This window comes from Colossoma macropomum, unplaced genomic scaffold (genome assembly GCF_904425465.1).
Source record: "Colossoma macropomum unplaced genomic scaffold, Colossoma_macropomum, whole genome shotgun sequence".
Classification (NCBI taxonomy): Eukaryota; Metazoa; Chordata; class Actinopteri; order Characiformes; family Serrasalmidae; genus Colossoma; species Colossoma macropomum.
In genome coordinates, this window is record NW_023494786.1 from 7,168,230 (window position 1) to 7,228,373 (window position 60,144).

The following is a 60,144-nucleotide window of genomic DNA, read 5'->3' on the forward strand; positions in this document are numbered from 1 at the left end:
ATTTTCCTGCAGGATTTTCTGGTAGAATTCATGGTTGGAAAACAAACTAAAGCTAAATAACACTTGTGATGTCTGGAGAGGCCTAAAAGACATCACTGGCTTCAACCAATGTAGCCCTATTCCAGCGGAGGGTAAATGTGAATGGGTGAATAAGTTAAACCAATTCTTTGTGCGGTTTGACAATGGTTCCTCTCCTGCTCCATTGTCTCCTACACAAATTAACACACCTACACAACAATGCCATGGGCCATCCACAGCCTCACCTTCCTCCACCTCAGTCATTTACACCTGTGACCATCAGCAACCACTGTCTGCAATGAACGCCTCTCACCAACCCGACACAATTGGAATATCCAGTGGTAGCAGCGGGCTCTGATGGCATTGAACCTAAAGTGCTGAAACTGTGTGTGCAGCAGCTGTTTGGAATTCTTCAGCACATCTTTAATCTGAGCTGCAGCCTGAAGAGAGTCCCAGTTATGTGGAAAACACCATGTGTGCTTCCTGTCCCCAAGAAAAAGCAACCGATAGCACTAAATGATTATCGACCAGTTGCATCCCATTTAATATAGACACTTGAAAGACTATTGCTAGCTCATCTGAGACCTCAGAACAGCTCTCGACCCTCTACAGTTTGCATGTCAGGATGGCATTGGAGTGGATGATGCAGTTATCTACATGCTGGACAGAACATACTCTCACCTGGACACATCAGGCAGCACTGTGAGGAGCATGTTCTTTGATTTCTCAAGTGCATTCAACACCATACAGCCTGTGCTGATAGGGGAGAGGCTACAGCTGATGCAGGTGGATGAATCTATCATCTCATGGATAATGGGCTATCTTACTGGATGACCTCAGCATGTGCGACTGCAGGGCTGTGTCTCGAACAAGGCTGTGTGCAGTGTTGGGGCACCCCAGGGTTCTGTGTTAGCTCCTCATGCACCCCACAATGGCCGTGTCATCCGAGAATGGTCCTGTTCAACCTGTACACCTCTGACTTCTGGTACAACACAATGTCATGTCATCTGCAAAAATTCTCGGATGACACGGCCATTGTGGGGTGCATGAGGAATGGACAGGAAGAAGAATACAGGAAGCTGGTGAAGGACTTTGTTGACTGGTATAAGCTAAACCAGCTGCACCTAAATATCAGAGACTAAGGAGATGGTGCTGGACTTTAGGAAGTCCAAACCTGCCTTATCACCAGTCAGCATTGATGTAATTGATGTGGAGGTGGTGGGTACCTACAAGTATCTGGGTGTGCACTTGGACAACAAGCTGGGCTGGAGCTTTAATGCTCTTGCGGTGTACAAGAGAGGCCAAAGCTGTCTATACTTCCTCAGGAGGCCTTTTGGTGTGTGCACGAAGCTTCCATGGACATTCTACCAGTCTGTTGTAGCGAGAGCTTTATTCTATGATGTGCTGGAGCAGCAGCATTAACAAAAGGGCTCTGAACAAAATAAACAAACTTATTAGGAAGGCTGGCTCTGCTGTAGGAGTCAAGCTGGACTCTTTGGAGGTTGTGGCAGAACAAAGGACGCTCAACAAGCTGTTAGCTTGTGAGGACAACACCTCACACCCACTGCATGCTACACTGGATAAACAGAGAAGCACATTCAATGGCAGACTGTTACAGCTGTGCTGTGTTAAAGAGCGCTGTGTAAGATCTTTCTTACTCACTGCTATAAGGCTCTACAACGATTCTCCTTACTGCACAGGCGGTACTGATCTCCTGCTGTCTGTACTGTGCTGAATCACATCACTATATCACCTCTCCTGCTAATACACACTGTTCAGTATATCATAACTGCTACTGTCATGACACTCACTGCGCACTTTACACTGTAATATTGCTGCAACTCCTAGTTATGTCTATACTCATTGTGCTTTTAGACTACCTCATACCACTTAGTGCCTGCTATCATGTAAATACAACAAATCTGTCTTAAATGCTATGTAAATATGCAAATAGAGATATTTTATTTCTAATCTCTTTCATGTATGTCTATTTTTTGTTTATTTTTTTTATTTCTGCTTAACTTATGTCTATTTTGATTTCTATTTTTTTTTGCATAGTATATGTAAGTTTATCTATCTATCTATCTATCTATCTATCTATCTGTCTATCTATCTATCTGTCTGTCTGTCTGTCTGTCTATCTATCTATCTATCTATCTATCTATCTATCTATCTGTCTATCTATCTATCTATCTATCTATCTATCTATCTATCTATCTATCTATCTATCCTGTCAGAATTCTTGGATCTGTCAATTATGGCATGTCACCCAGGCCCTGAAGCAGCAAAACATCCCCATAGCACCACACTACCACTATGTTTGACTGTTGATTTGATATTGATATGTTCTTATTGTGGAATGCTGCATTAGCTATATGCCAGATGTAATGGGACCCTTGTCTTTGAAAAAGTTCTACTATTGGCTCATCTGTCCATAGAACATTATTCGAGAAGGCTTGAGATTCATCAAGCTGTTTTTTGCCCAATTTGCCTTGCTGTAATGGTGAAATCATGGATGCTGACCTTATCTGAGGCAAATGAGGCCTGCAGTTCCTTAGATGTTCATCTGGATTCTTTTGTGAGACTCATTGCTCTTCATTTGGAGGAATTCTGGTCGGCTGGCCACTTCTGGGAAAATTCACCACTGTTTTCTTCATTTGGAGATAACGGCTCTCAATGTGGTTCACTTGAGTCCCATAGAAATGGCTTTGTAACACTTTCCTGACTGTAAAGTTGTGTTCACCATTTCTAGAGGGCCTTATTACATATACATACACATTCATTTTCAGTGGATTTCAATAATAAAAACACTAATAACCACAGCATCAGTACTAACCACAATGGTGTCTGGAGGACTGCAAGATTGTAATGTTCTCACAGAATATAGACGCTTGTGGATAAAGGAAAATTAGCAGGCTTTAATGTTGAATTCGGAATCCAAAAATCGTTATCAAAAACAGGCCGAAGGTCAAAGCACAAAAACCAGAGATCCAAGGCAAACAATCCAAAGGGCAAATCCAAAATCAGAGTCAGAGAAATGGAGAAACAACAATTCATACATGGGAATACAATCGAAAGAACGCTCAGTAGTTTTCAGAAGAAACAATACCTTGCGACTAACTATTGCTAAAGCCCGGGCTTATAAGCTAAACTGATAGAGTCATATGATCATAAAAACAGGTGGAACACATTAGAATTCAGGTGATCTTGAACGCTGATAGGAGCGTATGTGGGAACCCGCAGTCAGCTGATCTCCCGGTGCACTCTGAAGTCCGTGTGTGTTTCAGGAAGCGATAAAGTCATATGATCTCTCAGAGGATTCTGGGAGATCGAGTCTGTTGCTTCGTTGACATTACCCACCCCCCAAAGAGTCCGGGGTGGCCTCGGAACTAGGCAAGTCTAGTCTATAAGTAACATCATTAATTCTTTTCACAATTTTGAAAGGCCCAATGTGTTTGGGCTGGAGCTTCCTACTTCCCTCGAATTGACAAGTCCTTGATTGATAGCCACACACGGTCCCCAGGCTGAAATACTGGGTTCTCACTTCTACGTCTGTCAGCTTGTTCCTTGTTTCGTCTGAGGACATCTTCAATCCGCCTGTGCGTATCCTCCCATACTTGTTCACTCTGCATCCATTCGTCCATGGCCGGCACGTCCGTGGTCATACCTGTCCAGGGAGCTAAAGGCGGTTGATACCCCAAAATACACTGTAACTGTGTCATTCCAGTGGCCGAGCTGGTGAGCGAATTTTGTGCCATCTCCGCCCATGGTAGAAAATGCGACCAGTCCAAAGGATTATCGTGGCAAAAGAGTCTCAGAAATTTACCCAGTTCCTGATTGGCTCTTTCACATTGTCCATTCGATTGGGGGTGATATCCAGACGTGAGACTCATGGTAACGCCCAAACTTTCAAAAAATGCAGACCAAACTTGTGAAGTAAATTGTGGTCCCCTATCTGACACTATATCTTCATGTATCCCATATATCCTAAACTGTGAAGAAATAGAGCTTCCGCTGTCTGAAATGTGGTGGGCAATGCGGGAAAGGGAACAAATCTAACCCCACTTAAGAAGCAATCGATGACTGTTAAGATTGTGGTATGGCCTTGGGATTCGGGTAAGTCTATGACAAAATCCACTGCTAAATGGGACCAGGGTCTGCTAGGGACGGTCGAGGGCAGGAGTTTCCCTGCAGGCAGCGTCTTTGGAGTCTTACATTGCGCACAGGTAGAATAAGAACTTACAAATAAATTAATGTCTCTATGCATTGATTCCCACCTGTATCTATTGGCTATGAGTTGCTGTGTTCTGGTTTCGCCAGGATGGCCAGATGCAAGGGAGGAGTGCGCCCAAGTAATGAGAGAAGTGCAGAACTGCTTGGGTACATAAATTTTTCCAGAGGGGCAATGAGCAGGTATCTCTATGTGAGGTAATGCCTTTTCGATCTCTTCGTCTATCTCCCAGCGTGTCACACTTAAGTGGACTTCAGGTGGAAATATACATTCCACCTTATCTACGGAGCTTACTCTGATGTCTGTGTGATGCAATCTGGACAGGGCATCAGCTTTAGTGTTTCGGGATCTGGATCTATAAGTGATACTGAAATTGAAGCGAGAGAAAAAGAGAGACCATCTAGCTTGATGGGAGTTTAAATGTTTAGCAGTACGTAAACACTCTAAGTTCTTGTGATCTATTAAAACAACAAACGGGTGTTTGGCACCTTCGAGCCAGTGCCGCCATTCTTCGAGAGCTAGTTTCACAGCTAGAAGTTCTCTATCTCTGATGCCATAGTTATGTTCTGCTGGGGATAGTTTGTGTGAATAGAACGCTATAGGATGTAATTTAGGAGGTGAGCCTGAGCGTTGGGATAAGACAGCTCCTACACCCGTCTCGGAAGCATCAACTTCCACAACAAAGGGCTCTGAAGGGTCTGGGTGTCGCAAAATAGGATCTGTGGTAAAAGCTTCCTTTAATATTTGGAAAGCCCTGTCTGCCTGCTCGGTCCATAGTAATTTCTTACTGCCACCTTTGAGTAGGGAAGTAAGAGGGGCCGCAATACTACTAAAGTTCCTAATGAACCTACGGTAGAAATTAGCAAACCCTAAGAATCTTTGAAGTTCTCTTATGGAGGAGGGTGTGGGCCACTGAACTACTGCATCGACCTTGTGACTGTCCATGATCACACCTTGGGAACTGATGATATAACCTAGAAATGGCACAGTTTGTAGATGAAATTCACATTTTTCACCTTTAAGGTACAGACTATTTTCAAGCAATCGTTATAGGACATTCCGAACATGTTGAACATGTGTTTCTCTATCAGGGGAATAGACAAGAATGTCGTCTAGGTATGCAGTTACGTATCTCCCTAGCATGTCTCTCAATATTTCATTTGTAAAGGCTTGAAAGACAGGCATCACCTGGTACTCATAGTGCCCCTTAGTCGTCAAAAAAGCAGTTTTCCACTCACCACCGTCTCTGATCAAGTTGTATGCACTTTTGAGATTTGGTAAAGTATTTGGCTCCTTTTAACTGTTCTAAAGCGACAGGCACTAGAGGCAGAGGATAAGGGTAATCTTTGGTGACTTGACTGAGTGCTCGATAATCAATACAAGGGCACAAGCCACCGTCTTTCTTTTTTATAAAAAAGAAACTAGAAGCTACTGGGGAGGTGGATGGTCGAATAAACCCTTGTTCAAGGGCTTTGTTGATATATGTGTCTAGAGCTTTCTCTTCTTCTTATGTAAGGGGATATATGCGGGCCTTGGGAAAAACTGGATTACCTACAAGTTCAATGGCGCAATTATGTGATCTATGGGGAGGCAGCTTGGTGGCATTGGTCTTACTAAAGACTTCTTTCAGGTCATGGTATTCAGAAGGGACTTGGAATTCCTCATTAGCATTAGGACTCTCTACAGAAGTGGACGATATTGTGATGTGAGGAGGAGTAATGCAGTTCTGTAAACAAAATTCTGACCATCTTTCTATCTCATGATCAGTCCATGAAATGGAGGGGTTGTGTTTCTCGAGCCAAGGGAGACCTAGAATCATCTCAAATTCTGATTGTTCTAATACTAGTAGGAGTAGAGTCTCTGTGTGAAGTGCACTAGTCTGTACAAGAACTGGCTCTGTCACTTCCGAGATGATCCCCAGACCTGCTGGACCTCCATCAAGCGCTGTCACCTTCAAAGCTGTCTTTAACTTCTCCACAGGAATACGAAGCTGCTCAACCACTCTGGCATGAATGAAATTGCCTTTGGCTCCGGAGTCAACCAGGGCTGAAATGACAAGAGATTGAGGCTGAGAGTATATATTCACAGGTATCATAACCGACTTAGAGATCAACCTCTTTGTGGGTAAACTCCACGTGCTGTCCAGGGGTTGGTCTGAGTCAGCACTCACGGAGCTGATGTCTGGCTTTTCCACAATATAGACACAATTGTTCTTGGAAACGATGTTGTCTCTCTTCTTGAGATAGCTGAAAAGATTCACACTGCATGGGTTCAGTGCTGTCGGTTGATTTGTGAACTACTTTGACTCGAGCAAAAGTTCTCTTGGTCCTGGTTTTGTTCTTGGATGGCATGCGGTGATGTAATAATTGATCCAAACGGATTGCGAGATTAACCAGCTGATCCAGATTTAGATCATCATCCTTACATGCGAGTTCATTCACGATATCAGTGTTCAACCCCTGCCGAAACATAACTAATAAAGCGGCCTCGTTCCATCCACTGCTGGCGGCAAGGGTACGGAACTCCAAAGAATAATCCACAACTGCGATTTCCTTGCCTTATTTTAGATAACAGTTCACTACTAACCTTGCCCTCGTATGGATGATCAAACACAGTTTTAAATTCAGTTATGAATTGGACATTGGTTAATCGATGAATATGAGTCCAACTAGCCATGGCCCATTCCAAAGCCTTGTTAGCTAATCTGGAAACTATGAATGCAATCTTAGCTTGGTCAGAATTATAGGGCGAATTCTCGAAAAATACTAAACATTGCAGTAAGAACGCACGGCACTTATCCGGATCTCCCTCAAATTTATCAGGTTTACTTACAGGAAATACTGAAGAAGGAGCCTCTATCTGCACTTGAGGAGCCAGAGACATAACATCCGATGACGCTATGTTCATGTCTTGTAGCTGGCTGGTTAAACCTTTTACACTATTCACTAGTTGTGCTAGCAATCCAAAGGGCAAATCCAAAATCAGAGTCAGAGAAATGGGGAAACAACAATTCATACACGGGAATACAATCGAAAGAACGCTCAGTAGTTTTCAGAAGAAACAATACCTCGCGACTAACTATTGCTAAAGCCCGGGCTTATAAGCTAAACTGAGTCATATGATCATAAAAACAGGTGGAACACATTAGAATTCAGGTGATCTTAAACGCTGATAGGAGCGTATGTGGGAACCCACAGTCAGCTGATCTCCCGGTGCACTCTGGGAGATGAGGTCTGTGTGTGTTTCAGGAAGCGATAAAGTCATAAAGTCAGAATCCTCTGGGAGATCGAGTCTGTTGCTTCATTCATGACAAAGATCATATCATAAAGTCATATGACATTATCTTAATCGTCGACTTAGGGCCTGTTGTCAAAACCCTTTAGCCTGGCCTGTTTTCCAGCCTATTACCTTAGTGTTGCTTCCCCTGACAGCGTAGCTAGCTTTGTTTGTATGTCCACCTGTGAGATAGTCCATGGGAGGTGAGTATTACACCTGGGAGCCTGACCATGAAAAATGCAGATCCAGGACTGGTTTGAGAGACTATATTTCACATAGCATAACATATATTTCAAGTACTTTATGGCTTTTTTCCTGTCACTCTATTTTATTACTAAAATTATGGACTTTCTGTGACTAGTGGATTTGTTAGTCATACATTTGAGAGTGAACTTAGATGGACTGATCTTAGCTACATTGATTGCTAACACACAGCACCCACAGTTAACACTTCTGCTCAACCTACGGCGTTTTAGGATCAAATAAAGAGGTCTGTTATAGATTACTAAACATTGTTCAGAAAACTGTTTGCCCAGTCTTAACAAGTCTTGACGATGCTTTTAATGAAAGCACAACTCAAAGGATTATTTTTCTCATTTATTGATGTACTAGTCTAGATGAGCACTTTTAAAGTCTTCAATCTTCATTTATGGGTTATAATACTCTACTGTATCTACTGTAAAGAAACACACAAAATCCTGTGAAGGTGTTGCTATATGAGTTCAAAACACATAAGGAAAAGAAGACAATAACAAATCAAAGACCAGTTCTTGTCCCACAGGCTCAAGGTAAATAGGCTTTAGGACATTTCTCTAGCCTGGCAACTATTATAATATCACATTGAGAATACTACATGTTACACATCACTACAGTTTGACTGTGATTATAAGAGGTGTCATAACCAATTGCACATAACTCCTTACATACCTATATTTTCGTAGGAGATTGCTATTATAATGGAGGTTTTTCATTTTGTATGTCACATTTGCTTCATAACATAACTTGCAGTTGCAACTTGCAACTTTTCACCGTCCAAAGAAAAACAAAAAAGAGAAATCTCCAAAATGGCAACTGTACTGATGAGGGCAAAAACATTCTTTAATTTTAATGTAAGTTAATGCTACTGTGCTCAAATTATGCAGAAAAAAATGCAAAAAGTAGATATACTTGTTATTTTTTGGACAGTGATAAAATAACTCTTTAAAAACCACATATACAGATGCAAATATTATACATGCTCAAAAACAATCATTATGAATGAAGAAAGAATGAAGTTGTAGACAATGACCAAAACACAAATTCAGGGTGGGAATGCTTCAAAAGACAGCATGAGGGATTCTTTTTTGATCAGGCACTTGCAAGAGAATTTTCTAACAGTCCCACTTCAAGGACCCAGTTCACTAAACTGCTAACATAGTAAAATGTATTACATAACACAGCTGATTGTGGTGCATGTGTTTCATTGTTTCATATGTCTGGAAGGTTGGATTAAATCATACTATAAATGCTAATTTACCATTAAAATCTCTTCTAAATCTGGTAAACTAATGATGATATGAAATTCTGTTTCACAAATCAGGTGTATGCATATTAAATGAAATGCTTAGGTAAGTATTTAACAAGCACAGCAAGCACATTTCTAGAAGTCTTACTGACTTACAGCAGTTTTTTTTTTTTTCGGAGAGCTTTTATGGATTTTGTTCTTTGTTTTCAGACGAGATGTGATTTTGTTTACATCTGACATAATACAACAGGGCAGCATAAAATTTCTCATCTCTTAGGCCATAGACAAGTGGACTGACAGCCCTGGCAATGACATTGAATGTGAAAAAGTTGAAAGAGCGGACTGACAGATATAACTGAATGTCTATCTGTATGACTACTGCTTCAATATAGGGACAAATAATCTCAATGGTGCAAAGGATAAGCTGAAGCATATGCAGTGAGATGGTGCGCAGACCTTTGCCTGCTGACCTCTTGTCAACAGAGGCCGCCCGGGCAGCAAGCACAATCATCAAATAGCAAAAGAACTCAATGAATAAAATTATGATGAAAGAAATAATATACAAAATACCTCTCATTAAACGGTGCCATTGCTCTGGTGTCATGATGTCATAATGGCAGAAGGTAGGCTCTAAAAAATATTCTTCTGAGACTGTTGTAACAAGGATAAACACATCCACAAATGGTTTTATGGAGCTTATGATCCAAATGATAAGGATAGCAGTAAAAGTTCTGCTAGTGGTGGAGATAGCACTATGTCTCAGTGGCATGCAGATGGCCACATAGCGCTCCACACACATTGCAGTGATAGTTAGCGGTGTGCATGATGAGACTGTCTCCATGAGTATGCAAAGTGGAATACAGAATGCCATAGGCATCAATACAGAGCTGTATGAGAGAATGACCACAAAATCTGTCAGTAAAAGAAAAATCACATCAGTCAGTAAGGTATGGGCGAACAATATATAACGTGTTTCAGTCCTGAAAGCCTGTTTTCTGTAGAAGGTGAAAAGCATGAGGAAGTTGATGTAAACAAAAGGCCACACAAAAATCTGAGTCATGGCCAATGATAAATCCTTCCTCAATGGGACAGAACTGACCAGTTGCAACTGGTGACTGCTGCTGTTTGCATTTTGACTGCTGTTACACTCTGCTGTGCACATATCTAGGAGAAAAATTGTGAAATACTAAAGAGGAAAAAAATTTCTACACCCCCTCTAACAATATAAACCATTAAACACTAGAATGCACAAGAAATACAGCTGAAAATATAGAATAATTCAGAGAAATACCACTTATGTTAACATAACCATATATGCATTTATGTTCAGAAAGCCTGTTAAAACAATATCAAAACTCATTGCTTCATTAATGCGTTACCTGCAGTTATAATAGAGTTCGCCAAATAACAGAGAGACTTTGGATAAACGCATATATAGGTTAACCAGACTCATTTTAATATTCAATTGTTGACATCATGGACACACAAGCCTTAGTGTGTAACATGCAACAGGATGGTGGGGGGAGTCACGTATGAAGTTGTGCATGTACAGTGCATTTGATAGCATGTAATACTATGTGATACAGTCAAAAATTATGGCAGACATGGTCTGTTTCTGAAATCTTCTATCTGAGGGGTCACTTGATGCGTTACTGTGAGCTGCCTTGACTTGTCTTAATGTTTTGCTAAACATCCTGTATTAATTCAGTCTAAATCCTGGCTACTGCTTCCAGAAAGTGTGAAGTGTTTTCCAGTGTTGCATAGCCGAATATAATTTGCCATTATATCTCAAAGAAAACTGTGCCCAAGTCTGCAGCTAATGCTAAATAGGCTAACACACGAAAGAGCATGGCGGAGGAACCCACCAAAGAAATTTCACTCCAGATGCTCTGAAAAAAGTGATACAAAGCATCAAGGACGATATCAACAGGAAGCTTGACAAAGCGACGTGGGACAATCAGATGAAACTGATTTGACATTTGTATCAACCAAAATGGAAAAGGAGCTGGCGTGCCTGTAGGAGAGAAACCAAAACCTGGAGAAGTGAAGTAGGAGATCCAACTTCTAAATTGTGTGACGAATGGGAACGTAATCATGGCAGAAACGTGAAGGCAATGACATGGTTTCTTTGCTGGAGTGGATAATTCCTGAAACCTCTTCCTTTGCATCTCCAATCATTATAGAAAGTATTAACATTATCACAATTCCTGGCACTAAAAAAGAACCTAGTTGAATCACACTATCAAGAATTGTTGTGGTTTCCAGGCTAGTATTTACATAGACAATAACAGAAGCTTTCAAACAGCAAGCAAGCAAAAATGCACTTAACAATATCTATTGATTTTGCTATCAATTGGTGAAAACACGGCTAGTATTGTAGTGTACATACAGTGCAGTGAAACAGCTTTTGATTTTCTCTATTTTTGTGTTCCTGTCAGACCAAATGGTTTCAGATTCTCCTTTTATTTTTTGAAGAAAAGAACTTTTGTCACACCTATATTACATGTGAAAAAGTAATTGCTCCCATAGCTGGTTTTGCCACTTTTAGAAGCAACAGCTGCACCCAAACACTTCCTATAACTGGACATCTGTCATTTTTTAAAGCTGTGAGGAAATGTAGACCCACTCTTCTTTGCAATATTTTAATTTAGCCACATTGGAGAGCTTTCAAGCATGAACTTCCTATTTAAGGTCATAACACAGCATCTTAATGAGGTTGAAGTCAGAACTTTAAATAGGCCACTTCAAAACCCTTTTCACTTTCAAGCCATTCAGAGATGGACGTGCTTCTGCTTCAGATCATTGTCTTGCTGTATAACCTAATTGCCCTTATGTTTCAGATCACAGACTGATGACGACATTCTCCTGCAGGATTTTTGTGAGAGAGCAGAATTCACGGATCCGTCAATTATAACAAATCACCCAGGCCCCGAAGCAGCCAAGCATCCCCATACCATTACACTACCACCACATTTGACTGTTGATATGATGTTCTTATTGTGGGCTGTTGTGTTAGCTTCCAGGTGTATCGGGATTCCAGGCATATCGGGACCCCCTTTTTTTCCAAAAAGTTCCACTTTCTACTCATCAGTCCACAGAACATTATTCCAAAAGGCTTTGGGGTCATCAAGATGTTTTCTGGCAAACATTAATGTTCCTCTTGGCTAGCAGTGGTTATCGTCTTACGACTCTTACTTGGATACCATTTTTGCCCAGTCTCTTTCTAATGGTGGAATCATGAAAGCTGACCCTTTCTGAGTGATGCCTGCAGTTCCTTAGATTGTAGGCTGAGTTCTTTTGTGACTTCCTTGATGAGTCACTGCTGTTCTCTTGGAGGAATTCTGGTAAGCTGGCCAGGAATGGTTCTTACTGTGGTTTGCTTGAGTACCAGAGCCTTAGAAATGGCTTTTGTAATTCTTGTAAAAGAACATTTTTAACCTAAATGGGGCAAATCTACTGTAGGCCTTACCCAATTAAAAATAGTCAGTATGACATGACATCTTGATCTGTTTTAAGATTTTGAAGAGAGATGTCCAGAACTGTAGCCTAGTGCTGTATGATCAGTGCATTTTGAGAAATCAGTGTAAAAGAAGCACATCAAGTAAACTCTGTGTGAAATGTATCAGCAGCCAGCATCAAAAACACCATATCACTTATCATTTTATAAGTTAATATTGAACATAGATTGTTTTTTCTAATGTAGATGATTATTTTAACACTTCAGTAAATTACAATAAAAAAACAAACAATATCAGTAATAACCACAGGGCTATCTGGAGGATTGCAAGATGGTCTGTGGGCAAACATTACATCAACATGTTTACAAGATAATTATGTAATATGTTGATAAGAGATGTGGGGTTATTCTCCTTGGGGTCTAATCAGAGCGAAAAGTCATTAAATAAGCATTTGTTTTGCATTCTGCTTTTGTCTAATTATCAAAGGGAAACAGATGGTGTACTGAGTCTCATATTACCAAGCAATCCTTAGAGACATTTTCCACATCAATGGCTTTTCCAAACAGTAAGTAAAACATCTAATTATATACCTGCATAAGAGAGTTTGTTTAATAATTTAGAGCCTGCTTAATTACAACATGTAATTAGCCACACAGGACACTGTTGACATGCTCAACTAACTAACAGTAGAGAATGGTCTGAACGTTTTGTTCGTTATGCTTTATGCTTTTGATATAGTCAAAGTTGAGCAAAATTAAGTATGATTAAAATCTTCTTCTAAAGTATTTACTGGTTGTGACCACCAGACATTTCAGGGTAATTCATTTTGAATTGTATCGCAATACATTCTGAACAGCCCGACAGCAAATCAGGGTGGCAAAAAGGAAACGTCACAGTGTGCCAAAATCAGCATGTCTAATCTTCTAATTATGATATAAGATTTTCACTTCCAAGTTCAAACAAAATCAAGGTGAAAACTTAAGGTGAAAAGTAAAAGAAAGCTGATGCAAATCCAAATGTTAGTGGTAAATATAGACATCAATACCCTAGAAATGGTAGCTTGTCCTGCATTAAAACGTCGCTACCACTAACAGCAGAGGCCAAAAACATTTTTGACTTTCAATGTAAGTTAGTGTAGAGATTTTATTTCAAGCAATTCTGCAACATTTCAGTCATGAAAATTTTCACAAAATGTAAAGGACAGCTGCTGTGCTCAAATCATGCAGCAAAATGAAAAATCAAGTTACGTGGGGTGTTTGGTTTGTTTGTTTGTTGACAATATTTAAAATGTAGTTCCTTGTAAAAGACCTGCAAGAGTTTAATATACTTTAGTATGAAAACATGGCAAATACAAAAAATCCAAAACAAAAAAGCTGACACAGTTTTTCTGGTGACACAGAATCGGGTTAGTTGACTATCAACTTTCTTATGCAAGTAGATTTGATTACATTGTCTCCATTCAAGCTCAAATGTCTTTTTTTTCTCCTCTGCCAGCAGGTTCAACGCACTACAGCAAACTGGTGGTTGTGTACACCATGGCTTTCTGTCCTCATGAGTGACGCATGACAGAGACTGGACAAGCTTGTTTCATGTCTAAAGCAAGGGCTCAAAGCAACCTTGTTTGCCACACAGAACAAATACTGCAATTAGGCCAAACCACAGAGGTGTCAGTTAATAATTAATGGCCCTCTGAAAGACTTGCTCTTTAACTGCACTCTTCAGAAAGTTTTCAGTTTTATTTTACATGGCAAATTCTTTACCATGATTTTTGCAGACCATTTTTCTAAATGGTACTCAAAAGTAAAAAAAACTATTTAAAAAGAACAAATATTCAGACTTTAGATATTTACGATGATTATGTTGTGATCTATTTAAACACAAGGCATTAACTGAGATAGTAATAAGCTACAATACTTATAGGGTACTTTGTGTTGGGAGGTGCAAATAATAGTTACAAAAAACTTTATTCAAAAAATTTTCTCCCATGTTTTCATGTTATTATTGAAAGACAAAAAGTTTTAGTCCATAGGTGAAGCATATTAAGAGCAGGAAGTGAGACTGCATCCCTGTCCCTCCGGGCTACATGGTGAGCAGTTAGATCTCATTGTTTTAGAAATATGTGAATATGTCCAAAAATCAGAATATCAGTGTGTAACATCAAGAACTGTCACCACTGAAACATATTTTCTGCTGTTTATGTGTTTTAAGGAAAATATTATATTTTTATGTGTGTACAGCTGTGTAAAGCTGTGATTATTAGTCATGTACTGATTAAGATTTTTGAGTTCTGCTTAAAATTAGCAGACATTGTAACTTCCAAAAACTGTCATTATAGAAACATTTTGTAATTTCAAAGGTGTTATTATTGCATTGTTAATGACAAAATGAAATATTCAATAATTTATTTTAATAAAATAAACATAATTAAAGCATATAGTCACTCAAAGCAAAAAGATTTTAATCTAATGTCCAAATCAGTTAAAAGTCTGAAATGTGCTTTCAGCTCTGACTTGAACCAGTTCAGTAGAATTTGTATTAAGTGATAAATGTATAGTTATATCATGATTCAATGTACAAACATCTAATATCAATGTACAAATCTCTAATATGACTGAACAGTCCTCATCTAACAAGGTGGGAATCATAATATGTCTGTCAAATTTAGCTGAGTGTCCCATAATACCATTCAGTGCATGTGTTTGTAGTTGTTAAAAGGGAATTCCAAATTTTCACAATTTCTAAAGTCATTCAGGGTGGTTTGATGTGAAATGCTCCATTTTAGATAAAGTTCGAGTCAATAAAGTTCACAGTGGCAGTGATAGGAACCAGATGTCCAAAGTGTGTTATGCCTTTAAGAGTAATTGTTTTACAATGGTTTTCAGATAAGATTTCAGCCTAAAAGTTTTTTTTTTTTTTTAAATCCATTCATGGCGGTGCTAGGGCAAAATAGTCCCCAAAAGGATACTTTACTTATCATATTAACCACCACTTTACCATTATCAGCATAACATATAAAAATTCAGAAGGCAAGTGGTTTTAATGGTTGTTTTGCATATTAATTAAAATGGCTATATTTGTCTTGCAGACATCACAACCCCTGGTTCCTATCACCACCACTGCAAATAAATCTGTGAAACTGTTCTCTACAATGAACCAGTTTTACATAAAACCACTCAGAATGACTCGCAATCATTGAATCGTGCAGATATCTTGAAAAATCGGTCAAATTCCCCTTTAAGTGGTATTAGAATAGACTGTATCTTACTCAGCAGATTACTGCTGTTGAACCTCAGATTTGAATACCGATATATCTACATTAATGCTTTAAGACTGCCAGGGTATATCTTTGTATTTTTGAATGTAACTCTATATACAGTCTTTATATACAGCTTATATATTGCATGGTCACGTCTGATTTAGTAGAAATGCTTCTCAATTGTAAGTTACTGAAAATAAACATTCAATACAAAAGACAAAAATAGTGTGCAAATAAAAGAAAACACAAAAAACAAATATTTACACATCTTATTGCAAATAAATGTTTACAACCAGGCAATAAACAAGTGACCACTGACTGTTGCTCTAGAGGACACTGTCCTCTAGTGGTAAATTGTTGTAGTGCAGAGGACTCTGCAGCAGTGTAGATTAGGCCCAGGATTTTACAGGGAAGTAAGAAATGCAGTAACACATATGGTCAAAAAGCTCTGCTTTTCTAGTTTAATGCGTGTGTGGGGGGTGTGTGTGCTCCAGTGTATATGGAGTTTAATTCGTGCCACAAGTTTCAAATAAATAATAAAATCCACAAGCAAAATGTTCAGTAATAAAATGTCCACATGTATAATTTTTCAAAAAGATCACTACTCATCCTTACTCATTTTGATATAAAATCTTCACTCATTTTTCCAGTCTTTGTTTTTATTTTTTTCCTATTTGCTGATTTTGCTGATATATTTTTTATGCTTCTGGAAATGCTCATATATATATATATATATATATATATGTATATATATATATATATATATATATATATATATATATGTATATATATATGTATATATATATATATATGTAAATAAAGGCAAAACATTTTGAATGACGTCATTTCTCACATCACATATACGCTGCTTAAAATTTCAGCACCCCAACTTAAAACATCTTCCTGCGTCCTTAATGACACACATTGCTCGTAAGGTCAGATGTGTCATTACTTACCACAACATGCTCAAGCTGAGTGGCTTCATGTTCAGAAGACCTGTTTGTCCAAATCAATGGAGAGTGCAGGTGAATACCCTCTTCTAAGACTCGCAAAAAAACGTGGTAATCTTTTTGAAAATGTTTGATTTAACTGTCGTTACTTGTCTCAACAACATATGTTGGACATTTTGCTACTCGTGGATTTCATTATTGTATTTGAAACCTTTGACACAAAATGAACTCAATAAATGGAAGCTGACATTTTACAACCTTGTTTCCAAAAGAAGTTGTGATGCTCTACAAAATGTAAATAAAAACAGAATGCAATGATGTACAAATCATTTAAACCCTATATTTATTTAAAAATAGTACAAAGACAACATGTTAAATGTTGAAACTGAAAAATATATTGTTTTTTGGAAAAATATATGCCCATTTTTCAATTTGGTACCAACAATATGTTTTAAAAAAGTTCGTACAGGGTCAGCAAAAGACTGCCTGTTATCTTCAGGCCCTCAAGCAGCACTGCATTAAAAACAGACACGACTCTGTAGTGGAAATCACTGCATGGGCTCAGGAATACTTCCAAAAACAACTGTCTTTGAACACAGTTCATTGCTGCATCCACAAATGCAAGTTAAAATTGTACCATGCAAAGAAAAAAAACATATATAAACAGGGTGCAGAAACACCGCCGCCTTCTATAGGCCCGAGCTCATTTAAAATGGACTGAGGCAAAGTGGAAAAGTGTCATATGGTCCAACAAATCAAAATTTGTAATTCTTTTTGGAAATCATGGATGCTAAATCCTCCGGGCTAAAGAGGAGAAGGACCATCCAGCTTGTTATTGGCGCACAGTTCAAAAGCCAGCGTCAGTAATGGTATGAGGGTGCATTAGTGCATATGTCATGGGTGACTGGCACATCTGTGATGGCACTATTAATGCTGAATGATATATTCAGGTTTTGGATCAACATTTGCTGCCCTCCAGATGATGTCTTTTTCAGGGAAAACATTGCTTGTTTCAGCAAGACAATGTCAAACCACATTCTGCATGTATTACAACAGCATTGCTCTGTTGTAAAAGAGTCTGGATGCTAAACTGGCCTGCCTGCAGTCCAGATCTGTCACCTATTGAAAACATTTGGTTCATTATGAAACAAAAAGGAAGACAAAGGAGACCTGAAACTGTTAAGCAGCTGAAATCCTATTTTAAAAAAGAATGGGAAAACATTTCACTTTTAAAACTACAGCAATTGCTCTCCTCAGTTCCCAAATGATTACAAAGTGTTGTTAAGAGAAGAGATGATGCAACAATGATAAACTTGCCCTGTCCTAACTTTTTTTGAAACTTGTTGCTGGCATCAAATTCAAAATTGGCATGTATTTTTCAAAACACAATCAAATTTTCGAGTTTCAGCATTTGATATGTTATCTTTGTACTACTTAAATTAAATGTAGGGTTTAGACTATTTGCACATCATGGCATTTTGTCTTTGTGTACATTTGCCCAGCATCCCAAAATGGAAACGGGGTTGTAAGACAATGGCATGAATGTGTTGGTGGTAAAAGGTTTAAGGGACTATTTTTGTGGTTATAGAACAAGCACAAAAATACAGTGTACAATCACAGTACTGTTGTGTGTGGGTGTGGCAGATGTATTTTTGGTATTTTCGTGAGCAGCGGTGCATATGCTAACCTGATGTAGAGCAGCACACTTATAAACTTAGCGAAAAAAAAAGGTGAATATTTTAACCAAATGTGGTTAAGCAGGTACGGATAAGAATTTTTGCCAAATTGAAATGTAAACACTGCAGTGGAAAAACATTAAATGAAATGCACACATGACATTACTTTTCAATAGTGACCTGCAGAATATATGCCAAAATGAAAAATAAAAGATGACTTACATTTAACTTCACTTGATCTTTTAGCTGAAAAACAATACGTGTGTTTGCATTGAAAGAAATTAAATGCTGAATTCATGTCAGAACTGAATACAAACCACCAAAAAATGCAATCAACTGACAACCAGATTGCATTCCACTATGAGGTGCTTTGAACGTGCCAAAACCTGCAATACACGTAAGAGCATTGAGGTGTTTGTGCAACAATGATGCAATAATGAACAAGTAATCACTTTCCAATCGCAGTTCTCTACCAAATTTGAAAGACAGCTTAGAAACCAGTCAGAAATAGTCACTTGTAGCTGTAATCTTTTTGCAACATCTGCAACTGCACCATCCTCAACCTGAAACCTCAAATTCAGTAGAGGATTGCAGTTGGAGAGTGATTAAATTGACTGAATTCGGTAATGCCAAATGAAAATTACTGAGCAGGTGGTAATATAAACATTTTAATCCTAAATGGTTTTGAAAATACCTGTGCTGACGGACGTCACACCTTTGTTGCGCACTGTATTATTGCTGGCCACCAAAACAGCTACTGGGTGCAAACAGGAATAAATGTACTGTCCAACCAAAGTAGCAATACACCAGTAGGTGTATACCATTAGGCTGCATTTGCACCTGCACAAAAATTGGGCTCTCAGTCTTAACCCTTAAGTTTGATGTTTGGCTGATAGTCTGCAGCATAGATGAGCTACACTCAATAATTGAAGTAATAATACAAGTAATTGAAAAGCTACAAAGTGTAGCTGATAATGCGTGAAGGTAATATTAAGACAATAAACAGTATATAGTTTCTTAATCATGAATGTTTCACAAACTCTTATAGTATCAACCCGTATGTATCCTGTGGTGATTGAACCCCAGTCCAAACTTATTTACCTACAGAGTTTATGAGAAAATTCTTAATTTTAAAGATGTTTAATTCACAAATCACTGAATCACTACCTTCATTGCTTATGGCAGCTAAATGTTTAAAAAAATGCAACATAGCTCACTAGTTTTGCCAGCAAACACTGGAAACATGAAAATGCTTTGGAACAATATTGGTAATTATTGAACTAATGTGTTGTGACAATGGCATGAAATTAATCTATCCCCTGAGGAACAACTCCAGAACGATTTCAACATGATCCCATTTCCCCTCATTACGTCACATTATGGTGCTACAGCCGCTATGGGATATATAAAACTGGCCAACCCATCTCAAAGTGTCCTTTAATTCCTCTGTCTACAAAGACTGTGTGGTAAGTAGATAAGGTTTGATAATGGAGTTGCTTCCATTTTAATGAATTCACGTTTAAGTTTTATCAATTTAATCTCATGTGTCAAACAATTAACTGAACTCACCTGGTGAATTGTATTCATGCCTGAACTGATGCTAAGTTTATTATTCATTATATGCTGTTTTCTTGGTTGTGTTAATGTAGCGGTTCTCAGTCTTAGATTTAGACCAGATAAAACAAAAATGTGCAATGCAGGAGGTTGTTGATAGAGATGTACTAATATTTTTTGTATATTTAGTCATGCAAAAACTTTGTATCTATATTTTTTAAGGTTTTTGCATAATTTGAAAACTCGAGTTACCCTATACATTGTATTAAATTTCAAATTACATCCTGAACGGGCCAATCAAAATGGTCCAAAACTACTTGTTATATCCACACTTCCATTACAAGTTGAATAGGTATATATATATATATATATATATATATATATATATATATATATATACGTGTATATCTTATAAGTGCTAATAATTGAACACATCCTATACCGAAAACACACTCAAATATGGCATTTCTGCTCATTTAAGTTCAGAGTTTCTATTTATTTGCAGAGTTGAACATATTGGAAAAAAATAAAACATAAAATATTGTCTATGCGTTGTGTGTTACAGCACATTTTATAATTTTTTCACCAGGATCGCACAAATTTCTGCATGCGACTACATATACATATATATTATGTGAAAAATGTACTTGTTCTAAATTCAGCTGCATGTATTCTGGTTCTGCAACAAACATTTTCTCTTTTGCATTACAGCCTTTTCCAGTACTAACAGCTCCACAAAGCATTTTGGCATTATGCAAAATCTAACTGAACCTCCAGGCAACGCGACATCCACCAAAAACGTGTCCATCATTGTGAAGGTATGCGTGGTCATCCCATTCTTTTGCGTCTTCCTCTACTGCATCCTCCTGATGTTGCACACCTTCGCCTCTCACAGACAGTTCTTTGACAGCTCCCGCTACATCCTGTTCACCTACATGCTGGTCAATGACACCTTGCAGATGCTCCTCTCCGTGCTGCTTTTCCTTTTTGTGATGGGTAGCGTGAACTTTCCCCTCGTCTTCTGTGCTCCTTTGCTGTTCTTGTCCACAGCCACCTTCCAGAACAGCCCACTCATCCTGGCCGCCATGTCCCTGGAGCGCTACGTGGCCATCTTCTACCCGTTACATCGTCCAGTCTCCTGGAGACCTGAGAGAATCTGGGTGATCATCCTGAGCCTGTGGATCGTCAGCTGCATCCTGCCTACGGTGGACTTCATTCTGATGCGGCCCAAGGCGGACGTAGATGTCCTGTCCACCCCAGTGCTCTGCAAAACAGCAGTAATCAACTCCTCGCCCATTCAGACTCTGTTCAAAGTGGTCATGAACGGCCTCTTCTTCGCCGTGGTGGCTGTTGTTATTCTGTTCACATACATCCGTATCCTTCTTGAGACTCGCAAGATGCGGCAGGACCGCGTGTCGGTTAGCAAGGCCCTACACACTGTGGTGCTCCACGGGTTCCAGCTGCTGCTAAGCATGACGGCCTTCACCTTCCCCATCACGGAGAGCCTGATTGTCCTGCACATCAGCTGGCTGCAGGAGCACATAGCTTTCCTGAACTACTTCTGTTTCGTCTTGCTGCCGCGCTTCCTCAGCCCCCTCATTTATGGCCTCAGAGATGAGAGTCTGAGGAACCACATGAAAAGAGCTGTACCCTGCTGCAGGGCACGAATTAGTCCGCATAAAGCGACCAAGAACTGAAACGAGCCCTCTTCATTCTTGTGAACCCCCCCAAAAAACTGTACAGTAATATTTATTTTCATCCATGTGCAGTAAAAAAGACTGATAAAGACATTAAGACATCAAAGCCATTATGTCACATTATAATCATTATTTGTGAGAATCAAGCACCTAAATTTAGCTTGACTGAATTAAATCATTACGTGATATAATGATGATGTGAAGTGTGATGTTAGTATGAACAGAAACATGTTAATGTTGAAATTTCTAAGACTTCACTCTTCATCAAATAAAACCCACTTAAAATGAGTTCTCATTACCAGATATGTAATAAGTTTTTATTCCCCAGAACCTAAATGACCAAAAAAACACAGTTGCCCATGAGCATAATGTTGGACAACTCAACTTCTGCTTCTGATTTTACATAACCATTTTGAAGGTCATTTGTCAATGACATCATTGCACTTGTACAGAACTATACACAAATGCTTTTGTTTGTTATTTATGTGATTTTAGGTTTTTCTCATCTAAATGAAACTTTTTAAAATGTGAACTAAGAGGCTGATGTAGGCACTAAGCACATTTGGCTACACTGACAAAGCCATTAGCATTTTAAGTAAAATATGTTTGTAAGATCTGAATCTTTTTTAGCATATATCTAGGATCTGTTTCTGTCAGTACATTCGGGGTAAATAAGACAGAAATCAGATCCTAGATCAGCACTTATTATAAATACAGGCCCAGGACAGCTTTGCTGTTGCTCACTTGGAAGCTTTAGCATTTTACTTTAGAGCAGAGAATTACACAAAGAGAACAGCACCTAATAAACTATGCACTAAATACTAAGACATTGCCCAGAGATGGGTAGAATAACACTTTGAAAAAGTGTTGATGGCTGAATACTGTCATAAATGTATTCAGTAACATACTCCATTACAATACATAAAAAAGTAATTCACACGGTTCCTCACTGTTACTGGTTAGCAGTTTTCCTCATGTAAGTCTTCTGTTAATGTCTCATGAAAAATTTGCCTCAGTCCACTGCTGCTCCCACAATCCCCATGAGACCAGTACAACACAGATGCTAAAACACAGATGTAAACTACTTTTACTTGAATCATTATTTCACTGGAGTGAAGATTTTAGGTCAGGGGCATCACGAGAGATTTATGGATTGGGGGCTTAGCCTTAACTAAGGGGTCTAGGGGCATGCCCCTTCAGGAGGATGTTTTTAATGGCCCCAAAATGCCCATTCAGCATGGACTACTACTACAGAGTAGTAATAGGAAGCAAATTTATCAAAAAAGGACGATTTGGTCAAGTTGGCACACAGAAAATCTATTACTTCATAGCGTATTAAGCACAGATCTTTTCCGACTTAAATACTATATGTGTCCACCTATGACAGATCAAACAAAGGCATTAAAGCCAAGCAATGCCATTGTCACTCCCTTAAGATGCACGTCCCAAATACACAGATTATAGTTTGGTACAGCGTCAGTCTGTACAACCAGTCAGAGTGTGATTTTGTTCTGTAGTTGCACTTACATGTGACATGGTCATAGTGACATCTGACAGCACAAAAATTATATTTACTAAATAATTTTTATTTAGGCTTAGAAATAAGGAATATGTAATAAGGGAAATAACCTTTCAACAAATTCAATACTAAATTTGACAATACTCACTCACTTTCTTCTTGATCACCAACATTTATTAGACCTGCTTCTTCAGCTCTGTCAGCCTCCTCCTCCCTCTCTCCCTCTCCTTGCCTGTTTAGTAACGTTATTTTCATAAAACTGGAATTTACAGGTACTAAAGGATCAATGTTTTTTGTTTAGACTGGCAAAAAATGTCACCTGACTGGCCTTTAACAGAGCTGCCACCTCTTCACTAAAGACCATCTACAGGTTGAGGAATTCAGATTCAGAAACGTTACAATCAGCACCAGTGTTTCATATCTATCTCTCTCTCTCTCTCTCTCTCTCTCTCTCTCTCTATATATATATATATATATATTTATATATATATATATAAAACACTGGTGCTGATTGTAATGTTTCTGAATCTGAATTCCTCAACCTGTAGATGGTCTTTGTATATATATATATATATGTATGTATATATATATATATATATATATATATATATATATATATATATGTATGTATTTATATATGTATGTATATATATTAATAATGCTAGTGTAATTTACTTAATACTTAAGTTTCTTGAAATTTTTAGGCTAATATAGTTTGCTTCAGCTAGTTAACCATCGTGCTTATGGCCTGTCCCTTTTTTTAACCATACGTGAACTTCAAGTTAGCTAGCAAGCTAACAAGCAACCGGCTAAACATTCGATAGCCAGCTATACTGACCACAGTTTGCACAACTCCATACTGTAGGTAGATATTTTCACTCCGTAGCTAAGTACTTACTAATTCAGGCTGCAATTTACAACCCAATTCCAAAAAGTTGGGGCACTGCGTAAAATGTAAATAAATGTAAATAAAAACAAAATGCAATGATTTGCAAATCTCATAGACCCATATTTTATTCACAATAGAACATAGAACACATATCAGATGTTGAAAGTCAGACATTTACCATTTCATGAAAAATATTAACGCATTTAGAACTTGATGGCAGCAACGCATCCTAAAAAAGCTGTGACGGGGCAACAAAAGGTGGTACTAATAAAAAAAAACATCTATTTGCAACTAACTCACATGACTGGGTATAAAAAGAGCATTTTAGAGAGGCAGAGTCTCTCAGAAGTAAAGATGGGCAGATTTTCACCAATCTGCATCTAAAAATTGTGGAACAATTTCAGAAAAATGTCAACGTAAAATTGTGAAAACTTTGGATATCCCACCATCTACAGTACATAATATCATCAAAAGATTCAGAGAATCTGGAGAAATCCCTGTACACAAGGGACAAGGCCATCGGTCAATATTGGATTCTCGTGATCTTTGGGCCCTCAGGTGGCACTGCATTTAAAACAGGCAAGATTCTGTACTGGAATTCACTGCAGGGGCTCAGAAACACTTCCAGAGATCGTTGTCTGTGAACGCAGATCACCGTACAATCCACAAATGCAAGTTACAGCTGTATCATGCAAAGAAGAAAACATATATAAACAGGATCCAGAAACACCACCAACTTCTCTGGGCCCAGGCTCATTTAAGATGGATGAGGCAAAGTGGAAAAGTGTCCTGTGGTCCAATGATGGACTACTATATAAATAATGGATACTGCATCCTCCAGACTGAAGACCTCCCAGCTTGTTATTAGCACACAATTCAAAAGCCAGCATCCATGATTGTATTGGGGTGCATTAGTGCGCATGGCATAGGTGACTTGCACATCTGTGAAGGCACCATTAATGCTGAAAGAAATATACAGGTTTTGGCAACATATGCTCCCATCCAGACAGCGTCTCTTTTAGGGAAGGGCTGGCATATTTCAGCAAGACAATGATAAACCACATACTGCATCCATCTCAACAGCATGGCTTCGCAGAAGAAGAGTCCGGGCGCTGAACTGGCCTGCCTGCAGTCCAGACCTTTCACCAATAGAAAACATTTGGTGCATCATGAAATGAAAAGTCTGTCAAAAAAGACCCAGGACTGCTGAGCAGCTAGAATCCTACATCAGGCAAGAATGGGACAACATTCCTCTCCCAAAACTCCAGCAACTGGTCTCCTCACTTCCCAGACGTTTACAGGCTGTTGTTAAAAGAAGAGGGGACGCTACACAGTGGTAGACATGGCCCTGTCCCAACTTTTTTGAGATGTGTTGCTGCCATCAAGTTCTAAATGAGTTAATATTTTTCATGAAATGGTAAAATGTCTCACTTTCAACATCTGAAATGTGTTCTATGTCCTATTGTTGATAAAATATGGGTCTATGAGATTTGCAAATCATTGCATTTTGTTTTTATTTACATTTATTTACATTTTACGCAGTGTTCCAACTTTTTGGGAATATTTTGAATAAGGTCTAATCTTTATTTTAGTAGTCTTTTGGATAAAGTCCTGTCTCAACTTAAGCGGTTCTGACGTTATTATACAGAGTAGCACCAGAGACCCTCCCCCTAGTCTCATATGATTGGCTTACAACTTGCAAGGTCCAATATGATTGGCTGACATCTTACGAGGTCTGATATGATTGGTTGAGCCGGCGTTACACTTTTCCCCAACGCTAAATAGCGGTCTCCTGTTAGAAAATCTTTGATAGTGTCGCTTCAGTGGTGGATTAGAGCAGCAGCGCCGCCCCCAGTTCGCACCCTGCTATCACAGTTAATTCTACATGTGGAGACACGACAGCCCAGTTGAATAATAAAGTAAAATACTGTTGATGACTTGAACTAATAATGTATATTTTGGGTGGGCTAAACTGGCCCAGTGAGTGTGGTTTTGAGCTACTTTACCCACCTCTGCTTCTTTGAAAAACTTACTCAAACTGCTGCATTTAAACAAAAGCTAATGCCACTCCTCCACCCCCACCCCCACCCCCACCCCCCGTTTTCATCCGACCTGAAATTTCAACGCGGTTAAATGTAAACAAATCACTCTCTTGCAGTGACTAGCGGAAGACAAATTGTCAGTAAATGCATTTCACGCTTGTTTCAGAGGTTTTTGTGTGTTTTTATCCCTCAGAGACGCATTGTGAGCTAGACCCCTGTCTTTCTTGAAGGCTGAGCCCATGAGCCACTGCATTACTCATGTTTCTCTGGAAGGAAGGTGGTGTTCGGAGCCTCAGCCTGCAGCGAGGGGAACATGGTAGCAGAGTGAGATGATTAGCCGCATTAAACTGAGAGAAGGGATGAAAGAAATATAAGCCGTCGAAGCTGTTTTTTTTTTCATAAGCTCTTGAAAATGCCATCAGTCCTAGGTGTTCGTCTGTTATCTCTTTGCTTTGTGATCATCACTGTAGCTGATAAATCACTCGGGGAGATGTACACCTCGATGATGAGCGTAAAGCAGGCGATTTTATCAGAAAGGCAGCTCATTGGTTATTTAAGAACGTACATTGATCATGAAACTCAAAGACTCGAGGACATTAAAAGGTAAGTCAACATGTTTATTTCTTCATTCGCTCGTGTCATGAACTGTAATGTAGCTTGCACCTAAAACAGTAAGTGTAACTCAATTTAAATAACATTTGCACCCTTTTAAACTAAACACGAACTAAGCAGAATAAAGAATTCATTTTTAATGGATTGAACTGCTCTGATATCACGACGACTAAACTTACAAATGAACGAGATTAAACTCACGTGCAGTGAGAATATCCTCAGTTCTTTAAGCGTTTTTTTTGTTTTCCCACCTGTATTCCGACAAGCCCCGCCCTTTGCTACGATTGGTGGATCAGCTGTCTGTAAGAACTTCGGGCCAATCACTTCGCACAATGAAAATCATTTTGGCCAATCGTAGGACAGGCAGGTTTTTTTTTAAACATGGGTGGGAAAAAGTGGTTGGTCTGATTTATCGGATGTGCATTAACAGATCTGGATTAAGGGGAGCCTGGTCACTTCCTATTTTTACCATTACATCAAAAACTGCAAAACAAGGGCGCCCGCAAGCGAGTCCTCAGTGAATTGAGGTTAATGGAGCTACATGGCTAAAAACGAAAAGTTAAATTAACTTCTAACCACTTGTCAAGAACCTTCTTTAAATTTTGGAACGTAGAAGGATGTATTTCAGTACAAAGCAAAGAAACGCACAGCAAATGGGTTTGGGGCAGCAGGATGCTAGCATTACTGCTACTGAGTGCTGATTGGTTGACAAGTGGAGCACCTCATTGGCTGAGTGAAGCAGTGAAACGTCACAATTTAAAGTCCTATAACTGGATTTTAAAAACACTCCCAAATATAACAGCAGTGTTACAATGTTTTATACTGTTCTGTGTTCAGAAAATTAATTGTATTCTTCAATATAAAAAAAAGTTTAAGCATTTACAAACTACAATTTTGAACAAATGCTCCATATTAACCTTTTCATTTTGGACTCGCTCAAGAGCGCCCTCTTGTATTTGACCAACCCAGAGGACATTATTGAGCATCACTTCTCTCTATAAATTGTCTGGCATTAATTTACATGTTTTTCTTGTTAACAATCAAATATGATTACATTAAAGCGAGTGATATGTGTTATGAAACTGAATTATGACAAGTACAGTATATTCTTCCAGGTTCTATTCAAAGGTTTCTGCATTTCACGATGGGATATACAACGAACTAGCAACTGCCCTTGCTAACCCTCTAGTGGCGTTCACACTCATCAAGAGACTGCAGTCTGAATGGTCGAATTTAGTCTACAGCTATGAAGCCGAGGAAAACCTCCAAGGTGCCCTTCAAAATCTGCAGCCTGATGTCTACTCACACATGTCTTCTTAACCCTTTACCTGTCATCCCCCTTCACTGGTCTTCTCCTCCTTTTAGTCATCATTTTTGTTTTTCAGCTCTGAGGGTTAGTTACAAGCAGTTGGAAAGCAGTTTGCCCAAACTAGAAGACCTCCAGGGAGCAGCACAGGGACTGATGAGGCTCCAGGATGTCTACGCCCTTCAAGTGGAGGGACTGGTGAGAGGTCATTTCCAGAGGATCTCTAATGGCAACCCAGTTGACATCTACAAACCACCAGTGTCCACCCCTCTCTCTGGTGATGACTGCTTCCTTGTTGGAAAGGTGGGCCACACTGAAAGAACACTGATGCTTTGGAAGCCTATTTGGCTTGTACTTTGTTCGCACTAATGTGAATATGGATATCAGTTGATGCGCAGTGTGGCATGAGTGTGCAGTGTTCTCATGCAGATACATTTTCTGACATATGTTTCCAATTGAGGTAGAATGAGATTTTAATAACATGGGTGTTTGAAAATTTCTTGGTTTATACGACTGAAGTGATGCCCTGTACTTTCAGTAATTTCTCCTTCCTTCCAGAGACTTATGACTTGTCCTGAAACTCTGTACTATTATTACTATTGGTCACTTGTTTGACCTTAACCCCTTAAATGGCCCACCAGCAGGTCCAATGTTTTATTACACACTTCTATAACCTAAGAATAGCTCAACCAGTTCGCATTGAAGTTCCCTGTAGTTACTAAGCCTGTATTAAAGGTTGATGAGCCAGCTGTGACTTGAGCTACAGAATTGATAACCTTACATCATTACTGGTGTAGACCGAACAGGAGACTTTTAAATGTAGATGCTCTAGTGGGACTCTCCTTAGCTCTGCTACTGTCAGACTGTTCTTATCTCTCACAGACTGTTCTCATTCTTAGGGAAATCCTGAGGTACTGCTAATAAAATAGTCACTTCCTCACAGCTTGAAATATGTTGTGGGGCTGAAGGGAACGTTCTGGAAGACGTAGATATTCAGACATTCCCATCTGAGCACACTGGAACTTCCTAATTGACATTCCATATTGAGTAGGCCCCGGTTATACATTCTCTCTCCATCTTGTGGTGCTTTTCTGGCTGAGCTCCAGTCACCAGGGTTTAGTTTTGTGTTGAAAGCTGACGTTTCAGGGATGGTGTGAAAGCCTTTCCCCCGATTCTTGTGGTCATTGGGAGAAAAGTGAAGACTTCTAAAATGCCAAATGAGAAAAATGTGACACAATAACACAGGAACACCCCATTTGTCTGAGATATTATCAGTCATAAAAATGTTTGCACGGTTGCAGCAGTAGTGTGAAGAGTAGGTGATGTGATCTTAGTCCTCTGAAATGTATTTAATGTAGTTATTGAATTTTAAATTTATTTAAACCCACCAGCCAAGTTTTATTATACACTTCTATAATCTGAAAATAGCTCAGCAAGTTTGCATTGAAGTCGCTGTAGTTACTGATTAACAAGCCTTAGTATGTAATAAGCCTGGGACTATAAGGGATTAAAATGAATACCTTGTGTTGGCAGGTACCATTCTAGACATGCACACAGGCTCTTGTCGTTATATTAGTGAGCTTCTCTTGCACTATGATGACTAAAATTAAACTGGGGTTTTCTTTTGCTGCCTGTTCAGTTCATTATAGTGTTCTCTTTTCCAGGTGGCCTATGATGTGGAGGATTACTACCACTCTGTGCAATGGCTGGAAGAGGCAGTGCGGCTGTTCCGAGGCGTGAACTGGAGCCCGGAAAACGAGGGCACTCTGGAAGATGCCCTAGATCACTTAGCCTTCTCTCATTTCAAGGTCTGTTATTCTTAAATCAGTGTTTTTTTCTTGGGTTTATGGTGAAGCAGTCCTTAGGTTTGATAGTTTACATTATTAACCCTCTTGTTTGCATTACTTCAGACAGGAAACATCTCTTCCGCACTCAGTCTCTCTCTGGAATTGCTGCGTCATGGTAAGTTATCCTGTTAAATGGTCAAGAGACAGCTTATAGCGTGCCACGTGAAAGTGTCAGATTAAGCAGTAGTTCAGCAAAAAAATCACTTATTCTTACTCTAAATGCCATCAGTCAGATAAATGCAATGCAATCAATCAAATCTAAAGAAGCAAACTTTGGACCCCAAACATGTCTTGGCTAATGGGCTACATTTGGAGTAAATGTGTAAATAAAATTTTTCCCTGAACTACCTATTGAAAACAGCTTGTAGAACAACTGCTGTTTTCTGAATCACAAGAAGGGATAAAGAATACAGACTATACAATATATGGCCAAAAGTATGTGGACACCTGACCATTACACCAATATGAGTTTGTTGGACATCCCATTCCAAAGCAAAGCATTAATATGGAGTTGGCCTCCCTTTGCAACCACAACAGCCCCCACTCTTCTGGTGTTCTGGGAAGATTTTGGACTATGCCTGTGGGAATTTGTGCCCATTAAGTCAAAATAACATTTTTGAGGTCAGACACTGTTGGATGAGAAGGCCTGGCTCACAATTGACATTCCAATTCATCCCAAAGGTGTTCAATGAGGTCAGGGCTCTATGCAGGCCAATGGAGTTCCTCCACACCAAACTCATGACTGTGATTCATCACTCCAGAGAACATTTCTCCACTGCTCCAGAATTCACTGGAGGCATGCTTTACACCACTCCAGCTGACACTTGGCATTACACATCTTAGGATAGGCGATTTTCATATGCTATGTGCTCCTGCTCTTGGAGGCCCTGCTTTCGTGGTCTACCACTTTGTGGCTGAGCCATTGTTGCCCCTAGATGCTGCCTAGATGGGACAAATCATGTAGAGCAGAAATTTAACAAATAGACGTTTGGCAAAGGTGGCATTCTATAATAGTCCCATGTTTAAATTCACTGAGCTCTTCAATACAGTCTATTCTGCTGCCAGTGTTTGTATATGGAAATTGTATGACTATGTGCTTTTTTACTCCTGTTAGCAATGAGTGTGGCTGAAAGACCAGAACTCAGTAATTGGAAGGGCTGTCCACATACTTTTGGCCACATAGTGTAGATATGAGTGGTTTCTAATCTGTCTAAAATTTGTAATGTCTCTCTTATCTAATTTCTTACCATGTCACTGTACTATTGTCTGTATTCACTTTGAATTTTGATCTTTTCTTCAAGATCCCTCAAACATAAGGGTCCTGCAGAATGTGGAGAAGTATGAGAGGCTGCTGGTTGCACGTCGTCCCATTCTGAGATCGGGGTCAGTATTGAAGAGACCCAGTTCCACCTACCTCAGAACCAGGAACACCTATGAAAGGCTTTGCCAGACCCAGGGATCTCAGGTATAACCTTAATGTGTGATAAGCAGCTTAATGACTGATTCAGTCATCTGATCCATTGTAAGCCAGGCTGCATGCCAGTGAAAATTAAACTCCGGTAACCCTTTAGAACCCTGCTACATAACACTGACATAACCATGGCATAAACTTATCGTGGCAGATGTGATGGTTATGAGTTGTCATGAGTAATATATCATAGTGTCATGAGGGGGTGGGCAATATGATGATATTTTATCATCATTGTGATAAATTATATCATAAAACACTTTTCTGAGCATATGGTGGATATCGTCAGAACCATTTAAGCCATCAAGCCATTTAAATTAATGTTAACCATGAGTTGTACTTCTTCGCGTATATCCTTTCTGAAGAGACTTGCCTCATATTGCTCTGCTGCAGTGAAATCCGCCAGATCTAATTGGTAACCTCTCTTTTTATGCACTTTTACTGTTGTAGAAACAGCACAGTTATATTTGGTGTCATACTCGTGTTTAAACATCATTCATCCATTGACAAGTTGCTACTTTAATTATGAGGAAATGGCCATTAGTATTATGACGGTCAATTAAAACAGTGGTCCATTTCAGAGGCTTCAGTGTCTTTTCACAATCCGTCTTGATATGTACATCGTAATGCTAAACTACCATATGAGTAGAGAATGATGTCTGTGCAGTTGTTTGTTGTTATAAAATTTGCAGAAATGTGAGTCTTGCTGCAGGGTGTGGGCTGTAAACATGTAGAGAGAGTTGAAGTTGGAAGGCAGTTTTTTTTTGGTTGGTCTCAAATTGCGTAATGAAGCTCAGATGTATTTCTCTCCTCACAGCCAAAGCTCTATGAAAACCCCAGCCTGTTTTGCGACTATTTCACCAATGGTAGTCCTGGTCTGCTCCTGCAACCCATGAAACGTGAGCTGGTCAGCCTGCAGCCTTATGTGGTGCTGTTTCATGATTTCGTCACGGCAGCTGAGGCCCAGAACATCAGGGACTGTGCATTGCCAGGGGTGAGTCATAGCTACAAATAGTGTATCTAAAAGCTGTTGATTTCTTGTTCTTTGGTGTTTAAAGAGAAATATCAGCCGAAGAGAAACTTTTAACCATTGATTCATCTGTTGTAAACATGTCTACTCTCCTCCTACTATGGTGTCACAATAGTCTCTAGAGTGTGATTTTTGAGTTTAAAGACTAGGAAAACCCCTTTTTGATGATGTGTCTTAAATGTTTTGAAGAACTATGACTGCTTTGGAGTGAATTCTTATGGGTGGGCTGTTTGAATTAGGTTTTTCCCCTCTTGCTGGCTAATGCAGAAGGAAGCCAGACACTCTCTAAAAAAGGAAAGTTGGGTTATCTTACAATTTGAAGTCAACTTACTTCACAGTGTTTTTGCTAAAGTTAGTTGCCTTCAAATTGTATTTTATTTTATTTTATTTATATACTTTTTACAGTGCAGCTAATATCACTGCTGAGTAGCCAAAAATCACATCTGTATTTGTTAACCTCAGTGGCTACACTAGCAGTCAGGATTTCTTTATTGCAATGATGCAGCTCCAAGTGGTTGCATGATATATTTGTGTAATGCATGCTGGGTATTGTAGTGAGAGAACCTTAATGGAAGAAAGCACATAAAGATACAAAATTCTGAATTCTGTCCAGTGAGCCTGAGGGATGCAGTGCTGTGCTACAGAATACTGCACATGACAAGTAACATACTGAATGCATTTTTTTAGGCCATAATGCTCATTTAAACTGGTTCATTAAGCTGTCATAATTGCTCATAGGCATGGTATTATATAGTAACATACAGAATCATTTTGCATAGTGAAACAACTGTCAAGTTAAACTGTTTGCCCAGAAGTTTTTTTGTTTGTTTGTTTGTTTGTTTGTTTTTTAATTTGCTGCGGTCTCATGACCGCGAATGGAAATCTCATAAGTCTTGTACAACAAACAAAAAAGCTGATTTAATACACAAATGTTCAAACTCCAAGATTAGTTACCAGAAAAACAGCTACAACATTCTCCTGAATGGAGCGTACAGTTTGATTTGCTTGCAAATTTAGAACTTGGGGAACAGCATGTATTTTGTGAAGTGTGTATCTGTGGTTTAACAATGGTAGCATCAGGGATGCTTCACATTAAAATGCACCTGAAATATGTGTTTCACCAAAAAACATATTTGCCCACTTTTACACTTACCCCAAAAAAGACATTTTTGGTGTCTGAAGCTTGATTTTTCGGTTGGTTTTACACAGGGAGCTACAAGGCTAATAGAAGTTTCATCATTTGCTATTTACAAATTCACAGTAGAATTTAACAGTGATCCAGTTGTAGGCTTTATCCTAAAGTTAGCTCATGGAAACATTATGCCCACCTGCCTAATTTGCTGTCCTCTGTGTGCCGCCAAAACAGCTCCAACCCACCAAGGCATGGACTCTACAAGATCTCTGAAAGTGCCCTGTATTATCGGGCACCAAGATGTTAGCAGCAGATCCTTTAAGGTCTGTAAGTTGTGAGGAGGGGCCAGTGTGGATCGGATTTTTAATTTCTCAGAAAAAGTACCAGCACAGACGATGATTCTTATGGCGCAAATGCAGCACAAGAAAATAGTACGATTTTTATTCCATTTCTGATCATATGGAAGTCTAATACATATATACTTGCATGCATTTCTGATCATTTTAAATTATTAGATGATTGTTTAATAGTGATGCTCATATTGAATCATTCGAAATGTCCGATCAAAAGGAGTCAGTTGCCCTGATTTGATTCAAAGTTTCAGAATCTGGGTTTCACACATGACCTGACGTCACGTTGGCTAATGCTATCAGGAATGTTTGTACATTCAGTGCAAGCTGTGAGCTCGGCTGAAAACATAATATGTTTCAAAAAGTTTCACTCCTGGACATTACATATCGCTGTTGTCAGAAGAAAACTTTGTATCTCCATTTTTGACCTTTTTTATATATTTTGACATAAATTGAAAATGCCTGTTGTCCTTTACATTGTATGTAAATTTCATGATGAATGGACTAAAAGAAACGTCCCAAAATTACTTGGAAAAAAGTCTGGTTCCAATGACTTACATTAAAAGTAAAGCATGTTTTTTTTCCTTCTCCTGTAAAGTTATCATTTTGGAGTTTTCTTCCGACAACAGTGATATTTAAGTCCGTGCATAGAATGGAATCCTTTATAAGTTTGATGTGTAGCTTTAAAGAGGGGTAAATAGTCTACCAAGCTTAGACTGTTAATTCACATCATTCAGCTGTTGTTGAGAATTCCTAAAAAGTAAAATCTCAGTGGGGTTGATGCCAAAAACAGGGTTGTAATACCATAAAAAGTCAAACAGTTAATCTCTCTCGCTCTCTCTGCCTCTCTCCCTCTTACACTCCCTAAAACAGTCTCCTATCCCAAATGGTGTTGACAAGAAACGCAAAAATTCTCAATTTTAAAACCTTAAATTTCCAGTTGTTAATTTCAGCACTTCATCAATTATAAAAAAAGAAATTGAACACATATAATCAATATTATTGCACACAGATAATTCTGATTGGAGCGAGCTGAATGTAATGTATGAGGACCATCACTGTTTGTTGATACTGTATAACATAGGCGAACCATGACTACTAGAACAAGACCTTCAGTTCGGCTTGTAAATGTCACAACTGTCAAAATATGAGAAAAAAAACACTTATCCAGTAAGACCTACTTCTGCTAGCGGCCCTATGACATTCAAGTAGTTTGCTAGCGCTAAGCTAATATCTTAACATATCTTAAGCTTCTAAAACACATTTCATGTTTCATTTGAAACTTATGGCAGCCATATTAGTATACATTTTACCTTGCATCAGTTTTACAGTGACTGTTTCAGTAAAGAGGCTGGTCTAGGGCTGCTGCCACTGTTTTATTTTTCCCCTAACAACCCTTTGATTAGTCTGCTGCTCGTTTTTACAGTCAGTGATGGATCTGGGACTTCCAGAAGGTCTAATGTGATGATTTTTTTTTCATGAAACTGGTCTCACTTTTTTGGAAATCAAAACATGATTGGTTGATTCCTCGGTCACTTTGTAATTATGCTGATGGTTAATTAAAGTCTTTAGGCCTTCTCTACAGCTCTTGACGTTCTAACCAGTAGGAGAGGTCACTTTACTATGTCTACCTAGATAACATGGATAAAAACAACTACTGATTGAGCATTTCCAGCATTTAACCCTTTTGTTTCCATCCAAAACTTTACAATGAAACAAGAGTAGTGCTGTAATACTTGCAGAGTTTGAACACCAGCACAATCCTATTGAATAAAAATGAAATAAAAATTATAAACCACGCTATATTTTGTAAAACTAATAATGAATGCAGTAAGATTGTCTTGCTTTTTTCTGCCATCACTATTGTTGGATACTTTCTAACAGTGTCTGCCAGTGTCTATCAGCTGGCTCACTGAGATAAAAGCAAGCCCTATGTTGTAAAACAAACAATGACAGCAGTAAAAGGAAATAAAGAACAGTTGTGTTTATATAAATAAGTAGAGCATTTTCTTGAGCGGGTAGTGACTCAATGTTTTAACCAAATTCTGCATTTTTTTTTCCACCACCCATCTCCCACTTTCCTTTAGTGTTAGGCTGACAGACATGATCTTTCATTAAAGCTGTTCACAGCAAAAGCTGTGTTAACACTGTGTGAATTGTGTGGCATGCAGTTCACATCTGTCTCCATTATTAGACAAAAAAGAATAGACTGTTCTGTGTGTGAAACCCAAATATGGAAATGAAGATGCTTTGTGAAAATTGAGGCTTGGACAATATGACCATAATTTTGGAGAAGAACAGTGTGGCTCCATATACTCAGCGAAAAAGTTCTGAGCCGCAGACCATTTCTGGCTGGCCTTCCACTTCCACGCTTGTGGAAACTATTCATGACAAGTAACGGCTGGCCCACAACATAGAGAGAGCAACTGTTCCAAGTTTCTGAATCGCTTATTCTGGGAGCCACAAGAAAATGAGAAGAATCTTTTTTTGTTTCCTGGTCCTTTAAGAAAGGCCATCATCACTGCCTTCATCATTGCGTTACCGTCTGATGATGCTTCAGAGGGCTGATTGAAAACAGACGTTGTGAATGCGTCATTTAGGAAGTGTCAGTCGTGCCAGCACTGCCATCAGTTATTCCACTCAGTACAGTTCCACTCTGTCATCTTTGTCTGGGCAGACTGAACACTGAATTGAGTTTTTCTGTCACCACTATTCGGAGGTTAAAAATCTCACTTCCTTTCCAGTAGTTGAATTCTAACATTGCGCTCCCTTCCATGAAACTGCTGTACAAAGACACCTGGGGAAATCCCTTTTATATTAGCCATTTAATGCACATGTGTCAGGCTCCAGTCCTGGTGGGCCAAAACACTGCAGACTTTCGTGCACAACTTCATTAAAAAAACACGATTCAGCTTATCAGCTAATTAGCAAGGCCTTCATAAACTGAATTCAGAGCATTAGATGAGAATAAACACTAATCTCCGCAGCTTTTTGGCCCAGAAAGTCGCCAGTTTGACATGCCTGATATAATGTTTAGCCTTTTAATCTACTCTTCTTCTTTAATAATGTGACTTTGTCAAATGTTTTTTTTTCACATATGAAGAATATAATCTGACAAAGCTAAATGCAGATAGGAAGATGCACTATATGGCCAAAAATACATGGACAGCCCTCCTAATGACTGAGTTCAGGTGTTTCACCCACACCTATTGCTAGCAGTTGTATAAAATCAAGCACATAGCCATGCAATCTTCATAAATGAACACTGACAGTAGAGGAGGGCATATTGAAGAGCTCAGTGACTTTAAAAATGGCACTGTTATAGAAGGCCACCTTTGCCACAAGTCAGTTTGTGAAATTTCTGTCCTGCTAGATCTGCCCCAGTCAACTGTAAGTGCTGTTATTGTGAAATGGAAGCGTCTAGGAGCAACAACAGCTTAGCCACAAAGCAGTAGATGCTGAATTACGTAGCATGTAAAAATCACATATCTTCTGTTGCATCACTCACTACATAGTTCTGCCTCTGTTAGCACATTAGCACAAAAACTGTGTGTCGGGATCTGCATGAAATGAGTTTCTATGGCCAAGAAGCTGCACATAAGCCTTATATCACTATGTGCAACAGCAAGCATCAACTGTAGTCATGTAAAGCACATGGTGCATAGTGCTGACAGGCTGAAGTTATTCATCTGCACTGCCTTGTATTTGAAACAGGGTGGTCAAATCTTATAATTTCTGAAAAACTACTGTAAGGAAATAATTACAGTATATTATTTAATTGCAGCTTAACTGCACAATCATTTTATAACTTTTTGGTGTTCCCAAAAAATGAGAAATTGAATAATGCATCTCGAAATACCTTCTGTCTGAAATACCTTTTTTATTTTTAAAACTGAATAAAATAACTGTAATTATTAATATGACACATGATTCCAAACTTCAAAATGCTAGTATATATTAAACAAAAATAAGAAAAAATATATGTGTATCACATATAATACAAACATATATAGGGCCTTTTATAAGATACAAAAAGGGCAATATATCAATCATTCTACGGAGCTGGTTCAAAATCAGAGCCGAAAATACATTTCAGACTTTCACTGGCTTGGACTTTAGATTAAATCATTTTGCTTTGAGTGACCCTATAACTTGATTATGTTATTTCATTAAAAACAATGATTGAACATTCAATTTTGTCACTACCAAAACAATCATAACAAGACCAAAAATTTACCAAGTGTTTCAGTGGTGACTGTTTCAGTAGTGATAATTTAAGCTAGACCAAAACTCAAAAACACTAGCCAGTACCTGCCTAGCAAACACAGCTTTGTAACACATAAACTCATAGCATTTTTCATTAAAGCACAAAATACTACTTTAGACAGTTCTCGATGTTACACACTGATTTTCAGACTTTGAGACACATTTACTTCAAAACAATGGGATCTAACTGCTCACCATGTGGCCATGAGGAACAGAGATGCAGTCTCACTTTCTGCTTGTAAATGCAGGCGTGTGGCTAAAATAAGGCTCCTCCTATGGACAAAAATCTGTGTTCTGGTAGTGATATGAAAACATGGGACAGCATTTTTTGAATAATATTTTTTTAATTACATTTTTTTTCAACTACATGTTAAAAGAAGATCTTTTAAAAAACAACATTGAAAAAATCCAAGTATTATTTTCAGAAGTTTATTGGCCCACATTATTTTACTTTGTAACCTATTCCCTTTGGTCAACACCATGCTTTTCTAATTATTTTCTATTTTGCATGTTCTTCTTGCTCCTTTTAGCTAAGGAGATCAGTTGTGGCATCAGGAGTGAACCAGACCACTGTCGACTACCGCATCAGCAAGAGGTAATAAATGTTGATTACAAGCCTTAGTCCAGACAGTTTCTATGGGAGTGGCACTCACTGCTGTCATAATAGCATTAAACGCTACACTGCAGCAATAGATTATACGTTTAGTTTCAGTATAATGTGGGAAAAATAACATGGTGCGATTGCTTTTAAGCTAACACTTAACATTATGAGACTGTAAACAGATGATTCCCTCTTGGAAACAGAAATAGTAGGTTACCCATAAAGTTACAGTGCTCACACAAAAGCTTCTTTTCATAACACTAAACTCTATTAGTTGTATAAATATGGACAGTGTAGTTATCATATTCTGGACTGTGCAGTTTAGAATTAATAGTGGTTCTGTCACCTTAAGTGAATGAAAACCAGGTCCTGTTAGTTCTGATTTTCAACATCTCTATAGTAATATTCCTAATATTTTTGCATGTTTGATGTCTTAACCTTGAAGTGTGTTTAAGGGAACTGAGTTGTACACTATATGGCCAAAAGTATGTAGACACGACTCCTAATTATTGAGTTCAGGCGTTTCAGCCGCATCCATTGTTAACAGGTATATAAAATGAAGCACAGAGCCTTGTGATCTCCATAGACAAACATTGGAAGTAGAATAAGTCATACTGATAAGCTCAGTGACTTTAAATGTGACACTCTCATAGGATGTCACCTTTGCCACGTGTCAGTTTAGAAACCCTGCTAGATCTGCCCCAGTCAACTGTAAGTGCTATTATTGTGAAATGGAAGCATCTAGGAGCATAAACAGCTCAACCACAAAGAAATAGACCACGCAAACTCACAGAGTAGGGCTGCCGAGTGCTAAAGCTTGTAGCGCATAAAAACCACCTATCCATTGTTGTGTCTCTCACTACAGAGATCCAGCTTGCCTCTGGAAGCAACATCAGCACAAGATGTGCTGGGACCTTAATCAAATGGGTTTTCATGTTTGAGCAGTTGCTCACAAGCCTAAGATCACTATGAGCAGTGGAAACACATTCTCTTCAGTGATGAATCATGTTTCACTCTCTGGCAAGCTGATGGATGAATCTGGGTTTGGCAGATGCCAGGAGAACTACTGGAATGCATAGTGTCAACAGTAAAGTTTGGTGGAGGAGGGATAATGTTGTTGGGCTGTTCAGGGTTTGGGCCCCTTAGTTATAGCGAAGGGTAACGTTAACATACAAAGGCATTTTAGACAATGCTTCAAACTTTGTGGCCCTGTGTACAAACCAAAGTCTGTAAAGACATGGTTTGATGAGTTTGTGTGTAGGAACTCCAGTGGCCTGCATAGCCCTGACCTCAACACCCCTGAACACATTAGGGATGAATTAGAATGTCAGCTGTGAGCCAGGATTTCTTGTCTAACATCAGTGCCTGAATTGAGGCTGTTGTAGCCACTAAAGGACAGAGGGGTGACAACTCCATATTATTGCTCATGGTTTTGGAATGGAATGTCCAGCAAGCTCATAAAGGTGTGATGGTCATTTGGCCATGTAGAGTATCTCATAGCTTGTGTTTGTTCATCTTCCAGTGCGTGGCTGAAGGACTCAGCACATCCCACCATTAGCAAGGTGGACCGACGCATCACTTTGCTAACAGGCCTGAATGTGCAGCTTCCCTACGGTGAACATCTGCAAGTAGTGAACTACGGCATTGGAGGACATTACGAACCACATTTTGATCATGCTACAGTGAGTAGGTCCTTTATACAGTGAGTAGGTCCTTTATCTACCTATCTTTAGTAAGAGTGCAGAGAGGGCAATCAAACATGAATGAGAAAAAGAGTTTCCATAGCTCTCTCATTAGGCCAACTTTAGTAATGGCATGCCTTCAGCTGAGTCTTTTAAAAGATAAGGTTAATATTAATAGCCGTAGATTGGATCTCCTTTTCCGGGTGATTTTACCTTTTATTTTGCCTTGATTTGTTTGACCTGCCAGAAAGACTGATAATGATGCAATGCTTTGATGATATGATCTGTCAGTTTGTGGCAAGCATGTTCATATAAAGGCACACCCTGACTCAGTTGTGGAAAATTTTAGTGTTTAGTGAGTGATTGATGAGATTTTCAAGTTCAGGCTGGGTCAAATCCAGACTTGTAATGCTATCATGCTTTTTTTTCCCTTTTCATCTCTCTGGCAGTCTACATCCAGCCCATTGTACAGACTCAATTCTGGAAATCGAATGGCCACGTTTATGATATATGTAAGTGAATTGTGTCTTATCGTCTCCTGCCTGTGCACTCTCAGTGCTACTGTGTGCATATTTTACATATCAGTGGGAGAGCTCACTGAAATATGTAAGATTTTCCAATAACGTAATTCAACCCAGTCTCCCAGCCTCCCTCCCCCCTCCAAAAAAGTCATATACAGCCTTTTCTCCAAGGAAAACATTCCTGTCAGTGCAATACGAGAGAGTCAGTGTGTGAGTTTTGGACAAGCGACAAGCTCAGCTGTGCCATGGGCTATATTGAATGATGTGTTTACTGAGATTAACACTGAGTGAATGAGAACATTGTGATGCATTGCAGCTCAGCTCTGTAGAGGCTGGAGGATCCACAGCCTTCATCTACGCCAACTTCAGTGTCCCTGTAGTGGAGGTACTGCACATTTCATACATTCAGCACATTGCATTCATATTTAGATCAAATAAGGGTGTATCAATACATGCTAAAACGTTACAGTGTGCATCAGTGGGCATGGGAATTATTAGCTGCATTCTAATAATTATGCCATTATTTTATTGTTTAAACATCAAAAATCATAACGTAATCCACTCCAACACATTAGATGTCATATGTTACTTTCTCAGCTCCACTCAGCGGTAGATCATGTTGGAGATAACGCGGTACAAGCTTCAGTAATGCTGTTAGCTTTGCATTTATTGAATATTTTAATTTTTGAATATTCTATCAAATATTATTTCGGATATTTAAATATTCTATAAGAATAAGAAAGGTTAAGATATGTGTTTCACTTTAATGCTGAAATCTAAAGTGCTATTCTCAGGGATTTTGCCCAATCTGGCGACTCTGACCAGGCTGCTAGATTGTTTAAACTGTTGAGTAACTTTTAAGATAAGTTGATAATAAGCTTTTGTTGGTACCGTTTTCTTATTATTAGTTTTAGTAAGTTTTCTTTTGCTCTGTACAGAAAGATTGCTAGCCAGAACGCAAAATAGGCCTGACACGATTTTCATTCAGAAACTACTCTGTAAGCTTCACATTTTATTCATAAAGATTTGATTTTGAGGCAGTTGTTTTTAAATGGTTCTACTGGCTAGTTTCTACAGTTTAAATAGCATTAGCCATTCATACCCCCTTTAAATGATGTATACTGTGATTGGCTATATCGTTCTAAATAAAGTACTAAAAGTACTGCGAATTTTCTTTCTAGTAGGTACAGTTGAATGCAAAAGTCAGATCAAATGATATGTTTTGTTGTTTTTCTAAGTGAAAATAAAATAACACATCCTCTTCTCCACAGCTACTGTTTATTTAATGAATTTAATGTATTGGAAGAGAAAATAAAACATAAAATGTGTCCTGTGCAAAGCTTATGGCACATTTTATACTTATGCCATTACAAATGTTAAATGTTACTTTAAACATATTTAAGTGTGTTCCCTGTAGAGGATGTGTTAACTTATTTTCACTTAGAAGATCAATAAAACATGTAATTTGAACAGAGGAGGCTCCGACTTCTGCATGAGACTGTAAATGGGTTTATGGGATAACATAGAAGTAAATCATGAGCAGTGAAATTTGTTTTTCTAGGAAGTGATAACTAATCCCATTACAGTCTGTGAGAGGTAATTAGTCATTTTTAATGGATGGCGTTTTGAGTAATTACACCAACACTTAGTAGCTTGTGCAACAACTTTGGAAAAGTCACCACTGTCCTTTATTAATATTCATAATATTATAAGAATATCAAATTGTAAACCAGTATTGTCAATTCAATCATAAACTGAGTGTACTGGTTCACCCCTAACATCAAGTCAAGTCAAAATGCCAGAGATTCCGCTTATTACAACCATCCAAAGCAATGCAGAGAGATGAGTTCGGTTCTTTCGAGGCCCAGCGTTTTGAGCGTTTCATTATGGTATGTGTGGTTGTTGTTAGAAGGTATCCTATTACACTGGAGGCTTTGTGTTAGGGGCATGAATGGGACTCTATTAAATGAGCTGTGGCTGAAACACTACTGATGCCTAGTGAGAATCTGACCCTTTGACCTTTGTGGCCTGTGGGCTTTCACCACCTGTGGCTAAGCCTTTTGGAGATGGGTTAACGTAACAGTCGTAAGCACTGACCTATAATCTATCAAAAGCTAAGGAAAGAAGGAGGTCAATAGTGCAGAGATTTGCACGTTATGCTGTAATGTTGCTTTTATGCATCTTTATGTTTCTGTGTGCCTGTCTTTCCTCCAGAATAGTGCTCTCTTCTGGTGGAACCTTCATAGAAATGGCCAAGGCAATGGAGACACTCTACATGCAGGTTGTCCAGTCCTCATTGGCGACAAATGGGGTATGATTTCTGTGCCATGATCATTTATTAACAAAATTATGATTATTACTGGGTTAATGAGGAACGTCTGTATGCCATTACATCTAGAAAGAACCAGAAAGACTCAGCACTGTTTTAACAAAACCTCACATCTACAAAATTATGAGTATGTTCTTTAGGGGGCCATTTCAGAGACATGGCATTGTTCTGTGAGATTGCAGATAACTCTTTAAGTGATTGGTATCGCTGTGAATTGTAACTGATTGGCACATATTTCATTATCATAAAGATTAACAACAACTACAGACTAAAGACTAAAATTTGCCACCTTTTCGCTGGCTGAAAGGGTGAAAATGTGTCTCTGGCACCCATTTTGTGCTAAATAAAGATAGAATCACTCTTTTGTTTATGATTTTGTTTGATGACTCTACAGAAAACATGCATCTGCACATTTTAATGCACAATCTGTTGAGTTTAACATATTGAGGACAAAACTTTTATATTTTGTATTTTATATGTATTTTTCCAGTGTATTAAACTTGCAGATATAAAAACACCATATTTTATTCCCTTTAGAGGATGGGTTACCTTATTTTCACCTGGAAAATCATCAAAAACCTTTATAATTTGACTATAAAAAAGATCAGTGCTCTCTGATTGTCAAATTTATGCTTGTGTAATAAGTTTACAAAGCAGCACGATTGCAGCCGTTGCCTTGAATCCTCTAATCTTAAACTTCTGTTTGCAGAGTCAGCTGAACTTTTCCACTGTGTCAATCTTGCAACACTTAACACGACACTCAAAATGTTTACCTAGGGTCAAACAGAGTGTAGAGATGACGCAGGTGCTCCAGCAACTTTACCTGAGTAGACCTTTTAGAAGAAAGTTGCAAACATTTCCACATTATTCTCTTTGTGAATAAGAACAGTTTTGTGTGTTTGTGGCATTTGCTCATATCCTCATACCCTAAAACCTCTCTTTCAGTGGCTAACAAATGGGTGCACGAGTATGGGCAGGAGTTTCAGCGCCGCTGCAGTCCTGACCCCAAGGAGTGATGAGAGATTCTGGGACCGCCAGGAGTACAAGAGCCGGCGTCCACAATGGAGCAACGGAGGTCAAAAAGGAGGAGGGGGCCCAGCCAGGAGCTGGTCTACCCGCCTGACTGTGCGAGTGATTTAATGGCAGCAGCTCTGAGAAAAAGGGTGAGCTGCATAGACACTGGTGAAGTGACTGTGAGTGTGCGTATTTGGCAGTCAGCCACAAAACCAAGCTGGCCCCTTTGCTCGTGCTCTAGAGGCTGTGAGCACACATCACTTTCTGTTAACTCCACAAGCCCAGGATCACCTCCAGAACCAGTTTATTTCCCCCAAAAAAAGCAGTGCATGCATCGCCTTTCCCATGGAAGACAAATGCACTGTGCATAGCACTCCAGGACATTGTTTGATTGAATGGGAAAATGCACATTTATTTGCGTATTGAGTGCAATATTCATCCATAATTGGAATAATGTGTTCTTTGGCATTTGGAATAATCAACAGCTGGCAAAAAAATGTCAATAGTATGTGTGTTTTTTACATTTAACATTTTTACATACATCCATATTCTTACAAAACACTGCCATCTCTCTTCTTTCATATTCCTGCCAAATCATGGTCCACTTTAAGCACACAGCCTTGATCTGGTGGAAGTCAGAAGCTATTAAAGGAGAATTCCAGTGGTCTTTCAAAGTGACTTAATAATAAATTAATGAGATGTAAACAAAGTCATTCAGAGCCTGTTTACAGGACTGGCGACCTGTCAAGGGTGTTTCTTGCCTTCCGCCCAATGACTGCTGTGATAGGCACCAACACCCCCCGCAACCCAGAAAGATAATTCGCTTAGATAATGTATGTGCGTGTGTGTGTGTGTGTGTGTGTGTGTTGTCCATGTCCAGATTGCGTCAGGATATACTTTGATCAGATTCCATTTACAGTTTTCACTAAAATGCGTCCCCAGTGTTAACAGATGAGATCCAACACAGTCATTTCCATTTTACTTTTGTGTACTTTTTCCACTGTTATGATACATGACGACTAGCTCGGCAGAGCACAAGCAGGCTCCTGGTTTGGGGAACTTCAGCCTCCTTTATCTTTTGTTTCCTTGTTTATTTTCTCACCTGCTAGTCAGCAATTTGCAGATGCGCTTCCACTCGTGAAATGGAATAACAAAACACATTCTGTTTACACTTACGTTAAATGTGGTCAAGATCACCTCCGACTGTGGTTTATTCGTAATCCAGTCATGATGCGTCCACAGGGTGTTTACACCTAGCTTTTCATGCAGTCAAGTGAAATCGGAATGTGATTTTATCACCAAAAAATGCATGTTAGTGCAAAGTGTAAAAAGGCTCTCAGTGTGATGTGAAATGGTTCAGTGTAGAGAAACTTGCCGACTTACTCGTTGCTTTACAGTGATGGTGACAGGAACGAGGGATCATGATGTGCAACATAGCAATATAGCTGGGCTGTACGATGTGGCATTATTGTTGCACATGCTAGGAGAAATGAATCCTGAGCGAATAGAAAAAAGATCAGTCACACACATACGATAGATCGTCCTGTGTACGTCTTCATTCTAATATCTTGTCCAAGTGACTATAGAAGTTGTAGTCAGTTGTTCATAGTTGATCATAGTCAGGACAGAACAAATCCATATATTTGTAAACAAAATGCCTTGCAATATACAGAAGGCCTAGAAGTTGTTTTGTTTGGGCTGTAATGTAAAACATAAAGCCAGCAATGATTTGGGATTTTGCAGTTTGCCTGCTGAAAAAATGTCAGCACAAAAGACTTCGAGAGCTGAAGCATCACCTTCTGTACCTACTACCTTTACTATCTTTAGCCTATATACCATTTTCAGCGTGTTATATTTTTAAGGTAGCTGATTAAACTAAAATTACATGCTAAATAACACAGAGTCTTACCTTGAAGTCATAAGCTATTTCCTGTTTTTAAAAGAATGTCTCCATTCTGCAGGTGTGGGTTTCTGGTATAGGCTGGTCTGAGTTTCTTTGCACTCAAAGATGCAGATAAAAACTGCTAATAGCACCTCATTAATGTGTAGAAAATAAATTGTCTGTACATTTCACAGAATTAACATTAAAATACCTTTTACATGCTTCAAGTTATGGTTAACATAACATTTTCATCCACTTATTGAGATTAATCATTTTAGAAGCATTTTATATCATTTTAATTTGTCTTAATAAAAAGAAATGACACTTGCAAATTTAATAGCACCAGTGCTACATGTTAAAAAAGTATGTATACACAGCTGTTTTTATATGCAATGTTGATAATGGTATTATAGTATATAGGTATTATTCTGGCTTACAATGCCCTGCATGCACCTCTCTGTCACTAATAGTTTACATTTTAAGCCAAAACTCTCTCAAAACTATCATAAACCCATGTTCAAGGAATTTGGCAATGTTTTTTATTTTCATAAATATTTGATCGAATAATTTTCTGTGAGGAAGCTTTTAGAGGCATTAAACTTTTTCGGATGTCTGGTTCCCATCACCACCACTATGAACAACTCTGAATGTTTCTCTAGAATGGTGCAGTTCATCAGACCACGCTGAATAACTGTGTACATCTAAACCATTTAATTTAAAAATCACTGGAATTCCCCTGTAATTTGCTTGTATTTGTAGCATTAATCAGGCCATGTCACTCTTGTGAATCAGAAATGCGTCTGCTCCAGGGCAGCCTGCCAACACAGACAGGACACATGGTTCTTGTATGATGAGGTGAGGATTTTCTTATGAAATGGAACGGCTGAGGGATTTAAGAGCTTTCTATGTCAGTGGATGGATCTTCACCATACAAAAGTGAGGGGGTGCTTCAGGAGTGTTGAAAGGAGCCCTGGGCTGCACATACACATGCATGCACGTTAGTCTGAGAGGCCTCCGCAGCTGGAATGCTGTGAGCTCCCAGCTGTATTTGGCCAACCTTTAGTCGAGATTATCCATTTTTTATCCACAGTTGACAGGCCCAGGATATGCTCTGAATGTGCTTGTCTGTTGTGAGCAATCCCTGAATATTTTTACCACAAAATGTCTGAAAGACTTTATCTAAAAAAATCCAAGTTCTTTTGTATCTTTCCTCCTCTTTTCTAAATACAATGTGTGCTTACATGAAGAGAATTTGAGCTTGAATCACAAAAAAAGAACAGTGTTAGTCCTGTGTTCCCAATGTCCTCCGCACACTCCCTCTTATATAATAATCAATGCCACCAAAATGCTGACTGTAGTTATTGATCAGGCTCTGTAACATTTGGGCCCACAGGGGTTGATGGTTGATTTAGGTACAATTTAGTCTCAAATCACACACTGATAATGTGACAATGTGCTGTTCCATTTTCCTGTAAATGCTTCAAATATTGACCCTAAACCTGACGAGCCATGATCAGTTTAACATTAGCTTTTAGTAAAGACAATGCTAAACAGATGCTTAGAGATTTCAGATACATTTTCTTACCATTAATTTTATGGAAACTAAAATGTTGCTTGTAAACCTCTAGTCTTTGAATTTAAAACAATAGCAGCATTTCTCCAGCCTTTCAGCTTTACAGTGGCAGAATCACCACCTTGTGAAACCACAGAATGTACCTTTTATTGGTAGAAAGTCGATCTAATGGCAGTGAACTGATGCCATTTTCTGTACCACGCTAGGAATGTGAAACACTTTGTACCACTAGGAACATTATGCATTACTGCACTGTGATCTGACTGTTTTCAGGAGACCATGCAGGCCAAAAAGACCTTATCTGTCCATAGAATTTCAGTCCAGGACTTCTGAAAATCGTTCAAGTACATTTTGCAAACCTTAGAGAAGCACTCGTGTTTGTTTAACCTGCCTTGCTATGATCACTTTCTAATCTTATCCTCTCTTGTGGTAGAATAACTGCATCTGATTGGCTTGTATTAATTGCACTTACTTCAGCTTCAGCCATCAGCAACTTTTCAGTACATGGCATCCAGAGGAACAGAATAACATGAAGATGAGAGGGTCAGTTACAAAATGTCTTCATGTCAGACAGATTGGGGCAGGATGGCCACTCCTGGGATGGTATGATGCTGTCCTAAGCTTTCTCTTCACTGGAGCCCTGAGCCTCGTCCTTCAGACTGGCAGGCATCCACAACTTGTTTGTGGGATTCTTCAGAAATTTATTTGGATTAGTGGTATTCTGTGCCTCTGGAGTTGTTTGCTAAAAAAATTCATGATAGTGTTGAGGCAGAAGTGAAATGGAATGTTCCTCACTTTTTAAATGAGTTTAATGTAGTATGTAAACACTGAAAGTCTCAAAACATACAGTTCACTCCCCAGTCCATTCAGCCATATATGGCCTAAGATAAATTAATTATGTAATATCACACAAAAAAACACTTTATATGTTTAAACCTTCTTATACATCTTTCAGCAGTTTAGCTCTGCCCGTTGAAAGTTATAAGGAGTGTTTTAGCCATGGTCTGCGACACAGTACAGGACAGCCAGTCATTTAAAACAGAGCTCATTTAAAGTGATCAGTCTTAAAGGAACAAAACAGCCTATTTAATTATAAAGAATAAAGAGAGGTTGGAAAATGGTCACGTAAAAATTAATTATGACTGTTCTAGGTACATGGAACCACAAACACACAGATTTTCTAAACTGCTTATCCTTCTGGACAGAAGGCAGGAAACACCCTGGACAGGTCACCAGTCTATTGCAGGGCAGACAGACAGACACATACATTCACACCTAGGGGCAATTTAGCATGTCCAGTTGGCCTGACTGTGGGAGGAAACCCATGCAGACATGGGGAGAACATGCAAACTCCAGACAAAAAGGACCCTGGTCCCCAGCCAGGAATCAAACCTAGGCTCTTCTTGCTGTGGGGAGACAGTGTTACCCACTGTGCCACCGTACCATCCACCACAGCTATTGAATATGGGCTCTTTAATACAAGGAAAGAGGATACAGTTACTTATTCAGACAGCTTCATGTTAAATTACTTAACACACCAAACTCAAACAGACCTTCTGATTTCTTTTCTGAGCCCCCCCATCCCCCCTACTTTGTTTTTCACTCACTATTCTTTACTGATTTGTCTACAGTGTTTGTGATCCTTTAAAATATCGACAGCATATATTTTTAAACCAGAAAAAAAAGAAATACAAAAAAGAAAAAGGGATTACAGATCACATATCTTCTCCGTTCACATCGCTGTTTTAGGACATTAATCACTGCTGAATGGTGACCGGAAGAGTGTTTCTATTTACGTCATTCGTTTACTGTCGCCGCTCTCTGTCTATTTTTCTGCGTCTTTGTTGATTATTACTGAGCCTGGAGGTAGCAATTTACTTTGGGCTCACAGAGTTTCTAATTTTACACTCTTGTGAATACAGGCGACTCAAGTGTCCAGTTTTCTGCTCCTCAGCAGTGCCAGAGAAGTGGAGAAGTGATCTTAGAAAATGGTTTAAAAATGATGTGTTTGCTGATCATATATGATAATGCTTGCTGATTTCCCTCACCCTCAAGCTGTAAGCACTGCTTGCTCAAACAAATGAACTCAAACACACACACATATTAATCAGCACTGCCCTCTAGTGGTGGAGCCGCACCAGAGAAAACTTCAGACAACACAAAAGGACACAAGTAGAACACCACATATCCAGTTAGAATATTATAATATTGTTAGAATACAAACAAGCATATCATTTTGAGAATTAGGGATAAAGACAGAAAAATTAATCACGTAAGCGGTAATGAGTACTGATTCTATACAGTTTGAGAGAAGTAATTAGTAACTTGTAATGGATGTCTTTTTTTGAGTAACTACCCAACACGAGCTGTCTGTAGTAACATTCACACTAGCATTATGTACGCTCTGCTGAACCTGTGTAGCTCTCTGTTCTGACTGAAAATATGAAGTTAGCTCTGGGGGCCAAATAAAATTATCGGTTAATTGCTTTGTTTATACTGGTCTGTCTTCATGCAGTTGTGCCATCACACAACAACATGGATTACACCATGCATTAAAATTACTGAAAATAACACAATCACAAATTATAGCTATTTTTATTACATACAGTGCCCTCCACAAATATTGGCACCCCTGGCAATCATGCGCAAAGTGAGCTGTAAAAAATATTCTTAATTGCTTATTCTTTTTTATCTTTCATTCAAAATATTGGCAAAAATCTAACTTGTATTTAGGGTGTAATGATTGAAAGAAAAACTAAATCTTGTCAGGAAAAATATTTTATGTTCTTAAGCTCACCTGAGCGATTAGGAACACTTAAATGATCAGATATTTCTGATATTTCTGTTAACATGAAAAAATGAACAGATTTGTGCGATTTTTTATGTCTGTGATTTACTACACTGATGGTGATTTGCCGAGTAACAGAAAAAGCAGCATGAGCCATCAGATTGGTCATTTTGTTTAGTAGCTGATGGTGTTTGATTAGCTTTATGACTTATTTGTAAAGTGAAAGAAAAAAATTGCAAAAATTGAGAGAAAAATCACATTAGAATATTTTGTTTTTGTATTCATTCATTCATTCATTGTATTTGTTGGCATCATTTTCAGAATATACACCGATCAGGCATAACATTATGACCACCTCCTTGTTTCTATGCTCATTGTCCATTTTATCAGCTCCACTTACTATATAGGTGCACTTTGTAGTTCTACAATTACAGACTGTAGTCCATCTGTTTCTCTGCATACTTTGTTAGCCCCCTTTTACCCTGTTCTTCAGTGGTCAGGACCCCCATGGACCCTCACAGAGCAGGTACTATTTGGGTGGTGGATCATTCTCAGCGCTGCAGTAACACTGATGTGGTGGTGGTCTGTTAGTGTGTGTTGCGCTGGTACGAGTGGATCAGACTGTAATTGTAGAACTACAAAGTGCACCTATTGTAAGTGGAGCTGATAAAATGGACAGTGAGTATAGGTTATAATGTTATGCCTGATCGGTGTAATTGTCTTTATATTACATGCCAGCCCCACACACTGTATTCACTGAGTTGCCAGTTTATTAGGTAACGTGCTTTGCATCAACACTCACTGGTCATTTTATCAGCTACACCTACTATATAGATGTACTTTGTGAGTATAGCCCATCTATTCACCTACAAGTATACGAAGCACAGTTAAAAGGCCTGAGTAAAAACATTGGGCCTCATTCAGCAACCGTTCTTAAGAAGAAATTTCTTCTTAAAAGCCAATTACGCAGTTTTCACAAAGATTCTGACGATCACTAATGTTTTCTTATTTGCGATTTGTTTGCGGTTTAAGAACAGTTCTGATGTAGACTCTTATTTACTCTTATCTAATCATAAGGTACACAGAACGTCTTGCTTCACCCTGACATATTGATAGCTAAACACACTTTTTTCATGCTTTTTTTTTACCTATAACATTATCTTTTGTCCATTAAAGCTGTTAGGGAATGCACCAGGAGTGATCCCAGCACTAACTGTGCTTCTGTGCTCCAACCAATTCCTTCTTGCTGCTCAATTCTGGCATAGCAATACAACGTGAATCATTCCATATTCTGCCATCATCCAGCAAGAATCTTAATCCTTCTTTTGAGCAATAGTGCTGGGATGAGTGAATTTATGTTCTCCTCTCTGTACCATGCAAGGTTTCATAATTCAGACCAGATCCCCAGACTGAATCTGGAGGGCTTGGTGTTCCTTCTGTTATTTGTATACTTTATTCTTTGTCTTGTTATGTTTTACCCTTTGTGATCTCAATTGTAATTATCTGCATTCTTGGCAGGCAGGTCCATAACTTGTAGTTTAGATGTGCCATCTGTGGAGCAACTCTGAAGCTGTTACCCCAGTAGTTGTATGAGAATTAGCTCTGTAGTCCTACAGAAAGGTTTGGAAAGGACTTCTAGAAGTGTTCTTGGATTGAGGCTGTCTGCAGGTAAGCTTTCAGGAACCTGTTAAATCTCTTGACTTCTCCATTTGAGCAAGAGTAATAAAAAGCAGATTTGAGGTGCAGAATACCTCTTGCTCTCATTAAGGCCAAGAGACAAGCTCTTTTGAATGCCCACTCTTGAGAAGACAGTTGTCAGGAATTGTATGACAGTAGCTGAATCAACTGCAATGGTAACTTCAAGCTACTTGCTAAAATAATCAACTAGATTTATAGCAAACTTACAGTCTCAAACGGCCCCGGAATTTCAATGGAAATCTTTTCCAAGTGGCAGCTGGTAAGGGCACCAGATAAAGAAGGGCACCATGTGTAACAAAAGATTTGTCATTCTGTCTGCATGTAGCACAGTTCCTGTCTCTAATAATTGGAAGGGACAAGGTGGAGCCTACCCCTTAGTCTGAGGCCGTGGTTCCCACTTTGGTTCTGGAGTAACCTTGCAGTGCAGGTGGTACATCAGGACCAGAGATGGGAACCTGTGATCTGAGGCATTGCGTTATAGCAGCGGGTGCACAACTCCAGTCCTGGAGGGCCAGTGTCCAGTTAACAGACAAGTATAATCAGGTGTGTTGGAACACCAGCCATCCAGAACCAGAGTTGTGCACCCCTGCATAATAGTATTGTTTGTTTATTGAGATCAAATAGGGAAAGTACATTACTCTTCATAATGGCCTCCTTACCTCAATTAAAGCTCTCTTGTGCCATCTATTAAAATGTATGGAGGAGGAGCTCATAGGCTCTACTAGTGTGGCATAGATGGACACAAACTGAATCTACCATGCGCCAAGAATGAGCGCATGGTGGTGGCATCAGTAGGGAGGGTGCATTTATTATGGCAGCATTATGAGCAGCTATACCTCAGCTGAGAGTTTGTAGCTTAGGAAGCTCATTGTGGTCTTCCAGAATTTGCATTTGCCAGGATTGAGGTTTAAACCTGCCTCATTAATCCTGTGTAAAACAGTATAAAGGTTGGCATGGTCATTGGCATTAGATTACCCACAGATGATCACATCATCCAAGTAGCACTGCACCCCTGCAAGGCCACTGAGAATCATCGGCATCATTTTGGAAGGTGCCAGGTATTGAGATTAACCCATATGGTACCCTACAGAACTGATACAGGCCTTCAGGTGTGATATATGCAGTAAGTCCCCTGCTCTCTTCACATAGCTGCACTTGGTAGTAGGCACCTTTGAGATCAATCATGAAAAAGATTACTGATCTGTGTAACTTAGTATGTCAGTATGTGTTCAGTCAGGATAGGAGTGTGTCTATCTGGAACCACAGCCTTAATGGATTCCCGCGGGTCATCACTCAAGCAAACTGTATTATTTCTACAATGTGGAGCACTTAGACTGATCAATCTTCTACATGATTTAATTCGTGTTTAGGAGTGTCTTGAGTTCCTCTGACATAGCTGAGTGTGCTGCTAGAGGGAAGCAACAAAGCTTTGGCCTGGCTTCTTCCCTGATTGTTTACTTTTGAACTAAGTTCTTGGCACCCACCCACAGACAGTAAAGCCAATTATGTTGTCTTGAACTCCTGGGCACAGTAAAAATTATTCTGATATATTTCTAGACCAATGGTCTAATGCAAAAGCAAGGCTTATCGTAATTACTGCATGTAAATATTGTAAGGAAGAATGGCTGTCAGTAGTGTAGTAAATCATTCCCCGGCCTGTATGCAAACCTTCTGTACATGCCCTTCTTAATCTAAGACCCAATCCACCTTTTTACGTATTTATCCCATTATTACACCAAAAACACAAACACTACTGCAAAATGCAAAGGCAAAGGCAGCTTTTAACATCTACCAGTAAAGTGGCATACAATGTAAAATTGCATACACCTCATATCAAGATGGTGCAAACTTTACTGAAACTATGAATGAAACGACTTTGTCTTTGTGCAAACATATGTGTCTTTGGTTAAGGTGTATGTGTGTAAAAAATCTAAAGTTTTATTTCTTTTTAAATGGTTTGTTAATAATACCTTAGCTCTGTCACCCCAAACACAGCTTTTAAATATGTGTAACTTCAAAAATATTCACAAGAAATTCTGCCAAAAGGCTGATAGAAGATAGCAATGTTAAAAGTTAATAGCATGGTTAGAATAGAAATGGTTGCTAAGCACTGATGTTATGGGCTAAGGAAGTTAAGCAGGCTTTGGAACCAGGGGACGAGGGGGATGCGCCATTCCAGTATTTATATAGGTGGCCTGTGTTTCCCCCCAAGGAAAATAACCTATATGAAGAATTTGAATTAATACCTGTAACAGAGTACAATCATTACACACTTCATAAACGCAAAACTACGAAGTTAAAACATGAAGTAACAGTGACTCTGATGTGCACCTTAAACAGGGATGACGTGCATCAAACACTCCTGATAAAAAAAAAAAGATATTTGGATATTTTTGGAGTGAAGAAGGCTGGAAGCACAGTATGCTGCTCAGGCAAATCTTGTAAAAATAGACAGTTGTGGTGTTATGCTAGCATAGCATCACTTTAGGCTAGTTGTCCACTAAGATAGCTAGCCAGTAGCTACACTTTTGTTCTTATCGACTGCTCATCTGAGTTTTCTGTATTATCCACCTCTCATCTGAGGTTTCTGAGTTAGAAATGAATATATAGAGGCTCATTTTGTGTTAGCTGCATTGGAAGGGCCCTCTGCAGACAGCTGCTGCTAAGGATGTTGCTAAGGGCATTGCTAAGGACATGCTTTATCTAGCAACAATCCACTTTGGATGTCTTTTTTAAAAAAGTATCACATTCCACCATGGGATTATTTCTGAACAAAAACAAACAATATCCTGTTAAACCAATTTCTGTTTTTGTAAAAACAACTTTTTCCTTGCTGGTCAATGATGGTTTGTGCTGGCTTAGCTGGTCACGCAGACTGTTAATGCTGGTTGACTGGCATACCAGCATCCAAAACACGACATGGTTATTCTGGTGACTAGACAAGCTGGTCAATGCTGGTTTTTCTAGCAAGGTCATAGCAATTAGACAGCATATTGGATCATGACACAGCTTTGTATGCTGAAGATCAGAGTTCAAATCTCTGATTTAACAGAAAAAATAGTACCTTTGGCTGCCTTATGGGAAAAACTATATGGGCCTCATTCACCAATATCTTCATAAGTTTTCTCTTAAATTTGTTCTTGAGAAAGCTCTTAGGAAAAAGTCTCAATCAGATTCATGACATGCCCTTAAACCACAGAACTGTTCAGACCTGTGTGCTCTCGAGTGTGCATAGATTCTGTTCTTGCTGTTCTTACCTATGAACAAATCCCAAATGAGAAACATTAGTGAATGTTAGAATCTTCATGAAAACTGCCTAAGTGGGCTTTTCTTAAGAATGGGTGGTGAATGAGGCCCTTTGTTTGTTTCCTTCTGAAACATGATTACACTGTCTGTCTTGTTAAGCGGTTGCAACATGCTGTAAATTAGATTATGTCTCTGCGGGGGCCTCAGAGGCAACAGTTAGATGAATGGCCAGAGTACATGGACAGGACAAACAAAAACAATGTAACCTTTGCAGTTATTCTCCAGATGGGCCTCATCTTCCTGAGTTTTTTCTTGACAAAGGTCCTAAGAAAACGTCTGCATCAGATTCATGACGTGTTCTTAAACCACAGAATTGTTCACACCTTGGTGCCCTCGAGTGTGTGTAGATTCTGTTCTTACCTAAGAACAAATCCCAAATACGAAAATATTGGTGAATGTCAGAATCTTCACAAAAACTATGTAAGAAGGTTTTAAGAAAAAGTTTCTTCCTAAGAACGATTGCTGAATGAGGCCCAGTGTTCAGAAAAGGAATCGACAAGTAAAATGAACTAGAGTGAATGGATGGAAAACATTTTAGAGTCTACAAACAGTCAGACATGGGTATGGCTCATCAACCAAATTTGTGTTTGTTCTGACAGTGTCCTCTGGCTTTTAGAAAAAGATGAGGGTCAGACCTCTGACTCTCAAACTCTTTGTATGAAGCTTCTATAATCATTCCTTTACCTACGTTTTGTGACTGCTTGTCCTCTTTTCACTGGAACCTGAATGGGAAATTCCAGTGCAAGACTAACATCTAAAACATCCCAATAAATTGAATTTAATTCAAGAATGTCCTTAAAATAAACAGTGACATTCCACAGTTGCATTCACTTCATTTCCTTTGCCTTTAGGTTTTTACAAAAACACTGTAGATGTAATTACTTTTGAAGAATGAGTACAGATGTCTCTGTGATATGTTAAATACATTGTTCTATTTTGACTATTCAAATGCATGTCGGCTGCAATCCACACAAATAAGTCATGCATCTTATGGAAATAACCAAGTTTAATCATTTAAATCATTTACTATTCAAATGTTTATAAAAGACATTGAGATAAGCAGTCTCACGAATGAAACACCAACCATCCATTTAGAAAGGGCCTTAACACTGTAGAGGTAGAGGAGCTGGAGGGGAAACAGAGAGGGGAGGTGCACTCTGTGACCTCTTTATTAGGTGCTGCTAGGGCTGCCATACCTTTATTAAATAAAGAAAAATGAAGAAAGAAAGGGCTGCCTATTACAGACAATAGTAACAATTTGTGGTACCAGTGTTGTATCCAGAAGTTTTCAGTAGCTTCAACAACAGCATAAGTCATTCATTTTAGGATATATTTCTGCAGAGAGTAGATGCAAAACATAAGACAATTCAGCTGCATAAGGAAGGGGAAAGTCTAAGAAAATAAGTGACAAAACAGGAGTTTCCCAAACTGGAGTTTGTAAGAAATTACAGAGATAAATAAAGAAAATGTAACTCCATGCAAAACCACCTGATAGACCACCAAAACTGCCACCATCAGATAAACAGTACTTAAAGCTTTCATCTTTGAGAGAGAAGAGAAAATCACACTCCACTCTTACTTCAGATCTGAAAAATCCACAGGTGTTTCTGTCCATCCTTCCACTGTAAGAAGACAACTTAACACTATGAGTCTGAAAGGACATGAAGTTGTTACTGAGAAAAGAAATAGACAAAGAAGAAGAAAATTTGACAAATCAAACAAAGAAACTGCTTTTGTTCTCAAAGCAACAGACTGCCCTCTAGATTCACCTCAAAATCACTGAATCAGTGGTGTAGGCAGACATAAATGTTTGGGTAGGCCTGTGAAAAAATGGGTATGCCAACTTGGTAGACATCGACTACAGCCTATTGCTGACAGCAGTGCAGCCATCATTGTACCTTTTTTAGTGCTTCAACCCTGATATAACTGACATCAACCAAAATACTAGATTCACATAAGCCCAACCAGCACTTCCCTTCACCAACCAACAGCACCCTTCAGTATCACCGCTCACCACAGGCACAACTTTATAATCAGACAGAGATAAACCACACAGCAAACTTAACAACCTACCCATTGTATGCTAAAGCATGCTGCCGTTGTGGGCATATTTTTATTTTTTTTTAAATACAGCTGAAAATTCTGAAATGTTGAAACCTATCCTAAATCAGGTGATAGTTTTACATTGGTTTTATTTCATTTAACTACCTTTCTAATACAATGCAACACCTTTGAACTACCATTAATTTCTCATTTGATCGCTAATATAGCCAGTTAAGGAGCTTGTCACGTCAGCCTAAATTGAACAACTAAACTAGACTAAATCATGCAGATTTAGCTAAGAGTTGTCCAAATATAGGGTTTTCATTTTACAGGAATAATTTGGGTGCTGATAATGAACTGAAGGCTTGAGGCGGATAGCAAGGTTGCTAAGCAGTGATTGGAGGACTGATAAGGCAGAGCGTCTTGGGAAGCATAACAATTTTGATGGGCCATAATACAATGACGGCGCTCACAGAAAACAAATCAGATTAAATTATCTTGAAAAAAAGCCACATTTGCAGCCTGAAAATTCTTAACATATAGAATAATCTGACTAACTGCTCCATTGGAATAGAATACTAACATATATACACCTCAGTAAGAATAGACTAGTACGTTTGATGCCATTCCGAATAAGGGGGTAATCCTGTAAATGATCCATTAAATAAAAGAATAATAGCCATGTAAATGCCTGTATCTGATTACATACCCAATTGGAAAGCTTGAGTATGTTCTGCACCTGTGCATTTGTATCATAACGGAAGATTATCATCTTCAGTATGACAGGAGCCAGAAACTGGTTTGCAGAGGAGATGAAGTTTATGCTTCAGACCTTAAAAGACTTAAAAGTAGTTAGCATGGACGGCCATAAAGCTTGCACTAACAAGCTGTTCAGACAAGTACATGAGTAAATGAACAGCAGTGGCTTTACACAAACGTTGTCATTGGTAATGTCTAAAAGTGGTACTCTACGCATGTGCATAATTTTGGATCTGATTGTGTGCATTTAAACAGAGATTTTCATCAGACGGTTGAGTAGAGTGTGCATATAAACACCTCAGTCTTAATCTATAATCAGAATGACTTCAATCTAATTAGTGAAATTTCTGCATGTAAACATAGCCAATGTAACTTAAAAATATTTGCCCCGATTTGATTTTGAAGGCCTTTGAGCAGTTGGAGTAGGCCCGGGCCTACCCGTGGCTACGCCACTGCATTGAATGTGTTTGGGATTACTGGGATTTCTAAGACTTTTTTTAAAATAATCTTAGCAAATTCTTAAATAGGGTATTTACAGAACATCCTGCATAATGCCAGAGGTTTGAAAAATTTTTCCAAGATACGTCAGAAAAAAAAATAGAGAAAAACTGTAGTAGTGACATCTCTGGGCATGTTTCAAACATAGAGAGGTCTCATCCCCCAAGAATCCCCACAGCGGCATGACTCTCTCAATTAGTCACTCCCATTAACTAAAATCAAATCTTACACAATGGAAACAGTGTATCCAGTAATACAACTTTCCACTAACACACTTCCTTCCAACTGGGAATACAGAACTAGCTAAAGTAGAAGTTGGAGTTTAATATGGCGGATGTGTTTACATTAAGATTCAACCTTAGTTATTCTAGAGTGACCAGAAACCCATTTTATTTTTTGAAGTTGGAAGTGATAGAATAGAGACAACTTCAAGTGCATCATAAGAAAGGTCAGATGCTTTTGTTGTGTTTACAGACACTTCAGGTTAGGAGCTGCTGCCACATTAACACTGAATGATGGCGCATGCAAATTAAAAAAAAAAAAACATGAATTCCGATCTGACCGTTCTCATTAATGTCACATAACCATCGCATATGTATCCTATCTAGACCCACATATGAAAGTGGCTCAGATCTGAAAAGATTGGCTTTGTTTATATATTCAATTTGTGGCCATGGGACCTAAACAAGTCTGGTCAAATTGGATTACGTGTATTTTATTTCACTGCACATGAGCTCAGTTTATGAATAAAAAACATTTTGTAATGTTGTCAAGTAAGCCCCATTTTTAGGCAGTTAAAGCAGTGTTAGCTCAGTTACAGGCAGCCTACCTGAGCTCAGGTTTTCTGTTTCTGCCGAGAGTCCACAGTAAGAATTAAAGTCTGGATTTCATGCTTTTTAAAAGTCCAAACTTTAAATCCTTCTTAAAATCTTCTGGCTTGAACGCATCAGTGTTTCTCAGGACAAGAAAGGCCTTTCATGGCCCTTCAATGTTGTGTGACTTTTCACACAACATTTTTCATGTACAATATTCAATAGCACAAGTCAGCATATTGACTCAGAATAAAAAATGTTTGTGAATCCCATAGAAACCATAGATCTTTACAAAGTTGCAAAAATAAATAACCCTCGGTAGATGAGGAAGCATGGTGATGTCCGGCAGTGCCAATATACCCATACCCCATGCAGCTATAACAGTCCAAATTAATTTTGGGAGATGTAGGAATCAAGCTTTATAGGTTGTTGAATAAAAAATATCAACATATTTAGAAGTATACTGCAAAATGTAATGATTTTTGTTCTGAATGTTTATCTAGAAGGCTGGAAAGTTGATCAAGGCCATATGCTAGCGTGACTTGTTAGACTGAAAT

The 60,144-nt window shown here is 38.8% G+C and overlaps 3 protein-coding genes across 3 annotated transcripts; 2 read left to right on the forward strand and 1 right to left on the reverse strand.

The window, feature by feature from the left end:
• Positions 1 to 9,213: 9,213 nt before the first annotated feature.
• On the reverse strand, positions 9,214 to 10,191 carry LOC118797456 (odorant receptor 131-2-like). Its single transcript, XM_036556826.1, has one exon. The coding sequence runs from the start codon at positions 10,189 to 10,191 to the stop codon at positions 9,214 to 9,216; it is 978 nt and encodes a 325-aa protein (XP_036412719.1).
• Positions 10,192 to 20,492: 10,301 nt separating this feature from the next.
• Positions 20,493 to 21,641, forward strand: or129-1 (odorant receptor, family H, subfamily 129, member 1). Its single transcript, XM_036598428.1, has one exon. The coding sequence runs from the start codon at positions 20,676 to 20,678 to the stop codon at positions 21,618 to 21,620; it is 945 nt and encodes a 314-aa protein (XP_036454321.1). The 5' UTR covers positions 20,493 to 20,675; the 3' UTR covers positions 21,621 to 21,641.
• Positions 21,642 to 26,192: 4,551 nt separating this feature from the next.
• Positions 26,193 to 44,712, forward strand: p4ha3 (prolyl 4-hydroxylase, alpha polypeptide III). Its single transcript, XM_036559132.1, has 13 exons — positions 26,193 to 26,673; positions 27,798 to 27,952; positions 28,068 to 28,291; positions 29,653 to 29,796; positions 29,899 to 29,950; positions 31,137 to 31,300; positions 32,121 to 32,297; positions 38,612 to 38,676; positions 40,205 to 40,364; positions 40,814 to 40,876; positions 41,202 to 41,270; positions 43,100 to 43,196; positions 44,160 to 44,712. Exons 1-13 carry the CDS (start codon positions 26,483 to 26,485, stop codon positions 44,228 to 44,230), a joined length of 1,632 nt encoding a protein of 543 aa, XP_036415025.1. The 5' UTR covers positions 26,193 to 26,482; the 3' UTR covers positions 44,231 to 44,712.
• The last annotated feature ends 15,432 nt before the right edge of the window (positions 44,713 to 60,144 follow it).

Excerpts from the sequence above, each read along its gene's own strand:
- or129-1 (XM_036598428.1), top strand. The coding sequence starts at position 20,676 with ATGCAAAATCTAACTGAACCTCCAGGCAACGCGACATCCACCAAAAAC.
- p4ha3 (XM_036559132.1), top strand. The coding sequence starts at position 26,483 with ATGCCATCAGTCCTAGGTGTTCGTCTGTTATCTCTTTGCTTTGTGATC. Across the intron at positions 32,298-38,611 it reads GGGACTGTGCATTGCCAGGG|CTAAGGAGATCAGTTGTGGC; the intron begins GTGAGTCATAGC and ends TGCTCCTTTTAG. Across the intron at positions 41,271-43,099 it reads TCAGTGTCCCTGTAGTGGAG|AATAGTGCTCTCTTCTGGTG; the intron begins GTACTGCACATT and ends TCTTTCCTCCAG.
- LOC118797456 (XM_036556826.1), bottom strand. The coding sequence starts at position 10,191 with ATGTGCACAGCAGAGTGTAACAGCAGTCAAAATGCAAACAGCAGCAGT.